We start from the raw sequence: 69928 nt of genomic DNA, 5'->3' as shown, positions 1-69928 counted from the left end.
GAGCAAGGCTGCCCCATCCGCGTGGAGCACGACCGTCGGCGTCGCCAGTTCACCGTCCGGCTCAACGGTAACGCCGGGCCCGCCCGCCCCCGCCTTTTGTCTGCGCGCCGCGGGGCCGGGGGCGCACTCGCGGGCCAGGTGGGGGCGGGCGCCCGGGGCGGCGCGAGCCCGGGAGCGGCGGAGGCAGGCGCCGGGCGGCTCCGGTCCCGCCTCGGCCCGGGGGAACCCGCACCTGCTTGGCCCGGCTGTTTTCCGGGATCCTGCCGAGGTCCCGGGGAGCGGGTGTCCCGCCATTTCCCCATTCCCGGTGTTGAGTGGCTTCTGGCTGCCCCTGCGAATCTTCGCTTTTTTGCTCGGAGGGGGCTGGAAGACCCTGCTAGACCGACCGGGGGCTGACGGATGGAGGGGCTTCGGCCCGTCAGGGGCGGGGCGGGGCGGGTACGGGGAGGGACGTTGTCTCCTTCAGACCCCGGCGGCTTTGGGGCTTGGCCAACTTGCCTCATCTCTGTGCGCCCGTTTCTCGCCTCTACAGTGGGATTAACTCCTGGCTGGTGGGAAGAATTGGATGCCCCAATAAGAGTGAGGTTCAGAACAGCGCCTGCGGCAGGTAGTCAGTGCTGGAGGACATGGACTGGGCTTTACTGATTTTTTTCTTTTTTTTGCTGGCAGGATCTTAGTTGCAGCATGCGAACTCTTAGTCGCGGCAATTTTGATTTTTTAGCTGGGGCCTGTGGGATCTAGTTCCTTGACCAACCGGGCGCCTTGCATTGGGATCTCACTGGACCACCAGGGAAGTCATTGGGCATTACTTCTTAAACCAGAAGCGAAGTCAAGCCCTTCACCGGTTACTAGTCCACGCCCCCTCCGCCTGATTGAGAAATGGAGGGTTGAATTCCTTGCATCCCACCCCTCTCTGTTAATAACTTTTTCCTCCCTCCCAGCTGGGCCTTCTGTGGTAGTGCCCAAGCTGGATGGGCCCGTATGGGCCACTGTGCCCCTTGTCTGAGGAGGGAAGGGCGAGGCTTCCTGAGGTCAGGCAATAGGGGGAGGGGCAGAACTCGAATAGGGTCTTGTCTGGGCTGACTCCTCCCACCTGCGCTTGGAGGTTCTGTCGGAGCTGGAACTTCACCTTCTCAGACCCCATTTGGCTGTGCTTGGCTTTGAACCCGGCCCCAACACACGTCTGTTACAACCCACTCGTGACGTGGCCGTCACCACCCTGTGTTCAGAGGAGTAAGCTGAGGCCCCCGCAGGCCAGAACTCAAACACCTTTTCCTTCCTCTTCTCCGCTATAGTGCCCACCCTGGCGCACCTGGCCGTGACTCTCAGGGCTCCCCTGCTACTCTCATTCCAAGAGGCCCCCTGGCTTTTCAAGGCTCCTGAGAGGCCTCTGATTTCCTTGTGGGTGTTCAGGGGACCCTCAACACTCAGAGAAAGAAGAAAAAGGGGACCTTTGGGGGTGTTCCTTCTTTTTTTCCCTAATGAGTACAGCCATTAGGGACACCCTCTTGAGTTGGCTGGGGTCAGGCCTGGATGAGCCCAGCTGCCTTTGTAAACTTGTCCTGTCTGTTGCCTCCTGCTCAGATGGCTGAGTCTAAAGTGGACCAGGATCCTTGGCCAAGTTCTCACCAGTCTACAAGACTGGGCTGTGCATCCAGGCCTGAAATGGTCTGGGTGTGTATAGGGGTGGGCCGAGGGCTCCTCTGTGCCCAGGCCCCAACCCTGCCTCAGCTGGGGAAGGGAATGGCCTGCCATGGTTTCAGCCAGGACCTGGAAGCCAGCTCACTGTGCCCAGTGAGAGGTGGAGCAGCCCTGTGGCTCTTAGCACAGGTGTGTGCCAGCCATCCCCTGGCAGAGCTAGGCTGGTGAGTCCCCAGCAAGTTCCAGGTCTGGGGAGGAAAGAGCAGCTGTGTGCATTCAGTCCTTGGGTTTCCCGCTTGCCCCTCACACTGGAGTCACTTACTTTATCCTCAGCATTGCTGGCGGTGTTGGTGGAGGGGCTGCTCTGCCCATTTTACAGAGGAGGAGACTGAGGCTAGGAGAGTGACCAACATGCCTGCAGTCTTGCACCTTGGAGGTAGAAGAACTAGGATTCATGCCACAAGTGCTTCTTGAGAGCTTACCATGTGCCACACATTATTGTAAGTGCTGGGGGCTCAGCCATCTGAGGGTCAGTGGACAATAAAGCATAGACCATCCTGAAGAACAAGACCTGTGAGAAATAAGGTTGGGGTGTTGGGAAGATGCTGGTACTTTTTGTTTTTGTTTTTTTGGCCACACTGCATGGCATGTGGGATCTCAGTTCCCCAACCAGGGATCAAACCCTGCCCCCTGCAGTGGAAGCATAGAGTCTTAACCACTGGACCACCAGGCAAGTCCCAAGGGCTGTTGTTTAGAGTCAGGTGTCCAGGAGGACCACCCAAGAAGGAGGCAAAGAAGGGAGCTACGGTGGCAAGAGTGCTCCTTGTGGAGGGGGCGGCAAGTGCAAAGGCCCTGGGGTGCCTGATGTGTTCTGGGAGCAACAGAGAGGGGAGAAACAGAGCCAGGCCACAGGACAGAGGGCATCAAGAGGCATGGAGGCAGGTGGTGCGGGGCTGTGGCAGGCATTATGAGAACTTGGCCTTGACTCTGGGTGAGGTGGATGCCTGGGAGGGTCCTGAGCAGAGGGTGGATCAGATGTCATGGGCTCCCTCAGGCTGCCTGGGGGCAAGCAGCGTGAGCAGATGGGGAGAAAGCCCAGTTCCTCGGTGCTTGCTGAAGGAAGCGTGGACGGGGTGCTGACATGGGGTGTGAGAGGACATGGGTGCTCAGGCTGTTGCCTGACCGCCAGATCCAGGGCCTGAAATGCTGAGGTGACACGTGGGCTAACCTCAAATAGTGAGGACCCAGCCCTGGGGGACTCTAGGGGAGGTGCCAGGAAGAGGGAGCAGCTGGCTGAGGCAGGTGGCCCTGAGGGCCGCGGGGAGGCCGCTGAGCTGAGGATGGGCGGGGTCTGACTCTGCTTCCATGGGGGGTGCAGGGGCCAGTGGACATGTGAACAGTGGTCAGATTCCAGACAGATATTGAAAGTTCTGCCCACGGGCCTGCCGAAGGCTCAGACTGGCATCTGAGAGATGTGCGAGAAGGACCCCAAGCACCTTGGCCTGGCTTGTTCGTGGCCATGTCTCCAGCTCCCGAGAAGTGCCACGGACGGGCTCAGTGAACTTTTGTCAAGGGGTGCAGAGGGGTGAGTAAGCACGTGGTTGGATGGACAGACAGACAGGCTGGCTGAGAGGCTGGAACTTCAGCGAAGTGTTTCTCCAGCAGGGGACTGGGGCACACTGGTGCACCAGGCCTGAGAGGGTGTGAAGGTCAATTGCCTGTGCCTTCTGGGCCTGGTCACTTTCCTGCGGACGCTGGTGTCTGCTGCTTCTGACCTTCCCCAGGCTCTAGTGGGTGGTCCAGCTCTCTGGTTTGTTCAGGCTCTGGGCTAGTTGGCAACTTGCTGAGTCCTGCTCTACATCCAGTGTTGGGCCTGGGGCTCCCAGAGCACTGGGCAGGTGCTCCAGTGGGGGTGCAGAGAGCTGGGCCTTAGGGGGCACCGGGAGCCCTGGGATGCTAAGCTTGATGATAGCAGAAAAGGCCACATGGGGCTCGGTGTGTTCTAGATGCTGTTCTAAGCACACTAATCCTCCAGACACTCTTCCTGAGGACTGCTCCGTTGCATCCATACTTTGTGGATGAGGAACTGAGGCATGGAGAGGTGATTCCAGACCCAGCACCGAACCCCTGACCCTCCCCCTAGGCCTCCCTGCTCGTTCAGGGCCTCACCCGCCCACCCCCTCCCCACAGGATGTCATGACCGGGCAGTCCTGCTCTATGAGTATGTGGGCAAGCGGATCGTGGACCTACAGCACACAGAGGTCCCTGACGCCTACCGTGGGCGCGGCATCGCCAAGCACCTGGCCAAGGTAGGGCATGGAGGCTGACCCCACTCAGAGGAGACCAGGCCCAGTGGTGGCCAGGCCCCACCCTCCCATGGGCTGCAACTGCCACCTACCCCCTGTCACCTCTATGCCCCCACCTCCCAGGCCGGGCCCTCAGGGACCCAGACGCCTGCCTTATGTGGGGCGCTCACTGCTGGGACCCAGCGTGCATGGATGGTAGGTGCCCAGTGAACTCTCCAGGGGGCCGAGCCTGGCGCCAAGGGTGAGGGTGGCTGTGAGTCCCCTAAAAGCTGCTCGGGGCCCTGCCCTCTGCCACCCTCCTGTCTCTACTGCCCCTCTGCCCTTTTCAGGGGCAGCTCTGTGCTGGTCTGTGGGGCCATCCTGTTACCAAGAAGGAGCCCTGGGTGACAGGAGCGGGGTGGGAATCTGTTGGGCATGAGGGCGCTTACCTGCAGCCCCCAGTTCATCCACAGAATGGGAGAAGAGATTGGAATCCTATCACCAGAGGGTCTCAGGCTGAAACCGGGGGTCAGGTGTGTGGGGTGCTGAGTGCTCAGGCGGTTCCAGACCCACTGGTTCAACAACTGCAGGCTGACCGCTCCTACTGCTGGCCTTGGGATCCCTGTGAACACGGAGCGACCTCTGCTGGGAGCAGAGGGAGCCCCAGGTGCCCTGATCCAGCCCACAGGGGTGGCTTCCTGGAGGAGGCATCCGGTGAAGAATGAGTGGAGAAGAGGGTTCTCCCAGGGCGGATCTGACCCTGGCCCCCTCGCTTCCCTGCCATGCCCCTCAGGCAGTTTATCAGTCTGCCTGGGTTTCCCAGCTGTAACGGGAGTGGTGACAGCACCTCTGCCTCCGTCGCAGACCCAAGGGAAAGCCTGGGGTGTGAGGGACTGGGGCTCTGACCACTCTTCTCTCTGCCTGGCTGCCAGGCCGCTCTGGACTTTGTGGTGGAGGAGGACCTGAGAGCCCATGTCACATGCTGGTACATCCAGAAGTTCGTCAAGGAGAACCCCCTACCGCAGTACCTGGAGCGCCTGCAGCCATAGCCCTGGCTCCACAGGGCTCGAGCCCGCCTATCGGACCCCCAGGCTTTGCCCTGGCCTCCGTGTGCTCTCAGGAATCCTGGTCCCCACGGGGGACGGACTCAGAGTTATTTTTGTAAGGACGCTCGTCTGTGGCCCTGGGAGGCGGCTGGCCAAGGATGGGCCGTGGTCCAGCTGCCATGGCGAAGCGGAGCCCGGCTGTTCCTGCTCTGCAGACGGCGTGAGGGCCTGCAGTTGAGATCAGAACGTGTGGATGGGGGCGTCCCTCTGGCCATGCCGGATCCCCCTTGCTGCTCCGTGCTCTGTGAGGGGCAGCAGGGGGTCATCTCCCCAGATGAGGAGCAATAAGGAACTATGTGTGCCAACTTCCAGGGCCATTGGGCCAAGCGAGGTAGCCCCCATGCTGCCCCTGCTCTTGACTGTGTGCCTGGTACAGGAGATGACTACAACCACGGGAGCCCTCCCTGATGAACAGGGCCAGGAATGGGCTGGGTGCCAGTCCAGGCTCAGGCTCACACACACACACACGGCTGGTGTCTCCTTTACATACACACATGCATTCACACGTGGCTGGTGTTTCCTTGGCAACCCACCCTGCAGGATAGTGGTCCTCTCCCTCCACCCCACCCCCATGCCCACCCTCCCCTTTCCATCTGAGTGTCTTGGGGATCCCTGCCCCTCATTGTGGGTGAGGTTTCTCAAAGAGGACCCTTGAGCTGGGGTGGGAGGGATAAAGCTGTCCTTCACAGACCATTCTCACCACCCAGAGGAAGAAGCAGTTCAGAGGGATTCCTGTGCAAACGCCACACGTCAGAGCGTCCTTCCCTTCCTGCAAGCCCGTGGCCCATCAGGAGTCTGAGGCCCCTCCCAGACTCCCTTCCTGGGAACAGCTTGGGGAGCACCTCGGCACCTTTGTTCTGTGGGGCCTGCCTTTTTGGGGACTTCTTTTGGGGGCTGGTTGAAGCTCAGAGTACAGCCTCCTGTGTCCTGCTCCCCACAAGGGCCGAATTCATGCCTGCTCCCCTGTGGGGCCAGAGGGCAGCTCAGGAGTCCCGTCCCTCTGGGCTGAGATGTGAGTTAACAGTGAACCCCTGGGATGACACGGCCCCTTCAGGCCACTGGCTGGGGTGGACTGCTTGCCCCAGTGACCCCTCCATTTCTGACCTCAGCAGTCCTTTCCAGGGTGTTCCCACTTATATACATCTCATTCAGAAGTGGGGACATCTCCATCTACATGTGTCCAAAGGCCTGGCAGCCCTGAGTCACTGTCCTCGGCCCCCACATCCCTCCCAGTGCCCAGCCCCCTTCCGGCCTCCAGGAATTCTTAGAGGTTGCAGAGCACCCTCCCTTTCCCTCTGCCCCTGGCTGTGTTTGCAGAAAGCTTTGGGAGAAGCCCTTCCAAGGCCACACACGTGCCCTCCTGGTGCGGCGTAAGAGCAGAGTAGGTAGTGGGCGTGAGGGTGGACTGTCGGGCAGCCCAGGCTCTGGGCCATTTTCCTCTCCATCATCACCCCCTCCGCATCCACACTCCCCATGTTCAAGCACAGACCCCGTCATGAAAACTCTGCAGTAGCTCAGAGAGCTGGTGCTGATGCCTTTGCGGCCTTCTGGGCGACGCAACCTGGTTCCAGGAGGCACTGTCCATGGGAGGGTGTCCTGCAACTGGCACAGGGGACCCCAGGGCAAGTTGCATGTGGAGGGACCGGAGGGCTGGGTGGCACAAGGGGGCCCACCATGCCCCAGCCTGCACCTGTGTTCTCCCAGCGGGTGACTGGCTAGCCGGCTGGCACACACAGCACTTAGTACTTGAACCAGGGATGTACAGGGTCCCCAGGGCCCTGCGACACTGGGCCAGGGACAGCTCGTCCCCAGTTTCTACCGGTGCAACCTGGGCCCCCTTGCCTCAGGCCGCCTTACAAAATGCCGCTGCTCTCAATACGGCCCTTGACAGCAGCAACGGCCAACTCCCCCAATTAGGTGGGTGTGCTGCAGACCCAACCCTGGAACCCCAGTCTCCTCCAGCAGCACTCCCAATCCTGACACTGCCGGTGCTAGCCCGACTGTGTGACGTCTCAGCCTCACCCTCCCGCCCCACCCATCCCAGGAAACTTGGGGAACCCTCACTCAGGAGGCAGGTCACGTGGGTCAGTTTGTGTGCCGCCAGCAGGGAACGGGAAAGCTCAGAGACCTATCAGGCCCCCAGCAGATGGCCCCATGGTCACGTGCTCTTCTGCCAGGACCGTTTGGTAGGTCTCACCCAGTTGAGACAGGCGGCCACCCATGTGCCTTTCCCACTCAGGACCTGCTGCAGGTGGCGTCTGGGCCAGAGCTGGTCTCCAGACGGAGTGCATGACATTTCAATAAAAGGTGTGACCCAGTGTGGCTCTAGGACTGCTTCTGGAAGGGCAGGGGTGCTCGCCTCCGCTCCACCCCCAGGGCAGCCAGGCTCCCTGGGGTGGGAAGCCCTCGGGAGTGGGAGGAGCGAGAAGGGCAGACCTGGCAGGTGTCTGGACTCCTGGATCCTCACTGGCAGGGAAGTGAGGCCGTGAGGTGCAGGTGGCATCAGGATCCGGGGGTCTGCTGGCTGCGCCTGTACCTCCTCCCAGGCATGGGCCCCTCTGACTGAGGTCATGGTCAGGCCTCCAGCAGGAGGCTCCCTTCGCTGGGAACAGCTGGACCTGGGGACCAGGAGGAGAATGTCACATCATGTCATCTGCCCCTCTTCCCCCAGGAACCCTCTCGGGGCTTCTGTCCAGTGGGGGAGGCAGAGCACTCAGGCAGGCCAGGGCCAGCAGCACTTAGGACACACGGGATGGAGAGCCTCCTGCATGGAGTCTGGAGCCTGAGGGCTCCAGGGTGGAGCATGTTCCTCTAGGTCCCCCTGGGGCCCTCTGTGGTCATGACTAGCTTGGCTTCCATAGCAGCTCCGTGAGAGACCAGGTATTGGGAATTGGAGGCTGGGGGTGGGGGGTCAGCAGGCTACAGAAAGGTGAGGCCAACAGGACCCATACCCAGTTCGTGCCCCGCTATGTCAGTGTCCTGTGGTGGGCCCTTGCAGGGTGATCCCTAGGGACACGTCCAGCAACTGCCCTACAGCAGCCTGGGCTCTAGAAGTAAAACCCATGGTACTGTCCACCCGAACCTGAATGAAACGGGGCAGGGACAGGACAGGCTCAGCGAAGTCCCAGTGGGAGAAGGGAGGGCGGGAGCCAGCAGCCAGGTGGCTCCGGGGTGGGTGTTGGGTGCTGCAGATACCCGCTTGACTGGTCCTCCCCCTCTGGTGTCCCCGGCAGCCACCTCTTGGGAGTCTGCTCACTCTCCTGCCCACGTACGTGTCAGCAGGATTTCCTCCAAGCAGCAGCTCAGGGGCCCAAGGCCCCTCTAGCCTGCAGAGCTGCCATCCCCACAGCTGACTGTCTATCTGTCGCACATGTGGGATGGGACCTGCTGTGGAGGAGGCTGGGGACAGGTTCCAGGCATACAAACAAGGAGCCTGTGTGCTAAGGCCTGGATGGGAAGAAGACAGCACAAGCCCGCTGCGATCTGGACTTGGGGAGGGCTCTTTGCTCACAGCATGAGGCAGGGTCTCCTCAAGGCAGCCTGGCTGGCAAGGTGAACCTGGGTGGTTCAAAGTCCGGAGTTAGATGGCAGGAGAGACCAGCACACACAGCTCTCAGTCTCTGGGTAAAAGAAAGCAGTTTTGTTTTTTTTAAACTGAGGTATAGTTACTATACAATTAAATAAGTTTCAGGTGTTCCAGATAGTGATTCAGTTGGCCTGCCCAACACTTCCACAAACAATGCCCTGTATTAAATCCATTTTGTTTGAAATACCTAGGGTGGATTTTTTTTCCCTAATTAGACACTGACTACTCCATTTACAGTTGAGAAAGGTGATATTCAGAGAGGAAATGACTAAATGAAGGCAAACCCAGTATCTCTCCTGTCACCCTAGTCACGTTACTGAGTCACAATGCTTTGTCCTCAGCTCTTCCTTGCACACTCCTCCTCCAGGCCCCATGCAAATGACATCTCTTGAAAGGACCCCTAACCACCTGTAACCTCCAAGTCATCTATTAAGTCATTCTGCTTAATTTATTATCACTCTGGAAATAGTTGTTAATCCCATTAGACTGGAAACTCTGAGACCAACTGCAGGGCATGAGGAATCTTAGTTCCCTGACCAGGGATCAAAACCCTGCATTAGAATTACAGAGTATTAACCCCTGGACCACCAGGAAAGTCCCAGACCAGGAAGTGTTTGTCTTACTAAACGCTGTGACTCTAGTGCCTAAGAGTACCCGGCACTAAGCGTGCACATGGTAATTACTTGCTATAGGAATGAATGGCTCAAAAAAAAAAAAAAAAAAAAAGAATGAATGGCTCACTGGTAAAGAATCTGCCACCAATGCAGGAGATACAGGTTCGATCCCTGATCTAGGAAGATACCACATGCTGCGGAGCAGCAAAGTCCATGTGCCACAACTAGAGCCAAAGAACCATAACTACTGAAGCCCATGTGCCCTATAGCCTGTGCTCTGCAACGAGAAGCTCACACTGCAGCTAGAGAGTAGCTGCCACTCGCCACAACTAGAAAAAGTCCTCACAGCAATGAAGACCCAGCACAGCCAAAAATAAAATTATATATATGTATGTATATATTGTTGTTATTCAGTTGCTCTGTCATGTCTGACTCTCTGCGACCCCATGAACTGCAGCACGCCAGACTTCCCTGTCCTTCACCATCTCCCGGAGCTTGCTCAGTCTTATGTCCATCGAGTTGGTGATGCCATCCAATCATCTCATCCTCTGTCATCCCCTTCTCCTTCTGACTTCAATCTTTCCCAGCATCAGGGTCTTTTCCAATGAGTCGCATTAGGTGGTCAAAGTATTGGAGCTTCAGCTTCAGCATCAGTCCTTCCAATGAATATTTAGGACTGATTTCCTTTATGATAGACTGGTTCAATCTCTTTGCAGTCTAAGGGACTGTCAAGTCTTTTCCAACACCACAGTTCAAAAGCATCACTTCTTTAACTCAGCCTTCTTTGTGGTCCAACTGTCACATCCAGACATGACTACTGGAAAAACCATAGCTTTGAATAGATGAACTTTTGTTGGCAAAGTAATGTCTTTTTAAAACGTTGTCTAGGTTTGTCACCAAAAAGCAAGCATCTTTTAATTTCGCTCACCATCTGCAGTGATTTTGGAGCCCAAGAAAACAAAGTCTCTCACTGTTTCCATTGTTTCATCTATTTGCCATGAGGTGACGGGACCGGATGCCATGATCTTCATTTTTTGAATGTTGAGTTTTAAGCCAGTTTTTTCACTCTTCTTTAACCTTCATCAACTGGCTCTTTAGTTCCTCTTCACTTTCTGCCATAAGGGTGGTGTCATCTGCATATGTGAGGTTACTGATATTTCTCCTGGCAATCCTGATTCCAGCTTGTGCTTCATCCAGCCCAGCATTTCTCATGATGTACTCTACATAGAAGTTAAATAAGCAAGGTGACAATATATAGCCTTGATGTACTCCTTTCCCAATTTGGAATCAGTCCATCAGTCTGTTGTTCCATGCACAGTTCTAACAATTGCTTCTTAACCTGCATAGCTTTCTCAGTGGGCAGGTAAGGTGCTCTGGTATTCCCATCCCTCATTCTCCAGTTTGTTGTGACCCACACAGTCAAAGGCTTCAGCCATAGTCCATGAAGCAGATACTTTTCTGGAATTCTCTTGCTTTTTCTGTGATCAAAGGGATGTTGGCAATTTGATCTCTGGTTCCTCTGCCTTTATATGGAATTTCTCTGTTCATGTATTATTGAAGCCTAGCTTGGAGAATTTTGAGCATTGCTAGCGTGTGAGATGAGTGCACTTATGCGGTAGTTTGAACATTCTTTGGCATTTCTTTTCTTTGGGACTGGAATGAAAACTTACCTTTTCCAGTTTTATATATAGAAAGAAATACATCCTTTAAAAAATGAAGAATAAAAAAAAAAAGGAATGAAGAAAAGGGTGGTAAGGGAAGTGGCACATGATTTCTGAGTGCCAGACCAGCTAGAACCCATCTGCCCTTGTAGGCTACCTCTTTGCCAGCAGTCAGTGGTACCTGGGGGCCTACAGGAATTCCAACTCCAGCCATTCAGATTGTGCCCTCAGTGGGAGCTGTTACTATATGCGGAGGGAAACCTGACTGTGATGCTTCTGGGTATCTGTGCATTAGCAGTGATCAAGAGGTGACATTCTGAGGGGTCTCTGCTCAAGTTAGCAGGCTGAGGCAAACAGCCTGTTAGAAGTTATGTGCAAGTGCAGGGAGAGGATCCCAGGTCCACAGCTTCTGAGCACTTTCCTCTGTGCACTAGACCCCAGCCTGACTTCCTGAGTGGTACCATAAGGAGCAAAATCTCAGCAACCAGACAGCTTGGGCTCAAATCCTGGCACATGTGGTCAGAGAGTGAATCAGGTAGGTTTTTCTCATTTGCAAAATGATGTTAATAATAACTATCACTTTCATCGCGCTGTTGTGAAGATAAAAGTCACTCAATTTTTTAGAACAGGGCTTGTCGTGACTTAAGTCAGTTGATTGTTACTTGTGTGCCGAGTTCCTCAGGTGTCACCTTATGTAATACTCATACTGGTCTTCTTAGGAGAGTGCTAGCTAGTATCACTCCAAGGAAACCAGGAGGCAAAGAAACAGCAGTTAAATAAGCAGTCCCAGATGGAGAGCCACACTTCAAATCCAGCTGTTCTAGAACCCTAGGAAACCCTCTGAATCAGCAAACCAGAGAAAGCAGACTAACCACAAGACAATGTGGTCATCGTTCATCTGTCTCTAGTAGTGCTGGCATCTGGAGGTGGAACTGTGACCCCAACTGAAGAGCAGGTACTGCTGAGGGGCGGTTGGTGGGGAGAGAAAAGCATTTTAGGCACAGCATGGACCGTCTGTGGTTCAACTCGCACTCTCTGAATCTGCTAACCTGGCCAGCTTTAGGCAGGAAAGGGAGGTAGCTGAAGCTGGAGTGGGGCGCGATCTCTATTTCGGAGGGGCTTCCGGGTTGCGCTAAGGAGCCTGAGTTGCAAGTTGTAGGTACTGAGAGCTTCCAAGAGGATTTGACGTTTAAGACTATTGTAGATTGTGAACCGGAAGGAAATCCTGGGGAATCCTCAAAGACAGGAGCCGCACCTACACCAGAGCCCACCGGCCCCGGCTCAGCAGGTTCCGCCAGCCCCAAAGGCTGAGAGCAGGCCCGTGGTTCTCCCGTCTCTGACCTCGGAGCGAATTTCGACAGGAGAGTTGCTTAAATGTTCACAGGTCTAATTAATATGTCTAGCAAGGCTGTCGGTCGGAAGCAGGAGAGGGACTATACGTTCCAGAGCTGCGAGGGGCCCCCAGATCAGCCCCCACTAGGAAGGGACAGCCGGCAGGAGTCACTGGGCTCCGTCTGCACTCCCGACTGGGCAGCGTCCAGGCAGGGCTCCCGCTGGCGGGGTGAGGAGCCAGCAACCGCCTTCGAAGACACCCGAGAGTGGGGCTGTGTCCTCGCTACCGCGGCCGGACGCGGGTGGGACATGCGCGCGGCCGTCTCTCTCTGCAGCCATCGCACTTTTACGTTGTCCCCCTTCTCCGCTTCCAAACCCACTCGGCCAACAGTCGGGCAGCAGGGACTCCGCGGCGGCGGGGACCTCGTCTCTTTTGCCTCCCGAGTATTTGGGGGATGAGTAGCAGTGGCCCTTCTGTGACCTCAGCGATCGAAGCTCGAAGCACAGGCGGCCGGGGGAAGTCTAGTCCGGAAGTGGACCCTCAGCACCGCCTGTCTGAGCCCGCGTTCCCAGGCGGCCGCGGGGCGGGCTTTCCGGGGCGCTGTGCATTGTGGACTTTGTAGTCTCGCGGGGCCGGGCTCCCGCCTCGCGCGCCGTCCGGGAAGGCAGCTGGACTACATCTCCCTCTCGCCCGCGCGGTGTCGCGAGGCCGCCCGGCGCGAGGCGTTCGCGAGCGGAGAGTCTCCAAGATGGCCGCGTGGGGAAGGAGGCGTCTCGGCCCGGGCAGCGGCGGTGGCGGCGCTCGAGAGAGGTGAGGCGCGGGTTGCTGCCCGCGAGCTGTTTAGGGCGGGAAGCCGGCAGGGCTCTTTGGACTGCAGCGGCGTCCCTGCCTCCGCCCCGGGATTCTCCCCGGTCCGCCCCCGGGCGCGCGGGGTCTCAGTTCCGGTCGACGCGGTCTCAGCGGGCGGCTCGGGGAGGGGTGATGGCTGGCTGGGCACTGCCGGGCCGCGGCGCAACCCGCCTGTATGCAGCGAGCCGAGCGGCGCCGGAGCCCCCGCCCGCCCGGCCGCGCGCGTAGTCTTCTCTAAGCCGCAGCGAGGAGTGGTTCTCGGGACGGAGAAGGGGAAGCTTTCTCAGGGAGCCGGTGCGGGACGGACGGGACGGACCGCACGGTTACCGAGGGGCCTCAGCTTTCCGCGCTGTTGCTCCGGGCGGGGAGCTGACCGCTTTCGCCCGCGGGTGACCCTTGGGACTTTGGAGGCGTCTCCGTGAGCGCCCCTGCTGTGGAAGTCCTTTGCAGTGACCTTCCCTAAGGAATGTGCGTGAGTAGGGAACCGGGGGCTTGGTTCTTCCAAGGTGGATCTGGATGTGAAGGACTCATTTGTAGATGAGATTGGAGTAGTTGTCGTGTTTCGTGTTGAATTTACAGTTTTTGCTTCTGGAAAACAGTTTCAGCTTAGTAGAAGCTGTTCAGACATCAGAAGTTTGGGAAAGTAGATGTACTAGTGGAGTCACACGCTTTGTACTGTCCTGACCCTTCTGTTACTAGTGCGCTGGTGCGGCAGAAATCAGCAGGATCTCCGTGGTGTTTTGTTTTCTTTTTTCCCCCAATGAGGATTGTTAAACAGAAAAGTTATATTCCCCCCCCTCCCCGCCTCGCCCCCGCCTTTTCTCTCAACTATTCTGCGTTATTCTTTTTCTTTGATTGTTTGCACCACCTACTCTTTGCGGTCGCCTTCTGTTTGGTTGTGGTTTAGTTCGCTAAGTCGTGTCCCACTCTTGGGACGCCATGGACTGTAGCCTTCCAGGCTCCTTTGTCCATTGGATTTTTCCAGACAAGAATACTTGAGTAGGTTGCCATTTCTCCCGCCACGGGGGTCTTCCCCATCCAGGGATCGAACCCGGGTCTCCTGCATTGCAGGCAGATTCTTTACCAGCTGAGGTTAGTTGTGTTGATAGAACCCTCTAGCTTGCATTTTATTCTTGAGCCCAGAGTTTCCCAACCTTGTCTCTTTTGCACTTCCTCTTCCTTGAAGAAGCAGCAGTAAATGGCTAGCAGGTACTTTTGTTTTTCCAACTCCCACCCAGCGTTTCTTAGATCCTACCATAAAAAGTTAAGGAGGTGATCGCCTTACTGGATAGAAACAACAGAAAGAGCCAAATGGGGAGACCCAGACTTCATACAGCACCGTGCCAGCAAAACAGAAGCCTTTACTGATCTAAGAAATTAGATATGGGGTTTTTTTTCTCTTTGGTTTCAGACAAGTGTTAATTCAAAATTGAGTTTGCAAATGCGGATCCCAAAGGCTGAATCTAGTCCTTGACTGTGACTCTCAGTTTTTAAGAGAATTTAAGTTACCAGTGCTTGTAAATGGAAAAACTTCACATTAAAGCCCCCTTGGAAAGCTCTCATTGGCTCTCTTTGGTCAGGGCAGGTGCTCATCATTCCTACCTGACAGCTTGACTCATTGCAGTTACATGCCGGGTCTCCTTTAGTGTTCCCACTACACCCTTTGGCCTGAACAGCAGGCTCTGCTTGTACATGCACATGTTGTATGTCAGCCAGGAATGGGGCATCTAGTTTTGTGGTTTGGGTGGCACCATCTGCCCTCCTCCTAGATAACGTGGTGTGGCTGTGGGACCCCTCTGTTTGCTCTGCTGGAGGAGCGTTTGCCTGGGCCTGGTTTCCCTGAGCTGCACACTGAGGCCGGGGGTGGAACCTAACCCGCCCAGGCACACCTCCATTCCTGCTCAGTGGGTGGGAGTACTTTGGGGTGGGGCAGGCGGATTAACTGCCCACAGCATAGACTGAAGCCCAGGCCGACTAGAGGCTCCCTGACTACAGTAGGCTGTTTATGGCGCTCTTAAATGACTTTGTTCCATGTCACATTTGTGCTGACTCAGATTTCAGCTCCACACTGTAAGACCACTTTCCCAAGTTGTCTCACACCCTTGGTTGGAATCTGGTTTATGCTGACACTCTAGGAAACATGGTCTGGTGTGGGGTATTGGCTGGAGCAGAGCAATGCTTTGGGCAGGCTTTCCAGATTTGCCCGTGGCCACAAACTCCAAAGCCTGCCTTGTGCTTGAAGGCCCTGCCTGGTGCCCGACGGTTGGCAGGAGTTGCTGCTGTCATCTCTGTGTTAGTGGCTGTCCAGTTTAGAAGGGACACTGTGTGGGTTCTCGCTTTACCTGGTTCTTGAGTCTAGAGCTGTGTTAATTCAGTGCCCACTTGTCATTTGCAGCAGTTAAATCTAAATTAAAGTGAAAACTTCAGCTCCTCAGCCACAGTACTCACATTGCAAATGCTCAATAGCCAACCATGGCTCGTGGCTCATATACTGGATGGTGAAGATAGAGAACAGAAAAGTTGGCGGTGGTCTAGACCAGGATAAGAGAGGGATGGAAATAAAGAATGAGAGCCGCTTGCATGTTTTTAACGTCTGTTTTATTGAAGTAGAGTTGATTTACAATGTTGTGTTAATTTTTTTTTTTAAGAGAATCCCTAGGCTTCCAGTAGAAGCTGTTGGTCTGGACCCTTTTAAAGTCTTTATTGAATTTACTACAAAATTGCTTCTGTTTTATGTTTTGTTTTGTTTTCTTGTCCATGAGGCATGTGGGATCTTAGTTCCCCAACCAGGGATCAAACCCAGATTGCCTGCATTGGAAGGCAGAGTCTTAACTACTGGACTACTAGAGAAGTATCCCCCCGCCCTTTTTTTTTCTTTTTTTTTTAATTGCATCAGGTCTTGCTTGTGGAGCACCAACTCTTCCCTTGAGTCACGTGGGCCTGCCTTTCTCGAGTGGAAGCATGTGGCTCAGTCGCTGCAGCTCATCGGTTTCCTTGCCCCTTCTAACTGTTGTGATTGATTCTGCTGTGAACATGGGTGCAAAAATGTGTTTGAATGTGAGTCCTGCTTTTAATTATTTTGGACCTATACCTAGAAACAGGATTGCTGGATAATATGGTAGCTCTATTTTTTTGAGGAACTTCCACACATTTGCCACAGTGGCTGCTCCAATTTACATTCCCATCAACAATGCATATGTGGGATCTTCCCGAACCAGGACTTGAACCTGTGTACCCTGTATTGGGAGGTGGATACTTAACCACTGGACCACCTGGGAAGTCCCTAACTGGCCTTAGAGTCCACAGCATAGGATTTTACCGATTTCCTTGGCTCCTGAGGAAGTAATTTGGTGTTTACCAAAAGTGGGTTTTCCTAGACCCCAGGGAGGTGGAGGAGGGGAGGATTGGTAGAGGCCACCACCTGGTGTGGTCACATGACCCCATACTTCTTGGGTGGGAAGCAACTTCGTTAATAGTTTTTAACAATATATTCGTTTAGTTTTTACAATAATTTAACAGTTCTTCAGCCACAGGTGCTCTAATTACTGTAATTTTCTCTCGTCACTCTTTTTTGCTGTGCTGGGTCTTCATTGCTGCACACTGGCTTTCTCTAGTTGCTTCTTGTGGTCTTCTCATTGTGGTGGCATCTCTTGCTGGGGGGCACAGGTTCCAGCACAGGCTCAGTAGTTGGTGCACCAGCTTAGTTGCCCCACGCATGTGGGATCCTCCCAGACCAGGACCTTGCATTACAAAGTAGATTCCTAATCACTGGACCACCCAGGAAGCCCTCTTGTCACTCCCTTCCAAAGTACTTTCTCTAAGTCTGTTGGGAACCTGGCACTTTCGGGCCGGGGCAGGGGCAGAGGGTGACTATGATGAAGATAGTCACAGCCCTCAAGGAGCTTTTCGTCACCTCCTTCTGTGTTTGAGCTGAGTACGGGAGCCCAGGGCCACTCCAAAAAAGGTCCCTAATGTAGGTCCTCGTCCTGGTTCAGTTCACCTGGCTCCAGCATGACCAGAAAAGATGGTGGGCTACAGAGCCAGTGCCCACTTTAGTGGGACAGGGACACAGACCACAAGGCTGTGAGACCACCTTGGCCCCGGGAGTGCAGGCCTCTTCGTGGGGCCCAGGAAGTTGCTGGAGCAGGAGGGGTTCCTTCCCCTCAGCTGGAGGCCTTGGCCTATCTGGTTTCCTCTACCTCAAGGGATATAAAGCTACTGGTTTAAGAAAAACTTTATAAAACTTTCTCATTATAAAATAAACGGGTATTTATTTTTTGTTTTTGAAAAGTACAGAAAACTATGAAGAAAAGTAAAATTTCAAAAGTTACCTGTTGGGCCACCATCCAAATTGGCCTTTCTTATACATAGCATCTTTAATGCTTTCCAGCAGGTATCTTGTCTTGGAGTTATAAAAATTGTATGTTAAATCCATCAAAAGTCCTCTCTAACGTGAAAAGTTGCAAACTTGCTACCACATGTGGGGCCCTGGAGGCATGAGGCTGAACGAAGAAAGCAGCCCCAGCACATGTGCCCTGCGATGCCTTCCTGCCAAACACCCAGAAGAGGCAGGTGTGGAGTCGGGAAGTCAGCTGGTGATTGCCAGGAATGGTTGGTGATTGCCAGGAACGGGGGTCGTGGGGGATGGGGAGCAGCGGGGTTACTCTTTGAAATGAAGAAGACGCTCTAAAACTGTGTTAACTCGGTGACAGTGTCGAGCCACTGACTTGTGCGGTGTAAGTGGGTGAACCTATTTCAATAAAAGCGGTCATGTAGGAAGCACAAATCAGAACTACCATGAGATGCCACCTCACACCACTATAGGGCTACTGTTAAAAAAACAGAAAACAAAAGTGTTGGCAGGGATGCAGAGAAAAGGGAACTCTTGTGCACTCTTGGCGGGAGTGTAAACTGCGGCCACTATGGCAGTGTGGAAGTTTCTCAGAAAATTAAAAATAGAGCTACCATATGGTCCAGCAATTCCATTTCTAAGTGTATACCCAAAATAATTAAAGCAGGGACTCAGACATATTTTTACACCTATGTTCACGGCAGCTAGAAGGTGAAACCTACCCGTCAACCATGGATCGGTAACAGAATGTGGTCTCTACATACAAGGAAAAAGGAAGGAAATCTTGACACACTGCGATGTGGATGAGCCGTAAGGATATTATGCCAAGTGGAATGAGCCAGCTGCTAAAAGAAGTATCACGTGGTTCCACCTATACAAGGCCCTGGAGCAGTCAGATTCATGGAGAGACCGCAGAAGGCAGCGTGGGAGTTGTGGTTTAATGGGGACAGAGTTTTAGTTTTGCGGGACAAAAAAGTTCTGGAAATTGGTTGCCCAACAGTGTGAGTGTATTTAACCTTACTGAACTATATACTTAAACTGGTTAAGAGAGTAAATTTCCTGTTAATGTATTTTACCATAATTTAGAAAAGATCAATAAACCAAGTGCTAGCATTTCGCTGGCCACACGTCCCTCCCTGCAGACAGCAACCACCTCACTCCTAAACTCTCCATCATCTCCATGACACCGCGTGTGTGTGTGTGTGTGTGTGTGACACTTGCTTGGCTCTGTGTGCTTCTGGTCGTGTGTGTGTCTCTTTCTCTGCTCTTGTAAGGGGCCTTCTGCTCTCACCAAGCAGTACTGCTGTGAACATTCTTGTGCAACCCTGACTTTGGGAGGAGTCTCCAGACTTTGAGGGTTCCATGCCTGAGGTCCCTGTAATCCCAGGTTCCTTTGAAACTGGCTTTGTGAGGGTGTGGGGTCTGTCCTATGGGTTCTTCATGGGGTTCCCAGGGTGCCGTTGATGACTTGCCTAGGTGCTGCTGGGGCTGATTCACATGAGGAGAGGGGAGACCAACTAGCTGGAAGCAAGATGATCAGCCCCTGACCCCACAGCAGCAGGAGCCTGGCAGGCCGTGCTGTGCACTGACCAGTCCCACTAGTTCCACAAAACCTGCTGGATTCAGAGGGTTCCGAATCAGTTAGTAAAATCGGCTCCTTTTCTTACTGGACCCACTCTGCTCCCTCCCCAGGGACAGTCATAACTCTCAGGTCTTAAATCTGCTCAGCAGCGTTCTGTGCATGTAGAAGCAAACGTAACTCTCACAGAAAAGCACGGAAGATGGCAGGCTACAAACACTGTCCTCTACTTGACTTTTTCACTTTCTTTGAAGGCTTTTCCATTATCAGCCTGCTCTCAGTTTTGTTTTTTAATATGGACTCCTTTTACTGTGTTCTCTTACTGTTCATTTCTCGCCTTCAACAAAATGAAAAAATACAGTCCCTTAGTAAGGCTCAAAGGACCCCAGTTAGCTATTGGTGGTGTTTTTAATTTGCCTTTGTGTACAGGGTTCAAGTTGGCTGGTGATGGTGAGATGGTTCAAGGTAACCCTCTAAGTGGGTTCTTTCCTTAGCTGGGTTACTTTTGACCCAGAAACACAGGCTGATACCTCCAGTGGGCACTGGGGTAGCCAGGCTTGGTGGCCATGGCCCCGGCTTCTGAAGCAGTAGTCTCTGTCAGCGGGGGGGACTAGCTGGATCTGGGGGTCTAGGCAGGGTGGAGGGCACCCCAGCTGAGGGTGTGGGTGCTGACCACAGGGTGGGTCCTCTGAGTGAGCGGCTCTTGTGAGTCTGTGTGGGCCTTGCACTTGTCCCCATTCCTGCAGGGGACCTGTTTCTCTAGGTGTTGCAGTCCATCCTCTCCTGAGGGTAAAGAGGTTTGGCTTCTGAAGCAGACGTAGTGGTGAGCCCAGGGTGGCATGCCCGCTGTGCTGGCTCCTAGCCTGCTGTGTGAGAGGGCCCCTAGGAGGGTTGGTTCGTGGTGATGGACAGGAGTCCTCAGCAGGTGATCACCTGGTCCACACCCCCTCAGCCGGGCCGTCCTGACTGCCCCTGTCCACTGACTGTTGCTCTCTGTCCTGTCTGGGCTGAGCCAGGAGCCTGGAGGGACCTGTGGCACACGCACCAGTCAGTGGGGATGGCCTTGCCCAGCATGTCTGTGGGAGGAGCCAGGGAAGCCTTCCTCCAGGGTGGGTGCTAGCTCAGCCAGAGAGGTGAAGGCCAGGGAGCTGGGAAGGGCTGGGTGAGCAATCAGGTGAGGGTGGGGCCTGCCCACTGACATGCCCCCGAGATGGAACAATCTGTTCAACTGATGCTTTCCTGTTGGGCCTGTCTTGTCACTGCACTTGGGGTGGCCACAGTCTGCCAGGCAAGCAGAGCACTGCACTCAGGTAGATCAGGGTTTGGGCAAGAATGCTCTGTAATTCCGATCTTGTCTGTGTGTCTTGCTCTCAGTGCTCCAGAGGGACTCAGTGGCCAGAAAGTTCCACTTGGATTCCGACAGCAAGGCCTCACCCACAGAACCCCCTCTGTAGGTCAGCAGGGTGTACAGACCCCGCCCTGCCCTCCTCGAGCTCCTCTCCCGCTGCCTGGCTGCCTGTCTCAATTATGAACTTGAGAGCACAAAGGAGATCCCAGGCCAGAATGGCTCCTCTGAGACTGAGGTCATGCCTCATAGGTTTGCTTGTCTGCTAAGGAGCTGAGTCCCACCTGGAGCCTGTCTCCTTTCTGAGTTAAAAAACCAAATCGGGAGACTCCAGCAACGCCCCAGAGGAAGACCATCTCTTCCAGGTTCATTGATTTCGGTGGTTCAGCTCATTAACTGCCTAGGAAGGCTGCCCTGCTAACTGGACCCTGTAGCCAGTGCCTGGGGGTGTCCCATCCCCAGCGGACGGCTTCTTCCCACACACACAGTTTAATGGGGGCCTGTGACTCAATTGGGGTGTCTTCCCCGAGCCCACCTTAGTTACAGTTAACTATTCCAGGATAAAGAGCCCCTGCCTAACTCCTGGAGGCCAGTGGTGCCTCCTCACCGTGCCCGCTGCAGCCTCAGGAGAGCATCAGGCCCACTGTTCATCCGCCTGGAAGGAAGCTCTGCTTCCTGAGTGTGCGCACTTGTTTGCTTGGGTAGCTTTTCCCACCAAATCCCCTGGGAGCATGACCAGAAGGGCACCAGCAGCCAGCTCCCCACTGCCCCTCCATCCTCCCAGAGCTCTGCCTGACAGTCCAGCCTCTGCTGCCCTGAACACACAACTGTTTCCCGCTTCAAAGGAAACACTGACCATGGAGATTCTGGGGTGACCTCACTCCACACGCCTTCCCTGGTCCCAACGTGCGCGGTTGCCGACTGGGAAGCTCTGAGCCCTGCTCCCAGTGGCCTTTGGGTATGTGAGGGGTGGTGGGAGGCTTGCCTCTGTATCTCCCGGCCACAGAGCAGCCACCAGTGCCTAACTGTCTCCTTTTTCTCCTCATCTCCTTCCTAAGGGTGAGCCTGTCGGCCACAGACTGTTACATCGTGCACGAGATCTACAACGGGGAGAACGCCCAAGACCAGTTTGAGTATGAGCTGGAGCAGGCCCTGGAAGCCCAGTACAAGTACATCGTGATCGAGCCCACCCGCATCGGCGACGAGACGGCCCGCTGGATCACCGTGGGCAACTGCCTGCACAAGACCACCGTGCTGGCGGGCACCGCCTGCCTCTTCACCCCGCTGGCGCTGCCCCTGGATTACTCCCACTACATCTCCCTGCCCGCAGGCGTGCTGAGCCTGGCCTGCTGCACCCTCTACGGCATCTCCTGGCAGTTTGACCCCTGCTGCAAGTACCAGGTGGAGTACGACGCCTACAGACTGTCCCGCCTGCCCCTGCACACACTCACCTCGTCCACCCCGGTGGTGCTGGTCCGGAAGGACGACTTGCACAGAAAGAGACTGCACAACACGATAGCGCTGGCGGCCCTGGTGTACTGTGTCAAGAAGATCTACGAGCTCTGCGCTGTATGACCGCACTGCGCCGAGCCGCGAGGCGGCCAGGCTGGGGAGGCATCTGGCGTCACGGTCGTTATTTTAAAGAAATAACAGGTGACAAGTGCACCAAGGGCTTTCTCAGCTCGTCACACTGAGATGTGGATTTCCGCCACCATGGGGCCTGCGGCTGTGGAAGGCCCACTGGGCAGCAGGATGTGATGGAAGCGAGGCTCCGGAGGGGGTGTGGACGCGTTTGGGGGTCGTTAAGTGTGTCATTTAACTGTACCATCCAGAGCCAGCCAGAGGCCAGTGACCATTAAAATGATGAGAGTTTCAGCTCCAGGTGTCTGCTCTCCCGTGACGGCCCTGGTGGGGGCATGCAGGCAGCAGGAGCACGCACCACTTGCAGCAGGAATCAGCCCCTCTCCAGGCAGGCCCGGCCCCTCCCAGAGGGGCCTCAAGTCTTACCTGGGCCTCTGTTCAAGGAGCACTGCCCGGGGCTGCTCGGGTGGGGCGGGGCAAGGCCAGGCCTGCCCGCCTCTGGGTCTCTGCTGAGTTTGCGTAGAGAGCTGGGGCCTGGGGTCTGTTGTCCAGGTTCTGATTTAGGAAAACAAACTAATGCCTGTGTCTTTTTTTAAGCATCGAAGCTGTCCTGCTGTGGACCCTGAGTTCAACCTGCTGCCCCAGGCTGAGGGAAGACTTCCCCTCGTCTTCCACCAAAGAGGGGGCCCTGCCACCCCAAGACTCTGCTCAGGCCCCCCTGAGGGCACATGTGTGAGTGACACCCGGAGTTTCAGAGGGTCCCTCGGGAAGGTCAGATACCAGAGTGAGAAGGGGTGCAGGGGAGGCATTGAGGTGCATGGGGCGACAGGGCCGTTTGTTTACCGGGGGAGAGCCAAAGATTTTAGAACAGTTAGAGAAACTCTGACTTAATTCCAAGAGGCCTGGGAATGCTAGTCTTCAGCTGGGTGGCATATGGTCCACAGGTAACCTGGCAGTGATTTAGACCTCATGTCCACCATGCAGTGCCCACCACCCTCCTGAGCCTGTGGGGTTGGAACGGAGTGGGGGCCAGATCTGGAAAGGGAGCCTGGCTCTGCCTGCAGACCAGACTTGGGTGGGGGGGTGGCCAGAGGCAGACAAACAGCGGCCACGTCAGGGCAGCTGAGCAGAAGCTGTCACTGAAACAAGCCTGGTGCAGGAGGGCAGCTTCCACGCACTGAACAACAGGGAGGCCAGTCACATGCTGACCATCTGCTGCGTTGACCAAGACATTGGGGGTCCCGTCAACAATGTGAAGGCCGCTGCCTCCTCCCTGAGAACCAGGTTCAGGTGACATGAGGGTGTCTTCTGGCCCTAAGATGCAGAGGCTGAAGTATGAAAGAGGCGTAGTTCTGCCTGCCCTCGGGGACCACAGCTCTCAGGCTCCTTCCTTTATTTCATGTCCCAGAGTTTAGACCCTCCACCTGGAGGAAGCTGTCCCTCACCCTTCTTGGTTCCCAGACATCCTCCTAGTTCCCGTCCCCCACCAGCAGGCCTGGCCAGGGGTCCGCAGGGAAAGCGCGTCTCCCTTCTTCCCCACCCATGAGGCAGAAGTCCAACACAGTCCCCACGGAGTGGTGACTGCCCCACCTGCCCACCAGGACGGGCACTAGCTGTGCTTGGACTTCCGCTCCTTCCTGGCCCGGGAGGCCATGAGTCTGAAGAAGAGCCCAGGAGCCAGAGTTCGAAGGTAAACAGCCAGGGAAGGCATCAGGTCGGCCAGCACCACATCCTTCTTCTTCTTCCCCAGAGCAGCCAGGATGTCTTGGGCCACCTGCACAGGACTTCGGCCCTGGGCTGTGGTCTCATCCATCACTGAAATGAAACAGGAAACTCACTGAGCTTGGGGGCAGAAGCCCCAAGGAGGACCTGAGTCAACTCTGGACACTGGGTCCCCCAGGGAGCTCTCCCAGGGGCTTGGGCAGCAGGTGCAGCGACCGTCCCTGCAGTCCCAGGAGGGAGGTGGACAGCTCAGAACTTCGGTCCATAGCCAGGGGGTGCCCAGCAGATGCTCCCTCACTCCCTGACCTGGGGCATTTCAGCCAGTTGGGGCAACCAGTGACTAAGGGTGCTATGCCAGGGCAGGGGGCCAGGTGGGTGGCAGGGCTGCAGAGCACACTGGCTGGAGTGAGAGGAGCAAGGCAGGTGGCAGGGCCTCTGTCTTGGGTGTATGGGTGACAAGCAGGAAGGAAGCCTTGGTTTGTTTTGTGGACCAGAGGTCAATGCAGGGAGGGGCACAAGATGTTACTTTTTCCCTTGTCACTGGTGAACTGTGCCCACAAAGCAGGAGCAGCAGGCAGAGGGGAGGCCACCCACAGCCACGGTGCTGCCCAGCTTCCTCCACCATCAACACAGAACAGTAGGTTTCTGGTGGCTGCTCATTTTTAAACGCCACAGAGGAAATTTTTAAGAAAGATTCTTGGGACTTCCCTGGTGGTGCAGTGGTTAAGACTCTCTACTTCAATGCTGGAGGCATGGGTGCAATCCCTGGTCAGGGAACTAGATGCCACAAGTCATGGGGCGTGGCCGCCATCCTGGGAATAAATACATATGAACTTACCCAGCCCCGTGCCTTTGTACGGCTTTTGCTGCCTTGCTGAGTGAGGGGGCTGCTGTCCTGGGCATGGGTGGTCTTGGTTCAGGCTTGGCCAGGAGGCCCCTAATGAACACCCAGCATACTCCCAGGAGCATGTCCCAGGAGGCAGGCCCCGAGCAAGCGCAGGAAGAAACTCATGTGGGTCCACCAGCTGGGGAGGCAAAAGCCAGCTGGTCCTGGTTGGCCCCACCTGCACGCTGAGCCTTGCCGATCCAGCCACTAGTGCTGACTGCAGGTCAGCTCTGTGCTGTCTTTGGCCTCTGCCTACCCCTGAAGTCTTGTCCTCCCAACACTGCAGGGGAACCTCACAGGAAGAGACCTGGCCTGGTCACTTTAGCACTAACAGCAGGCTAGCTGGAGTCCTGTCAGCGTCTCCCAAGCGCTCGTGGGGGCTTGTTCCCACAACTGTCTCCAGCCTGCAGGGTTCAGGGTAGAGATGGTTGGTGCTGAGGTCGGTCATCAGTATATATGACCAACCTCACAATGTCAGGTGGTTTAAACTGATACTCTGAATGAAAACTGCAAGATCATCAGGGAGCTTTCACAGAGGAACGCACGCTGGGGCCTCACCTCCATACTTGGACCCGTCGGCTGTGACTGCATTAAGGGAGAGATTGGTGTGGATGTAGCCGGGACTGATGACCGTCACCTCGATGTCATGCTGTTCCACCTCAGCCCGCAGACAGTCAAAGAAGGCCTGGGTTGCATGCTTGGAGGCCGCGTCTGCAAAGGTCGGTGACCAGGGAGGGTAGGATGATGCCCGTCAGGACCCTGAACAGGAGGGCATCAGGACTCCCACTCCAGTTCAGGGAATACCCTGTGCATCTTAACGTACATGTACTCAACTCACACAGAACACGACATAGCACATACGGTCAAAGGTTCATGGGCATTCTTGCTCCTGCAAGTTCTAAGTGTGAATTTAATCTAAATTAAAAGTTTAAAGTCTACTGTGTAAAACATTCAGATAGTTCAGAAGAAACTAAAGGAAGAAAGCGAAAGTCCTCCCCACACCTTCAGCGCAGTTCCTCAGAGGGGCCAGGCTGCTGGTGTCTCACGCCAGCCAGGTCCCTGCACACAAGAGGGCATGGCCACAGGCTGCTCCTGTGGTCCATGTTACTCGTGCACAGGGTTCTCTCTGTGTGGAAGGCTGGCTGGGCAGCTGCCGTGTGGCTCAGGGTCACAGCCACAGAACGGGCTCAGCGTTGTTTTAGGTTTCATCACTGAAAATGAATGTCCAGGGATGCTCCCTGCCTGCATGGCAGCACGTGTGTAAACCCACGCCAGGCCTCCTCAAGTCTGTCAGCTCCCCTGGGGCAGCCTCTTGTGTGGAAGAGTCCCCAGAGTTCTGCGCGCTCACCTCCTGGATCCTCCCACCTGGCCTCACAACAGCCCCGAGAGGATGAAGCGCCCCCCCGCCCCCAGCACTTCTCGACTGGGGAGTGCTGCCTGTGGGTTGGCCAGTGCGCCCAGGAGGCACCACCTTGTCCAGCCTGGGGGTTATGAAGCTTCCCGACCAAGTGTGACCTACGCAGTCACAGCCAAGAGGATGATAAAATTCAGAAAGACCAAATCCAGTGACATCTAGAAACAACTCGGTACAAAGAGCACTGTGCAGCCCCCCCACCCCCACCCCCGAATGGCTGGTGTGGCCCCTGCTGTCAGCTGTGATGCCCACACATTTCCTGAGGAAGCCACCCACCAGCCCAGGACAGGTGTGGACATGGCATCCCCAGGCATCTCAGGGCATCCTGAGTGTGGCCGCGGGGGTGAGGGAGCTGGTGTGGGCTCACAAGCCCCACAGCTGGCCCTGGATACACGCTTGCACCAGGAGCGCTGGGCTGCGTCCAGTTCTGATGGGCTCCCTGTCCAGCTGAGGGTGCCATGTGGCTGTCCTCGCCAGGCTTTGCCCCTCCCCTCCACACGCCCTCTCCCCTCCACATACCCCTTCCTCACAGCTGCCTCAGGTATCTGGGGGTGGGGAGCTCGGTTACAACAGTGTTTCCTTGCAGACAGTGAACCAAAGAATGCAGTTACCAGGACAGTTTAGAGGTAATTGTGACATTACCTCTAACATTTTTAAACGAAAGTAGAATCTGCCTGCTGGTGCCCCGTGATGGTGCAGTCCCACCATCCTGGCACAGCTGTGCACACTGGGAGGTGAGTCTAAACTGAGGTTGAGCTGGCAGCATTCCCACTTTCTCGAACTAATCTTACTGAAACCCTCTCACAGCGAGTGAGTGCGCAGAGAGAAACGCTGAAGGATGCTGCACGCAGCACACCCCTGCTGCTGGCCACTGAGGAAGGCAGTTCCCTCAGGCACCGAGACAACTCCCGAGTTACATGACGCCCATCCGCTCAGCAAGTAGGGAGCTGAGTGGAAAGATACTGTCAAGCGGGATAATGGAAGCACAGAACTGCGTATCAGGGCCCCAGCGCTGCACGCCTCATCACATGCAGAACTCTGGAGGCGTGTGCAGTAACCGGCCGGAGGGGCAGCACCTGTGGGCTGATGGTGGTGGTGGCACTGGGAGGGGGCCTGGCACGTGGTCACACGTGGCGTGAGGAGTGGAGCTGGGACTGAGCCCAGGCTTCTGCTCAGGGGCGCACGCCTCTCAGGTCCCCACATGCTCTGTGCTGAGCGTCCCTCTCGTGTCTGAATTCTGGACCAGGAGCTGTCTTCACAACAGGGGTAAACACCAATGGACGTGGGGGCAGGAGCGTCTGCCAGGAGGAGGAAGCACTCACACGCAGATCGGAAAGGCAGGCTGATCTTGCCCTGGATGCTGCTGATCGCAACCACATGGCCCTGGCGCCGTCTGATCATGGCAGGCAGGAGCGCTGTGGGGAGAGGGCAGAGGTCACCGTTGCTCACATGGAGAGCCTGGGGAGGGCCACATCTGAGAGTGCTCAGCCCCCTGTGCCCTGCTGTGAGAACCGTGGCAGGACGACAGCATGCCTCTGCTGTGCCCTGCCTGCACCTGGTAGGTCGCCAAACACAGCGGGACGTGGAGGCAGCGACACAGCGCAGGCCCAGGCCTAGAAAAGCCAACCCCGAGTCGCAAGGACAGCACTGACCCCAGGGTGGAGTAAGACAGCAGGTCCAGGAAGAAGGAGCCACAGGAAATGGAAACAATGCCAGCCTGCCTGGGCGCTTCTCCCTTCTGACCCAAGGCCTTACCCTTTGTCAGAGCTACTGGACCAAAGTAGTTTGTCTCCATCACCCTCTTGTCCACGTCTGGGCTGGTGTCCACAATGGCGCCTCGGTAGCTGATCCCAGCATTATTGATGAGCACGTCCACGTGGCCAAAGCACTGCAGGATCTCAGAGGCAGCCCCTGCTATGGCCCCAGGGTCTGCAAGGTCGAAGGCCACCGTGTAAGGCTTGTGTGTCTGCACCTGGTCAAGTGCGACAGAAGCCAAACATACCTTCAGAGTGATGGTCTGGCCTGGCTCCTCATGGTGGGGGCGGCCTAGCGTGAAGGACAGGCTGCAGCTTCCCTGAAGAACGTGGCCTGCCCGTCATGCTCACACCTGACCTGGGCAGTGCTGTGGGCAGGGGTCACAGACGAGGTGAGCAGGGCCCCCTCCACCCTGGGCCAGCAGGACGCTGTACACTGTCCCATGTTACAGAGCTGCTATGCCTCTCAAGCCAAAGTCAGTTTATTCACAAAACACTGTTATACACGCCTACGTGCCCCATGCTGGAGACAGTAAAAGCAAGGCAGACACGTCTCTGTCCCAAAGCATCTGGTCTCATGGGAAAGACTGACACACGAAAGCTGTACAGAACATCGCAAGAAGAAAATTACCAGTGGACATTCTGACTCAGAGGATGCCCTGAACCTATGCAGATGAGGGAGGGGTGTGGAGTCGGAGAGGACGTGCAGGAGCTGCCCTCTGCCTGGACAGCTCAATGGCAGCGACTCAGCTCTGAGGTCAAACTCTTTGAACACTTGCAGCTTCCAGGGGGCCTGCTCAGCCAGCAAAGTATAGAAAATGTTGCCTGATTTCAACCATAAGCTCTGTGATGAGAAGCTGTGAGAAAGGCAACCCACATTTCTCGTGCAGCTTCAGGAGCCAAGGAAGACCCTGTCTCCCAAACACTGGGGCTGCGTTCCAATGGTGGATGCTGTTCTGATGGCCGATCTGTGTCTTCTTGTCCTGGCTGCAGGATACAAGATAAATACAAAACACCCAGCCATGTTTCTACATACCAACAATGAATAATCTGAACAGGGTATTAGGTGAGCAAGACCATTTATAATAGCAGCTAAAAGAATTAAACCCTTAGGAATCAATCTAACTAAAGAGGTGAAAGATTTGTACATGGAAGGCGGTAAGACACATGATAAAAATGAAAATTTAAACACATGAGAAGACATCCCACGTTCATGGACTGGAAGACTGAACACTATTAAGGTGACAGTACTATCCAAAGTGCTCTAGACTCAACACGATTCCTATTAAAATCTCAATGCCATTTTTGTCAGGAAAAAAAAATCCTAAAATCCATATAGAAGTGCAGTGGCTATTCAGGAATAGCAGAACAATTTTGGAGACAAGAGCAAAGTTGGAAGATTCACACTTTCAGCCTTTGAAACTTACTACTGAACTACGTGGATTAAAACAGTATGGTACTGACATAAGGACAGGCAATATAGATCAGTGGAACAGAATAAAGTATTCAGAAATAAACCCTCAAATTTAGATTTTTGACAAGGTTGCCAAGGCCATTCAAGAGGGAAAGGAACTCTGGACAAACCAGATATCCACGTGCAAAAGAATGAAGCTGGAGTCCTACCCATCACCATGTACAAACATGGCCTCAAGGGCTTCTCTGGTGGTCCAAGGGTTAAGAACCCACCTGCCAATGCAGGAGGAGGAGACTCAGTTTTGATCCCTAAGTCAGGAAGATCTCGTGAAGGAAGCAGCAACCCACTCCAGTATTCTTGCCTGGAAAACCCCATGGATGGAGGAGCCTGGCGGGCTACAGTCCATGGTATCACAAAGAGTCAGACACGACTGAGCACACACACTCAATACCTAGGATATACACAGAACTCCTCAACAACAACCTGATTAAAAATCAGGAACAGGACTTGAACTGACATTTCTCTAATTGAGATACATAAATAAGCACATGAAAAGATGCTCAACACCACCTGTAATTAGGGAAATGCAAGTCAAAACCACATCGAGATTCCACTTATATCTCCTAGGACAGGATAATTAAGAAACAGAAAACAGCAAGTGCCGGATGTGAAGTCAGGACCCTTGTGCAGTGCTGGTGGGACTGTAACTTGGTGCAGCTGCAGTGGAAAACGGTTTGCAGTTCCTCAAAAGGTTAAACTAAATCTACCACAGACCCTGCCATTCCACTCCCAGGGATGTCCAAAACAGCTGAAAGCAGGGACTGGAGCGGACACACGTCCACCTGGGTCCACATCAGCATCATTCACAATTGCCCAAGGTGGGGATGCCTTGCAGTGCGCCAAGAAAATGGACAAACCAAGTGTGGGACATCTGTATTCACAACGGAATACCAGTCCCTCAGAAAGAGGAAAGAAGTTCGGACACATGCTGTAAGGTAGATGAACCCTGAAGACACTGCGCTTAGAGAAACAGCTAGTCACAGAAAGACAGATAGTTTAATTTTATGAGGTATCAAGAATAGACATTTCCAGGGACTGGAAAGCAGAGGAAAAAGTGGATTGTTTAAGTGGGAACCCAAGTTTTGCTGGGGACAGACAGGTGATCGTTAGAAACATGGTGCATGCACTTACTATCACTGAACTGTAAGCTTGTGAGAGGTTAAAATGATAAATATGTGTATTCGCCCACAAATAAAACTTTAAGTCATTGCCAACCTCCCACCACCAAAAAGAGATGAACAGGTACTGGGGGGGACGGGGAGAACTCGCAGAGAGACCTCTCTAAGCACGCAGTGGTACAGAGTGGTGGGAACGAGCCCAGTCTACTGTGAAGACCGGCAGAGGACGGGCTGCACCTCTTCCCCAGGCAAGTCCCCCAGGCTCACTCACCTCCGGAGCCCGGGAAGCAGCAAGTTCTCGGCTGAGCTCCTCCAGGGCCTCAGCATTCCGGCCACAGAGCACCAGCCTAGCACCAGCAGCGTGAAAAACTCTGGCACACTCTAGGGGACAAGAAAGCAGCCTGTCGTCTGGGCAGACCCAGGCCTTCGGCCCCGTCAGCTCAGCTCCCAGCTCCCCAGCCTCAAACCGCGGGCCGTTTCTTCCCCAAGCATCGGTACTAGCCCTGCCGTGGACGGGTGTGGGGCTGGGAGTCAGGGCCCTCGCAGAGCCGTGTTCAGGGCTGCAACCCATCCATGTGCAGGAGGGAGGCTAGAGCCGGGGGACAGACTGTTGGGTACCAGGCTCAGGATTTTCCAACAGTCTTCAGCTCTGACCCCCGCTGTGAGCAGGATTCCCACTGTCACTGCAAAGAAGCTCCGTGAGGCAAGGGATGTGCCCAACAGTCAGCAGCGCCAGAAGAGCTCCCCTGCACCCCCTCACCGAGGCCGGTGGTTTGCTGTCACCTCAATACAACAGGCAAATGTCTGCCAGGAGCGCTTCTGTGGACACAGGACTCTGGTGAGAGGGGGTGGGGAGACACCCCCAGACCCCCGCCCCAGGGCTGTTCCTCCTGAGATTGCCCAGGCCCAAGGGCTCACAGACACATGCTCTCTGCACACTATACTGCTCAGTTGTGTCCAACTCTCTGTGACCCCACAAACCGTAGCCTGCCAGGCTCCTGTCCATGGGATTCTCCAGGCAAGAATACCACAGTGGGTTGCCATTTCCTCTCCACACAGTGAGGACAAAGTGGGGAGGCTGACAGCCTTGCAAGGAGGTTAAAGAACAGCAGGGGGACAATAAGGGGGACATCATTTTAAAATGATCGGGGGCAGGGGGGTGAGACCAGGCTCCTCTGAGTCACTAGAGAATCCAGGTGACAACTAAGACCGTGGCAGGGCAGAGTCTGAAACTGCCTGGGCACCTGTCTTCATCAGCATTCTTTGGAGGCAAAGCAAAAAGCAGGCTTGTCAGGAGGGTTCCAGGCAGCTCAGAAATTCAGAGAAGGAGCTGAACGGTCCAGACGGGGACAGGAGTGGGCTGCACAGGGTCCCAGGCAGCAGGAGCCCAGCTCTCTGAATGCTGGCAGGTCCCTTCCCCACTTCATCCCCCAGCCTCTCCACAGAGGGGATGGGGCTGCAGACAACTCTGGGTTCCCACAGACACCACTCCCCAGCCACACAAGGGGGCCTCTGACCCATTCCCTCCAAGCTCTGGTGTCAGAATTCGAGGGAAGGGCCAGATTGGCCATGGTGGGGGCAGAATCACCAGGACTGGGCCAGCCAGGGTTACCTGGGAACCCCAAGACCACAATGGGAAGGGCGGCGGGAGCAAGGAGTGATGCCCCAAACACAGCCGAGTGGTGACTACCGCGAAGCTCAAAGCCCCTAGGTCAAGAGGACGGACTCAGTCTCCCTGAGAGGCCTCCACATCCTCACTTCCCTCTTGTGAGGACTGAGTGCATCACAGCAGCCTCAGGCAGACAGAAAGTGCTAGCCAGGGCTAAGTGTGTTTCTAAGCCGCCGCCTTAGACTGCTCAAGGGACATCCCTGGTGGTCCACTGATTAGGACTCCCCACTTCCACTTCAGGGGGCAACTGTTCAATCCCTGGTTGGGGAATTAAGATCCCCCATGCCATGCTGCAAGGCCAAAAAATAAAGTAAAAAACTGGATGTTGGCAAAAATGGAAACATGGGGTTTAAAGGGCCACAGCCTTTCCTCACTGGAGGTCTGGCCTCGCTCAGGTGCCCACGAGCAGGTCTGTGCAGCCCCCACCGCCCCACCTGACCATGCAGCCACCCTAGGTATCAGACTGAGTCTCGGGCCCAGCGGTCAAGTGGAGTCTTAGTGCTGTGGGCTCACAGGAGGGGCACGGATCCGGGGATGGAGCAGGCTCTGGGGTCCAGGCGACATCCTTCCCCGGCCAAAGTGAGGGCCTAATGCCAGCATCCCTCAGGAAAGGAGGGAGGAGGTTCCAGGTGACAACACCCTCTTTCCAGACACAGCTCCTCCAGCAGTCTCACTCGCTCCCCTGATCCAGGTGGAGCTTTCTGGAAGGAGGTTCAGGTCGTGTGGTGTCATCTTCCCTGAAGCCCACCCTGACCAAAGGCTCAAACCCAGACTGAGTCGAGCCCCTGCTCTGGCCCTGGGTGGGCTGCTTGGGTCACAACCCAGATGAGTCTCCTTGGGTGGGGTGGGGTAGGGGTGGGGGTGCTCTCACAGAGACCCTCAGTGTTTCCGAGGCCAGTTTCCTACCATTCCCAAAGCCCTGCTGGCTTCCTCATCCCGTTTCGTCCTGACCTGACCACCACAGGGGACATTCTGTGAGCTGCCACCAAGACGTAAGGTGGGGGACACAGGGGTCCACACAGCTTTGGAGACTGTCATCCACGTCGCAGCGAAACAAAGGGAGGAAATTAGAGCTTGTTCAGGAGTGACGGGGATGCAAACGACAGACTGGGGAGAAAAGCTGACAGAGAGGAAGCAGGGTGGAGGGAGAAGCAGCGCACTCCTCTCGGCTGCCAGCCCGTCCCCAGGCCTCTAGCCCTGCTGGCTCATAGCCCCCCAGCTGCTCACAGCCGCAGAACCAAGACGTGCCCCTTCACCCGGAGCCCTGTGATCCACAGGACAAGCCGGCAGACACAGCAGGGGGAACATGGAGGGCCGTCTGAGCGCCCAGCACGTCTGCCAGGCCTCAAGGTGGCCGACGTGGGCAGAGCCACGAGGGTGGGTGAGGTCTCCTCCCCACAACCCATGGGCAGTGGCCAAGGCGTGTCTGTACTGAGGCCGGAGGGGAAGAGACACACGGCCTCCTGGCCCTCTGACGAGACCCAGGAAACAGCAGGAAGAGCAGTCACTCAAGGCCACACAGGCCCCAGTGCTGCAGGAGGCAATGGGGCGAAGGGAGGACAGCCTCTCCCCTGCGCATGTGCACGCTGGCCCTGCAGCCCGCCTCTCCCACACAGCCAACCCTCAGGTGCTCCTCAAGGACGTTTAAAAAACGCTTCTCTGCTGCGAAGCTGAGGCCGCTAAGAATCTATATTTAGAGCTGAGTAAGGTCAGAGGCTCGGCTGTGGCTTGGGGCTGGGAGATCTGATGACAGACCTCAGGTCACCCCCAAGACCTCAGCTGAACACCAGGCTGGCGCACGCACGGACCCCTGCCCCCCGAGGCCTGCAGGCCCCCTGGCCACCAGCAGTCCAGTCCTCATCTGCACCCCCATGTTCCTGCAGCTCCCACACAGCCCTGCTACTCTGGGCCCTTCCTGCCCCCGTCGCCGCCTCCCCAGGGAGAGGAGACGCGGGCTCCCATTTGGCTTCGGGTTTCTGCCTACAGATCCCAGGAGGAGTCACGCCTTCTCTGAGCGTGTGGAGGACTCGGGAGATGAGCCCGAGCCAGCACACACCTGGGTGCCGTGCCTGCCGGCTGCGGGGAACACATGGGGTACACACGGGCAGAAGTCCCTCCTCTCTGCAGGACCTGGGCGCCCCGCCTCCCATCATCTGTCCCAGCACATGGTGGGAGACACAAAGGTGCTGGGTATACCCCAGGCGAGGCGCCTCTCGGCCTCGTTCCACGGAACTGAGCGCCAGCATGGGGAGTATGTAGGGTGGCATGGCACACGTGCAGATTCCGACAAACCTGCACTAGCACACTGCTGACGGCAGCCTGGGACCCAGAGGCTCCATGTGGATCTAGAACCAGACTAGAACCAAGCTTAACTGGAGACCGGATAAGGAACAGCTGATGCCTCGTTGATGCTGTCCTGATCTGCCCAGATACAGATGGAGGCCCTGTGAAGAGCAGCAAGGAGAAGGTGACTCCAGAGCCTTAAACCAGGGATGTGGATGAATCCAGTAAAGACCCTCAGAGAAGCAAAAACATTCTTCAATTCAATGGACATGAGTCTGAGCAAACTGGAAGACGGTGAAGGACAGGGAAGCCTGGCATGCTGCAGTCCATCTCTGGGGACCTCTTTGGGGTCACAAAGAGTCGGACATGAAGGAGCGACTGAACAACAACTGGGAAGCTGGGTGCCACCACATACAGACGCCCATCTCCACACTGACCGGCACTGAGGCCGCCCCGGACACATGTGTGGCCTTCTCCCTGGCTGCCACCTCCAGCCCCGGTGCTCCCACGGCCTTTTCCTCCTGGACCAGGGACAGAGAGGCCCTCACTGCCCAGTCACCAACCGACCTCACGTGTCTGCACCCGCGCCCCTGGCCCCTCCCCAACAGCACTGCCCCACGACCCACCTCGGCCCAGGCCTGACGTGGCGCCAGTGATGACCACCACGGCGTTCCGGATGTAGGCCTTCATGCGCAGCCACTGAAGCAGCCTGAAGAGGCTGAAGAGGCCCACGCAGCCCAGGAGCAGAGGCAGAATGGCTGTGGAGGTGATGAAGTCCATGGCCCGCGCCCGCAGCAGACTCTTCCTGGAAGAACAAAGCACATAAATTAGTGGCGAGCTGGGGGGATGCCAGGGACTTGGCCACCCTCTGCCCCTGAGTCTGACACAGACCCCAGATCCCGCACCTGGGCCTCAGTTCTGAGCCCAGCAGGATCTCTCCAGGCCCCGTACCCCGTGTGGACCGTTCAGCTGGGTAGAACCAGTTTCCTCTCTGTAGGGACACAAGTGGGCATCGCAGGCTGAGGTGGGTGGCTGAGGACCCGCTCCTGGAGCGTGTCAGCACCCACCGGAGTCCCCTCAGAAACCTGTTTCAAGGAAATTGATACCACACTTTTCATTCCAATCCCAAAGAAAGGCAATGCCAAAGAATGTTCAAACTACTGCACACTTGCACTCATCTCACACGCTAGTAAAGTAATGCTCAAAATTCTCCAAGCCAGGCTTCAGCAATACGTGAACTGTGAACTTCCTGATGTTCGAGCTGGTTTTAGAAAAGGCAGAAGAACCAGAGATCAAATTGCCAACATCTGCTGGATCATCGAAAAAGCAAGAGAGTTCCAGAAAAACATCTATTTCTGCTTTATTGACTATGCCAAAGCTTTTGACTGTGTGGATCACAATAAACTGTGGAAAATTCTGAAAGACGGGAATACCAGACCACCTGACCTGCTTCTTGAGAAATCTGTATGCAGGTCAGGAAGCAACAGTTAGAACTGGACATGGAACAACAGACTGGTTCCAAATAGGAAAAGGAGTACGTCAAGGCTGTATATTGTCACCCTGCTTGTTTAACCTCTATGCAGAGTACATCATGAGAAACACTGGACTGGAAGAAACATAAGCTGGAATCAAGATTGCCGGGAGAAACATCAATAACCTCAGATATGCAGATAACACCACCCTTATGGCAGAAAGTGAAGAGGAACTAAAAAGCCTCTTGATGAAAGTGAAAGAGAAGAGTGAAAAAGTTGGCTTAAAGCTCAACCTTCAGAAAACGAAGATCATGGCATCCGGTCCCATCACTTCATGGGAAATAGATGGGGAAACAGGGGAAACAGTGTCAGACTTTATTTTGGGGGGCTCCGAAATCACTGCAGATGGTGATTGCAGCCGTGAAATTAAAAGACGCTTACTCCTTGGAAGGAAAGTTATGACCAACCTAGATAGCATATTCAAAAGCAAAGACATTACTTTGCCAACTAAGGTCTGTCTAGTCAAGGCTATGGTTTTTCCAGTAGTCATGTATGGATGTGAGAGTTGGACTGTGAAGAAGGCTGAGCACCAAAGAATTGATGCTTTTGAACTGTGGTGTTGCAGAAAACTCTTGAGAGTCCCTTGGACTGCAAGGAGATCCAACCAGTCCATGGGATCAGCCCTGGGATTTCTTTGGAAGGAATGATGCTAAAGCTGAAACTCCAGTACTTTGGCCACCTCATGCAAAGAGTTGACTCATTAGAAAAGACTTTGATGCTGGGAGGGATTGGGGGCAGGAGAAGAAGGGGACGACAGAGGATGAGATGGCTGAATGGCATCACTGACCTGATGGACGCGAGTCTGAGTGAACTTCGAGAGTTGGTGATGGACAGGGAGGCCTGGCGTGCTGCGGTTCATAGGGTCGCAGAAAGTCGGACACGACTGAGCAACTGAACTGAACTGAATATTATTTCCAATTCCTGGTATTTGTGAAATGAGAAAAGTTTTTCTGTAAAAAAGGAAAAAGGAAGCCATACAACCCTTACACTCCTCTCAGAACAGACATCCCCTGGACGGTGTCCTCAGTGGCCATGGGCCTCAGGACGCCCCAAGGGACTCACAGCATGGTGAGCACCCTCTGTGATGCGGGCGTAGACTCAGGCCTGGAGCGGAGGCCCTGAACACTGTGGCCTGTGCCCGCCCAGTGTCACTGGTGAGCCACGTCCCCCCCAAAATCGGGAGGCCATGGCAGTGGGCACACAGCGTGCACACTGGCCACTCCTTCCAGGACTTACCCCCCGACTCTCCACACCCCCATGCCCAGAGGGGAGACACGGGCCTAAAGGCACGTTGAGGAGGAGCTGAGGGGAACAGTACCATGCGTACTGCCCAGAGAAGGTGGCCTCAGGCCCTCCAGGACCATGAGATTAGGGGCTCAGAGAAGAAGGGCTGCAAATCAGAAGGGATTCAATCATTCGTCAGACTGAATGACTTCAGTGTCCTTGCCCAATCCCAAGCCCTCAGTTCAGTTCAGTCGCTCAGTCATGTCCGATTCTTTGCAATCCCAAGGACTGCAACACGCCAGGCTTCCCTGTCCATCACAAACTCCTGGAGCTTGCTCAAACTCATGTCCATCGAGTCAGTGATGCCATCCAACCATCTCATCCTCTGTTGTCCCCTTCTCCTGCCTTCAATCTTTCCCAGCATCAGGGTCTTTTCCAATGAGTCAGTCCTTCACATCAGGTGACCAAAGTATTGGAGTTTCAGCTTCAGCATCAGTCCTTCCAATGAACATTCAGGACTGATTTCCTTTAGGATTGACTGGTTTGATCTCTGTGCAGTCCAAGGGACTCTCAAGAGTTTTCTCCAACATCACAGTTCAAAAGCATCAATTCTTCAGCACTCAGCCCCACATATATAAGGATGTGTTTCCCCTCTTCCCATGACAGCACCCACTCTGGTGCCTCAAAGGTGGGCACACATGGAACCCTCACGGGCCCACCTGTGTGTGTGTGCCGGTGCTGCGCTAACCCTGACGTCCAGGTTTGTGAGGGCCATCCTGATCTAAGCTACAGGCTCCGTTCCAATCAGAACTGTCAACGAAGCTATTTCAGTATTCAGATTAACTTTTCACCTGCCTTCCCATACACCTAAATTCTTAATCAGCATAAAAAATTAACATCCGTGGACAAACGTCTGCAAAAATGACTCTTTCCTATCAACCTCCACTTAATCTACTTCTGAAACACCTCAGCTACTGTCTGCTAAGTGGGCACATTCCCCTCTCACCCGACACTGTGCCAAGCCCACACATGGATGTCCTGGCAATCCAGGTGGCTTCCAAAGCACCTAGCTCTTTACCCGGGTACGACTGGCACCAATGCCTGCCCTCAACTGGACGTTCAGGTGGAGCTGAGCTCCAGAAGCAAGGCGAGGACCTAAAGGTCCTTTGTTTGGCACCTAGGAAGTTCTCAGAGAGGTTCAGTGCAGTCAGGAGGGCCTCTGGCACCCGTGGATCTGTAGGTGCTGCCTGCGGGCCTTCACAGGGCCCAGCCCTGAAGACTGTGGGTACACTTCTACCCAGCAGAACGGCTGTGCGGGAAGAGCTTTATCCCCTTGGCAACCCCAGATCCTCATACCAGGTAGGTCCCAAGAAGGAGCACACTGCTTGGCTCAAAGGACCCCGGCCCAGCCACTGCCCAGGAAGCCCAGGAGGTGGGGATACTGCTTATGGAAGGACAACAGGCTCAGCTTTCCGGAGACCACAGCCCTGTGGAGTCTGCTCATCTCAGGCTTCACTGAAGGCTAAAAGTGAAGCACCAAGCAACAGCACGCAGCCTGTTGCCTCCCAAATTCCGAGACCATCTGGAGAACACGAACACACGGTGGTGGCAGCATAGGGGCTCAAAGATGAGCCCTTGCCCGGCTGGCACGACCTGCTTCGGCCTCTTACCAGCCTGAGTGGGGACCACTCCGCTGGGGTCTTGGCACCCGAGTTTGTAAAGCAAGTTCTGTAAAACACGTTTGTTACGAAGGATGAGTTAGCACATATAAGTATGTGTACGGTCCCTGGCCAAGGGTAAGAGATCAGTAAACACGGCTGGCACCACCAGCAGCATCATGACCCATCACTAACTGAAAGCCCAGGGATCAGTTTCACAGCAATCAGATCTCCAAGGTTGTCTGAAGGGGTCTCTGGTTTATGAAATAAAGGAAACTCATCAAATATTGCTGTAATTTAATGTTTATGACTCATAAACCTCCTGGTTTAATTAAAGTAACAAATAGGAAGAAAGAGACAGAATCCGATATCCCAGACTTCCCTAGTGGTACAGTGGATAGGAATCTGCCTGCCAATACAGGGACACAGGTTCAACCCCTGGTCCCGGAAGATTCCACATGCCATGGTGCAACTAAGTCCGTGCACCACAACCACTGAGCCTGTGCTCTAGAGCCGGGAGCTACACCTACTGAGCCCACGTGCCCTAACTACTGAAACCCAAGCTCCCTAGAGCCTGTGCTCCACAAAAGGGAAGCCACTGCAATGAGCTCACATACCAAACCAGACAGCAGCCCCAGCTCACCGCAGCTAGACAAAAGCCTGCACCACAATGAAGGCCCAGCACAGCCAAAAATTTAGAAATAAACAAATAATACTGAATATTAACATAAAGAAATTGGTTTCATCACTTTACACTAACAATGAAATACCAGAAATGAACAAGCAATCCCTTTAAAAATAGCATGAAACAAATAAAATACAATACTCAGGAATAAACCTGACCAAGGAGGTAGAAGACTTATATGCTGAGAACCATGAAACATTAATAAAGGAAATAGAAGGTAATTCAAGGAAATGGAAAGATATCCTATGTTCTTCAATTGGAAGAATATTGTTAAAATGGCCATGCTACCCAAACTAATATACTGACTTAATGTGACCCCTATCAATTTACCTATGACATTTTTCACAGAACTAATACAAATAATCCTAAATCTTATACGGAACCATTAAAGACCCTGAATTGCCAAAGCAATCCTTGAAAAAAAGAACACAGCAGGAGGCATAAACCTCCCAGCCTTCAGATAATACTACAAAGCTACAGTCATTGAAACAGCATGGTATTGGCACAGAAATAAACACATGGATCACAGGAAAAGAACACAGAGCCCAGACATAAATTCAAAGACCTATGGACACTTTTCCAGTAAGCGGCCTGAGGTGACCCCTAAAAATGGTGCGCTATTCACTTGACCCAGAAAACCCCACAAAATCACGCAAATCAAGAGATTCAAATCTTCGTGTTCACTTTAAGAACATTCGTGAAAACTGCCCAGGCCATAAAGGGTATGCATATCCGAAAAGCCACCACGTTTCTGAAGGATGTCACTTTAAAGAAGCAATGTGTGCCATTCCATCATTATAACGGTGGAGGTGGCAGGTGTGCACAGGCCAAACATTGGGGCTGGACGCAGGGTCAGTGGCCCAAAAAGAGTACTGAATTTTTACTACACATGCTCAAAAATGCAGAGAGTAATGCTGAGCTTAAGGGCTTAGATGTAGATTCTCTGGTCATTGAGCACATCCAAGTGAACAAAGCCCCCAAGATGCGGCGCAGGACTCACAGAGCGCATGGTCGGATCCACCCCTACACGAGCTCTCCCTGCCACACTGAGGTGATCCTTACTGGAAAAGAACAGTTCGTTCCTAAACCAGAAGAGGTTGCACAGAAGAAAAAGATATCCCAGAAGAAACTGAAGAAACAAAAACACATGGCCCGGAAAAAAATGCCGCAAAAAATAAACGCAAATAAAAGTAAAATAAAAAAATTATGGACAGTTAATCTTCAACACAGGAGGCAAGAACATACAATATGGGGGAAAAAAAGTATGTTCAGCAAGTGGTGCTGGAAAACCTGAGCAGCCACATGTAAATCAATGAAGTTAGAACACATCCCTCACACCATACACAAAAATAAACTCAAAATGACTTACAGATGTGTCTGACTCTTTGTGACCCCATGGACTGTCCATGGAATTCTCCAGGCCAGAACACTGGAGTGGGTAGCCTTTCCTTTCTCCAGGGGATCTTCCCAACCCAGGGACTGAACCCAGGTCTCCCGCATTGCAGGTGGATTCTTTACCAGCTGAGCCACAGGGAAGCCCAAGAATACTGGAATGGGTAGCCTATCCCTTCTCCAGCGGATCTTCCTGACCCAGGAATAGAACTGGGGTCTCCTGCACTGCAGGTGGATTCTTTACCAATTGGGCTATCAGGGAAGCCCAAATATAAGACAGGACACCATAAAACACCTTGAAGAAAACACAGGCAAAACATTCTCTGACATAAATGGTACCAATGTTTTCTTAGGTTAGTCTCCCAAAGAAATAAAAATAAAAGCAAAAATAAACAAATGGGACCTAATCAAACTTACAAGCTTTTGCAGAGCAAAGGAAACCAAAAGCAAAATGAAAAGACTAAAAAAAATAATGAAAAGACTGGGAGAAAATATTTGCAAATGATGTGACCAACAAGGCTTAATTTCCAAAATATATAAACAGCTCACAGAAGTAAATAATAAACAACCCAATCGAAAAATGGGCAGAAGACCTAAATAGACATTTCTCCAAAGAAGACATCCATGGGTAACAGGCCCATGGAAAGACGCTCATCATCATTAATCATGAGAGAAACGCCAATGAAAACCACAGTGAGGGGCCAACTCTCTCCAGTCAGAAGGGCCACGACTAAAAGGAAACGTTGGAGTGGGTCTGGCCGATAGGGAGCCCTCTTATACTGTTGGTGAGAATGTAAGTTAGTACAGCCTGTATGGAAAACAGTATGGAGGTTCCTCAAAAAATGAAACTAGAGTTTCCATGCGATCCAGCAATCCCACTCCTGGGCATACACCCAGACAAGACTGTAATTCAGAAAGGTACACGCGTCGTTAGGTTCAGAGCAGCACTGTTTACAAGACCTCGAAATAACCTAAACGTCCATCAACAGATGAATGGATACAGATGTGGTGTACACACACACACACAAACACACACGCAATGGAACATTATTCAGCCACATAAAAAATGAAATAATGCCATTTGCAACAACATGGACGGACTTAGCGATTATCACACCAAGTGAAGTAAGTCAGAAAGAGAAAGACAAATACCATATGATATCACTTATGTAGAATCTAAAACGTGACACAAACGAACACATCTATAGAAACGACTCAGACGTAAAGAACAGACTTTTGGTTGCTGAGGGGGAGATAGGGTGGAGGAGGGGAGGGTTGGGAGTTTGGAAATAGCAGATGCGAACTACCATATATAGAATGAATTAGCAACAAGGTCCTACTTGTATGGCACAGGAAACTATGTTCAATATCCTATGATAAACCATGATGGAAAAGAATATGAAGAAGTATATATACAACTGAGTCACTTTGTTGTACAGCAGAAGTTTACACAACACCAAATCAAAGTTTAAAAACCAAAAAAGGAAACGTGGCTGCCACAACAGTCACGGAGGCTGACACAGCAAGCAGAGAGCGGACAAGGACTGCAACGTCCCGTCCACCCCTTCCTCACAGCCAGGGAGGAGCAGGATGAAGATGAGCTCACCCAGCAAAGCACACCATTGACACAAACACAGCTCCATGCACCTTTTCAAAGCCCAAGTCAGCACCTCTGACCTAAAGACAAGAGAAGCCACACACCGTCTTGGACACATCTGGTGTTCCTTGAGCCCCTGACACAACATCGCTCGCCAGCCTGGGTCTTCCGGCCCTGGGGACCACTCTGGCCGAGGCAAATACGGCACCAGGTGAAGGGGATCCATTCTCGGCCCACTTTCTGTAAGGAGAATGCACCTGCATTCAGTCTGGCAAGTTCTCAGAATCAGAACGTAAAGTAAACTGGAAACCAGCACCCACTCTGCCCAGCAGCTCAGGACGATGGTGGGAAAAGGGACACCCCAGAGCAAGCCACTTATTTTAGAGTCAGGTTCAGTTTCAGCGTCACTTCCCTGAACAGGTGAAGCTGCAAACATTGACAGTCTCACTCTGGGAGTTTCTCAAATTCTTAAAGATCTCCCAGCTTTCACTCTGCTCTGCCGTGCACACAGCCACACGAATGGGCCCCTGGGTTTTCCAGACTCTCAGAGGCAGCTATGCCGACTCCTTTCTGTCTCACTCCCACCGGTGCGGGCAGCCAAGAGAGCGAGACACAGAAGTAACTTAGCGGCCTTGGTGCAGTGTCTGGGCCTTCTCTGAGCAAAAGAGCAGAAAAGAACTGAGTCTCGGCTGGCCATATTTCCTGATCAGGAAAGAAATCTCCTATATAAACCAAAGGGTGTGTATTGGCGGGTCGGGGGGGGGAACAGTTTAACATGGCACATGTGTTTATATGTTTTGCATTTTATATCAAAATGCTTAACTGCTAGCTGTATATATAAATGGAATACAAGACTGGAGGTTAAAAAAAAAGGGGGGGAGTGGGGAAAAAAATCTTGCTCACGATTCCCAGCGTTTGGAGATGAGCTTATAGCACGAGGTGCAGTCAGACAGGATGGGAAACACACGGAGAGAGGGGAGGCGGGGCACGCACCAGCCAGGTGTCCCCTGGACTGGAAGCAATGGAAGCACGACCACACACTGAGAGCCACGCCCACTCTCTCCAGGGCAAGTCAGGAGCCCGGGATCGGCGGTGTTTTCAGGCCCAAGTCAAGCGCATGAAGGTGGAAGAGCCCCTTCACGGGCGGCAGGAAGGTCATGGGTGTGCACTGCTCTCCTGCTCTCGACTAAGGCTCTTTAGACGGGCTTTCAGAACCTCGCTCTGGAGCTCCGAGGAATCAACCTGAAGTAGGCTTGTCACTGCTTATGCCATCTGTTCCATCTTCCATCCTTCAGTCAAAATCCTACACTGCATTTCACAGATGGAATCAGTTCCTAAGATCCCTTTCTTCTCTCAATTACAAAAATAAAATCAACTGAAACTTCGCTAAAAACAGGTTGTTAGAATCCACTCAAAAACCACACACAGAAATTAAACCATTAACAGCTACATCTGAAATCAAAGGCAGGGATCTGAGAACCCTCCAAAGTCAAAGATAATGATGAGTTCAGGTCTGTCAGGGTCAGTCATGAAATAATTTGCCATGTTAAGTACAAGAAAATGGGGCAAAAGGGTAGAGAGGGGTTCCAACCGGGCGGCAGGACACAGAGGCCACACGGCAAGGAGGGGCCTGGCAGCGACAGGAGTCAGGCTCCCGTTCCCACAGCCCACATTTAATTCCACACAGCTGTTCTGCTAAAGGTGACCTAAGCTACAGGTCATGCTTGTGACCCATATCTGAAAATACATATCTAATTTCAGAAAGTAAGAACAGAGTGAAGCCACTCTTTTGTGGTCCTAAGCGTACGAGAAGCAGCAGCGAAGGCCATCTTCAACAGGGAAGATGAGACAGCACCTACCTCAGGCGGCCGGCGCCTCACCAGCGGCAGCTCCCAACACCGAATCTTCTCTGGTCTTTTGACCTGAAGCAGAGTGACTCAGACGGGAGGCCAGAGGATACCTTCAGGTCAGCAGGCCCTCCCTGGAATGCTGGAATGAGCCACGGATGGGTGGCCTGCGGGGTGTATTTTGAGATGCCAGCCTTAGGGCCCCCAGTTTAAAGGAGTGCAGGCCAGCATTAGTGATGACAGAACCAAGAGGAAGGCCTGAGAGTATTTCAGACCAGCTCTGGGGTGTCCCGTCCTGGAAAAGCAACCACACTGAAGCGGGCACTGCTCTGCAGTAAGACGCTGAGCACCGACCGCCCACAGCCCGGCAGGGAAGGTGGCAAGAGGGGTGCCAAACAGAGCTCCAGACCCTGCAGGGGGACTGCTGACACAAGCACAGGGTGCTGGAGGCTACAGGCCAAAGTCTGCCTTCGGTTTTTAAAAACAACACTTAACGATAGCTGCCCAGACACCATGTCACGGAAAGCAATTCTGGTTTCTAATGCGCTTTATAAAATGAATTTGGTATTCATTTTAGAAGATGCCCACGTGACCTTGCCCTCTTCCTAGAGCACACACCAGACCTGCACCATCACCCCAAAAGAAACCACGCAAGGCGGTCATTGCAGTGGTCAAGCAGAAAAAGTACCAAGCTGGCACTGGAGAGGGCAGTTCAAGTGCACCTGTTGTGTCCTTGACACACGAGCAGATTTGCTCTCTGCAACTAACTTGTGCTAACGTACAAAATGGAGCTGACTATTCCAATGAGAAACCACATGGGAAGCACTCTGTAAATGCTAACGTCCTGCTGACTCATAAAGTAACTGAAAAAAAGCACTTCCAGGGAGGATTTCAGACAGGAACTGCACACAGGCAGCCATCTTGAAGGCCGTTCAGCAAAAAGACCAAACTCTCTACTTTCCAACCACATGTCACGTGCAGAGCCTCTCAGCTCAGCTCCAGGATGGCTCTGGCCCACCCATTCATCTATGGCACGTCGGCTGCCATTTGCACCAGGAGCTGGGTGGGCCAGGGCTGTAGGGAGATGGACCAGTGAGACACAGGTTCTGACCTCACGGAGCTCACAGCCCAGACAGACAGACTGATAATAAGAAAAGAAACAAATGACTAGACTTGTGATAAGGTAGCCTGTCTAGAGGACAAGCCTCACCTGAAGCTTTGATTCAAAGTCAAAACCACCTGAACAGGCGTGCTGGCCACACCGCACACAGCCCACCCCAGGGCAGCTGCCAGCTGCAACTCCCGAGTTTTAGGAGAGAACACTTTCTAACTCATTCCATGAGACCAGCAAGAAAAAACACTGTAAGAAAACTACAGACCAATATCCCTTTTGAACAGCGACACAAAAAAACCCCTAACAAACCGAATTTAGCAGTATAGTAAAAGGATTATACATCCCAATCATGTGGGGTTTGTTCCTGGGATGTAAGACTGGTTCAACATATGAAGGTAAGCAATGTAATACACCACATCAACTGGAGGAAATAAAAACATATGATTGTCTCAATTGATGCAGAAAAAGCATCTGATTAAGAAATAAGCATCTGATAAAATTTAACACCGTTTCATGATGCAAGCACTAGGAACAGAAGGAAACTACTCAACACAATTAAGAGTCATAGACTAATAAACCTCCATCAAACATCAGACTCAATGATAAAAGAATGAAAGCTTCTCTTCTGAGATCAGGAACAAAGCAAGGATGCTGACTTTCACCACCTCTATTCAACACAGACTGAAAATTCTAGCCAGAGCAATTAGGCAGGAGAAAGAAAGAAAAGACATCTAAATTGGAAAGGATGAAGTAAAATTATTTGTTTGCAGATGAAAGGATCTTGTTTGTGGAAAACCCTAAGGACTACAACACACACACACACAAAAATGTGTTTCGAAATGTGTTAGAATAGAGGACTTCCCTGGTGGTCCAGTGGCTAAGACTCCATGCCCCTAATGTAGGGAGCCGGGATTCGACCCCTTTTAGGGAGCTAGATCCTCCATCAGTTCACTCGTTCAGTTGTGTCTGACTGTGACCATGTGGACTGCAGCACGCCAGCCCTCCCTGTCCCTTACCAGCTCTCGGAGCTTGCTCACACTCATGTCCATCGAGTTGGTGATGCCATCCAACCATCTCATCCTCTGTTGTTCCCCTCTCCTCCTGCCTTCAATCTTTCCCAGCATCAGGGTCTTTTCCAATGAGTCAGTTATTCACATCAGGTGGCCAAAGTATTGTCCATGTGTCAGGAAGCAACAGTTAGAACTGGACATGAAACAAAAGACTGGTTCCAAATAGGAAAAGGGGTACGTCAAGGCTGTTTATTGTCACCCTGCTTATTTAACTTATATGCAGAGTACATCATGAGAAACGCTGGACTGGAAGGAACACAAGCTGGAATCAAGATTGCCGGGAGAAATATCAATAACCTCAGATATGCAGATGACACCACCCTTATGGCAGAAAGTGAAGAGGAACTAAAAAGCCTCTTGATGAAAGTGAAAGTGGAGAGTGAAAAAGTTGGCTTAAAGCTCAACATTCAGAAAACAAAGATCATGGCATCCAGTCCCATCACTTCATGGGAAATAGATGGGAAAACCGTGGAAACAGTGTCAGACTTTATTTTTGGGGGCTCCAAAATCACTGCAGATGGTGACTGCAGCCATGAAATTAAAAGACCCTTACTCCTTGGAAGAAAAGTTATGACCAACCTAGATAGCATGTTCAAAAGCAGAGACATTACTTTGTCGACTAAGGTCCGTCTCGTCAAGGCTATGGTTTTTCCAGTGGTCATGTATGGATGTGAGAGTTGGACTGTGAAGAAGGCTGAGCGCCAAAGAATTGATGCTTTTGAACTGTGCTGTTGGAGAAGACTCTTGAGAGTCCCTTGGACTGCAAGGAGATCCAACCAGTCCATTCTAAAGGAGATCAGCCCTGGGATTTCTTTGGAAGGAATGATGCTAAAGCTGAAACTCCAGTACTTGGCCACCTCATGCGAAGAGTTGACTCATTGGAAAAGACTCTGATGCTGGGAGGGATTGGGGACAGCAGGAGAAGGGGACAACAGAGGATGAGATGGCTAGATGGCATCATTGACTCGATGGACGTGAGTCTGAGTGAACTCCGGGAGTTGGTGATGGACAGGGAGGCCTGGCGTGCTGCGATTCATGGGGTCGCAAAGAGTTGGACCCAACTGAGCGACTGAACTGAACTGAAGAGTCATCTCTTCTGTTGTTGGAAGAGGGTGTTTGCTATGATCAGTGCATCCTCTTGGCAAAACTCTGTTAGCCTTGCCTTGCTTCATATTGTACTCCAAGGCCAAACTTGCCTGTTACTCCTGGTATCTCTTAACTTCCTGCTTTGGTGTGAGTTCTAGAAGGTCTTGTAGGTCATCATAGAACCATTCAACTTCAGCTTCTTCAGCATCAGTGGTTGGGGCATAGACTTGGATTACTGTGATATTGAATGATTTGTCTTGGAAACGAACAGAGATCATTCTGTCATTTTTGAGACTGCACCAATGTAATGCATTTCAGACTCTCTTGTTGACTATGAGCGCTACTCCATTTCTTCTAAGGGATTCTTGCCCACAGTAGTAGATATAATGGTCATCTGAATTTAATTCACCCATTCCGGTCCATTTTCACTGGAGAAGGAAATGGCAACCCACTCCAGTGTTCTTGCCTGGAGAATCCCAGGGATGGGGGAGCCTGGTGGGCTGCCGTCTATGGGGTCGCACAAAGTCAGACACGACTGAAGCGACTTAGCAGCAGCAGCAGCAGTCCATTTTAGTTCACTGATTCCTAAAATGTCAATGTTCACTCTTGCCATCTCCTGTTTGACCACTTCCAATTTACCTTGATTCATGGACCTAACATTCCAGGTTCCTATGCAATATTGCTCTTTACAGCATCAGACTTTACTTTCACCACCAGATACATCCACAACCGGGCACTGTTTCCACTTTGGCTCAGCCTCTTCATTTCTTCTGGAGCTATTTCTCCACTCTTTTCCAGAAGCATATTGGACACCTACCAACCTTGGGGAGGTCATCTTTCAGTGTCATCTTTTTCCCTTTTCATACTGTTCATGGGTTCTCAAGGCAAGAATGCTTAATGGTTTGTCATTCCCTTCTCCAGTGGACCACATTTTGTCAGAACTCTCCACCATGACCCATCTGTCTTGGGTGGCCCTACAGGGCATGGCTCATAGTTTCATTGAGTTAGACAAGGCTGTGATCCATGTGATGAGTCTGGTTAATCTGTGATTGTGGTTTTCATTCTATCTGCCCTCTGATGGATAAGGATAAGAGGCTTGTGGAAGCTTTCCGATGGGAGGGACTGGCTGTGGGGGAATCTGGGTCTTGTTGTGATGGGTGGGGCCAGGCTCAATAAATCTTTAATCCAATTTTCTGTTGATGGGCGGGGCTGTGTTCCTTTCCTGTTGTTTGGCCTGAGGCCAAACATGGTAGGGATCAAGAGGACTTATGCCAGCACTGTTGTATTCAGTGCCCCGACCCCATGGCAGGCCACTGTTGACCCACGCCTCTGCCGGAGACTCCTGGACGCTCACAGGCAAGTCTGGGTCAGTCTCTTGTGGGTCACTGCTCCTTTCTCCTGGGTCCTGGTGTGCACAAGGTTTTGTCCGTGCCCTCCAAGAGTCTGTTTCCCCAGTCATGTGGAAGTTCTGAAATCAAATCCCACTGGCCTCCAAAGTCAAATTCCCTGTGGGTACTCAGTCCGTTTGCCCGATCCATAGGTTGGGGAATCTGTTGTGTGTCCTAGAACTTTCGCAACAGTGCAAGAACTTCTTTCATATAATTGTTCTCCAGTCATCTGCTCAGTGGCTCTATGGTGCGGCTAATGGCCACCTCCTCTAAAAGGATTTATGTCACATGCAGTGCCTCCCAGGTCTGCTGCAGCCAGAGCCCCTGTCCCCGCGACAGGCCACTGCTGACCCATGCCTCTGCAGGAGACACTCAGAGGCAGGTCTGGCTCAGTCTCTGTGGGGTCTCTGGGTCCTGGTGTGCACACGGTTTTTTGTTTGAGACCTCCAAATGTCTCTGGCAAGTATGGGGTTTGATTCTAAACATGATTTCACTCCTCCTACCATCTTGTTGGGGCTTCTCCTTTGCCCTTGGATGAGAAATACCTTTTTTGGTGGAATCCAACATTCTCCTGTTGATGGGTGTTCAGCAGCAAGTTGTAAGTTTGAGTTTTCGCAGGAGAAGAGGCATGCACGTCCTTCTACTGCGTCATCTTCCTACACGTTGCAACTAAAAAGTCCCACTTGCTGAAGGAGGAAACAGACAGAACAGGCTCCATCTTGAAAGCAGGACTCCAGCTCTGGAGGGACTGTGGACTTTGAGCTATATGCCCAATATCTATGGAAATGACATACCAACTGGAAAACCAGACCCCCCTCCCCAATGGAAGAGCCCCAGGGCTTGTACCTAGACTCTCTGTCTCCTAAAAGAATACCGTAATTATCTGTGTAACCAAATAGAATAATAAATTCTAGTATGCTTATTGGGGTATGACCACAGGCCTATTGATAATTGGCCACTGTTAACTACCTAGGCTTAAGGCATACGAATCACAGGTTTAAGGCATACGACTCACAGGTTAACTTTAATTGTATCTTTCTTTTCCTTTGTTCAGACTAGTTTCAGAGAATTCGGGGAAGTGGCTTTGAGCATGTACACTTAGGGTATATAAGGTTTTCACAAAAACTGGTCGGGGTCCTTGGCTAAGAGGAGACTCTGCCTTGGGCCCTCCGGTGTAATAAACTGCATTCCACTATCTGCATTGTCCTTCTGAGTGAGTTTGTTTCCCAGAACACGTGGCTACAACTTTGCCACAACTAAAGATCCCGCATGCCACAACTAAGACCAGGTGCAGCCAAATAAATCCATAAAAACTTTAAGTAAAATAAAATGTGTTAGAATAAATCCATTCAGCAGCAAGACACAAAGTCAACACACACACACAAACTCCACTGTATTTGTATACATGAAAAATGAACAGTCTGAAAAAATGTACAAAAACAATTCCACTTACTATAACAACTAAAAGAATGAGATACTTAAGAATACATCAGGGAGGTGAAGACTTACACAGTGAAAACTACAATATATTGCTGAAAGAAATTAAACAAGACATAAATAAATGGAAACATATCCCACGTGCATGAAGTAGAACACTTATTACTATTAAGATGTCAATCCTAATCAAAACAATCTGCAGATTCGATTCAGTCCCTATCAAAATCCCTACTATGTCTTTTGCAGAAAGAGAAGAACTCATCCCAGAATTCACATGGAGTCTCAAAGGAACCAAACAGTCAAAAGAATCTTGGAAAAGAGCAAAAAAGCTGGAAGAACCACTTTCTAATATCAAAACTTACCACAGAGCTAGAGTGATCAAAGCAGTGTGTTGGCACAAAGACAGACATAGACCAATGGAATAGAAAGCCCAGAAATAAACCTTTGCATATATGGCCAAATAATTTTTGATAGGGATGTTAAGACAATTCAATGGGGAAAGGACAGTCTTTTAAGCAAATGACGCTGAGAAAACTGGATATCCAAGGACTTCCCTGGTGGTCCAGTGGTTAAGACCTCATGCTTCTACTGCAGGCGGCACAAGCTCAATCTCATGCCCTTCTTCACGCGGTGTGGCACAGCCAAAAACAAAAAATTAAATTAAAAAAAAAAAACAAACCTGTATATCCACATGCAAAAGTTCAAATTTGGACCCTTTTACAAAAATAAACTCAAGATGGATCAGAGACCTCAATGTAAGACCTAAAGCATATTTCTTAGAAAAAACAGGCAAAAGCTGATTTTGCACTGCACTTGGTAATGATTTCCTGGATAAGACTCCAAAGGCAGAGGTAACAAAAGAAAAACTAGATACCCTGGTTCATGAAAATTTATGTGTTATGCATTAAAAGACACTATTCACAGAGTAAAAAGGTAACCCACAAGGTGGCAGAAAATATTTTCAAATCATATATCTGATAAGAGAGCAAATATCTAATATGGAGAACTCCTAAACTTTGAAACAAAACAACCTGATTCAAAAATGGGCAAAGGACTTGAATAGACATTTCTCTAAAGAAGATATAAAAACAGCCAATAAGTATATGAAAAGATGCTTAATATCACTGCTGCTGCTACTGCTGCTAAGTCGCTTCAGTCGTGTCCGACTCTGTGCGACCCCATAGACGGCAGCCCACCAGGCTCCCCCGTCCCTGGGATTCTCCAGGCAAGAACACTGGAGTGGGTTGCCATTTCCGTCTCCAATGCATGAAAGTGAAAAGTGAAGGCGAAGTCGCTCAGTCGTGTCCAACTCTTCGCTACCCCATGGACTGGCTCCTCCGTCCATGGGATTTTCCAGGCAAGAGTACTGGAGTGGGTTGCCATTAGTCATTAGTAAAATGCAAATAATAACTATGAATACAATGAGATACCACCTCACACTCATTAGAATGACTGTTATAAAAAAAAAAAACAGAAAATGCAAAGTGTGAGGGTATGGAGAAATTAGAACCTTATGCACCGTGGGTGAGAATGTGAAATGGTATGGCCACTGAAAAAAACACTATGGAGCGTCCTCAAAACAATTAAAAATAGAATTATCACATGATCCAGCAATTCTACTGCTGGATACACATGCAAAAGAACTGAGAGCAGGGTCTTGAAAAAACACCTGTGCCCCCATGTTCACAGCAGCATTATGCACAACAGAGAAAACACAGAGAGACTACCCAAGCAAAATGTGATACGTGAATACAACAGGATATAGAAACACAGTTCAGCTTGAAAAGGAAGCAAATTCTGACACATGCTACAACATGGATGAACCTTATAAACGTTTATGCTAAGTGAAATAAACCAGACACAAAAGCAAATACTACATGAGTCCACTTACATGAGCTACTTAGAGTAGTCAAATCCGTAGGGGCAGAAAATTGGGGGTTGCCAGGCGCTGGGGGCAGGGAAGGAAATGGGGAGCTGTGTTTTAATGGGTACAAAGTTTCCATTTTACAAGATGAAAAGAATTCTGGAGACAGATGGTGGGGAGAGCGGTACATTATAAACGTATTTAGCACCTTTGAACTATACCTTTAAAAATGGTTAATGATGTAAATTTAAATTATGTATTTTTTTTACAATAAAAATATTTAAGTATGTCACTCATAAAGGATAAAACATTAAATGCTATCTAATTTCAAGTAGGTTCATGCCTGAAATTAGATAATTTAAAAATTCTAACATTAATTTCCTCATGGATTTGGATAGATTTGCCTTAGCCCACTGTTCTCTCTTAGACAATTTACTTAGGATGATGGTTCACTCTGATTTCCAACTCCAAGTTATTTTTAGAAATGAAAACATAATTGTGAAATGTAACTATGAAAGGCCCTTTATTCTGAGGCCATTTTTATAATGCTTCCACTTGAAGCATCCTCACTTTAATGCCAGAAAATATATGGAAAGGACCCTCCATCCTGGAAGGACTAAAGAAGCAGAGTAACCAGAGAGGGTTTCCCAGAGCCAGCCGCTAAGCTTTCACTTAAAAATAGCTTTGCCGGGGCCCTGTCACTATTTCCAGCACCCCACCAATCACTCCCCAAGGACATAGCCCTGTCGCCAAAGGTCAGGGCACAGCGGCCATCAGTCAAGCTGTTTATCTCAACAAACACTGTTGGCAGCTTTACTTTTCCCCACACCAATTTCCCCCCATATTTCTCACTCAGAGCCTTTTCAGGCTTGGAAAAAATTACTTGGCAAAGCCCAGAGCTTATAGTAAAAGAAAAAAAAAACCTTAAATCAAAAATGTCTTTCATGCTTTCACCACATTTATTGTTAGAGTATGTAACAACAAAAAGGCTATCTTTTTAAACTGCATTTAAACCAGAAAGTCAATATACACTGTTAAATAACAAATTTTTCTGGTCATGTTAGCATTAATAAGCTTAGCCACAGAATAAGGTGAAAGCAAACACATTTTAAAATCAAATAAATGAACCAGGAAATGCAAGATTTAAGTTTCTTTGCTCCCAGTGTAACAAAATGCCGATGCCTTTGACACCGGGATTGACACCAGGCAGTGGGTATACGGGAGTTTGCTGTGTTTTTCTCTTCGAGCGTTTGTATAATTTCTCCTTCATGCTCAGCTTTGCTAAAATAAGGTTAGAAAAGTGAATAATTAGCTACACTCTAAGTATCAACCTTGTAAAGTAAAGCTAGCTAAAAAATACTACCAAATAGAACATCAAGAGGAACAAACTGGCCAATGTCAAATGGCAATGCCATCTTCATGGGCAGCAAGGTGGGTGGGCCTTGATTTGGACCTTCGATGGTACCTGAGACCAGGTTACTGCAGAGCAAGTCGCCTGACTGTCCCAGGCCCACTCTAGTTTCTATAATTTTTTTTCTGCTTACTTGTTTCCTAAAGTGGAAGTTTAAAGGGTTGATTCAGATCTTCTTGTTTAATACGTGTATTCCACGGTATAGAGTTCTAAGCATTGCTTTCACTACTTCCTCCACGTTGTGTATAAACTGTGTTTTCATCTCTATTTAGTTCCCCCCTCCCAAATTTTTACCACTCTGTGCAGCCTGTGAGATCTTAGTTCCCCAACCAGGGACTGAAACCGGGACACGGCAGGAAAAGCACGAAGGCCTAACCACTGGACTGCCAGGGAACTCCCTGAGTTCAAAATATTGTTAAGTTTCTCTAAAGATTTCTTTGTTGACATGTGTTATTTAGACATGTACTGTTTAATCTGCAAGTATTTGGGGATTTTCCAGCTTTCTGTTACTGATTTCTACTTTAGTCCCATCGTGGTCTCAGAGCAGTATGTTTTCTATTCTTTTAAATCTGTTAAGGTGTGTCTTTATGGCCCAGAACATGGTCCAGCTTCAGAAGAATATGTGATGTACTTTTGTGGGATGAAGCAGACCACAGATGTCAGTGATACTCAGGTGACTGATGGTACTACTGAGTTCGAAGAAGTCCTTACTGCTTTACTGCCTGCTGGATCTGTCTGTTTCCGATAAGTCGTACTGAGGTCTCCAGTGACACTAATTCATTTATTTCTCTTTGGAGTCCTATCAGTTTTTGCCTCGTGGAGCTTGACACTTTGATGTTAGGTACACACACATTGATGAATGTCATGTCATCTTGGGGTAGTGACCCCTTTATCATTATGCCATGTCCTTCTTTATTCCTGATCACTGTCCTTACCCAGAAGTCTTCTCTAAAATTAATATAGCTACTCCTATTTCATTAGTGCTGGCATGGCTCTCTCCCTTCACTCTCCATCTATATGTGTCTTTATATTTAACGTGGGTTTCTTGGATATGTATATTAATATATATAGCAACCTGAATAATACACCCCAAAGATGGGGGGATTCCATATGTGGACCTCCAGAAACAATGAGTATGTTATCAAACTGATGCGGTAAAAGGGACTTTCAGATATAGTGAAATTAAGCACCTTGAGATGGGGAAGATTATCCTGAATATATCTGGCCCAGTATAATTACAGGGGTCCTCACACAGGGAGGGAGGAGGGTTGAGTCATAGACTAGATACGACAACTGCTGAGCAACAAGAGGTTGAAGTGATGTGAGGAGGCCCTGGGCCAACGGATGCCGGTGGCCTGGAGACAGGGGGAGGCAAGTGGACAGACTGTCTTCCAGAGCCTACAGAAGGAACATGGCCTGCTGACACCTTGATTTTAGGACTTCTGACCACCAAGACCATAATATAATAGCTTGGAGGGGTTTTAAGCTACTGTGTTTGTGGTAACTTATTACAGCAACAATAGGAAACTAATATAACATTGTTCATCAGATTTGGAGATATCAGGACATTATTTCTTTAAATACGTTTTTCCTACCCCATTCTCTCTCTCCTCTTCTTCTGGGACTTCCAAAGGTTGGTACCCTTGATATCCTGTGGACATCTGCAGCTCTCTTAATTTGCCTTCCACCTTTGTTCTGCTCTTTAGATTGGATGATTTCTACTGATCTTTCTCAAGTTTGACTGCCATCTCAAATCTGCTACTGAGTCCCTCCAAACCGTTCTTCATTTCAGTTATTGTGCCTTTCAGCTCCAGAGTTGGTACCTGGTTCTCTTTTATATGCTCTCTTTATTTAGATTATGAATTTATAGGATCAATTTGTAGGATCAATGTCATCATATTTCCCTTTAACTCTTTAAACATGGTTTCCTTTAGTTATCTGAACATATTTATAAGAGCTGTTTTGGAGTCTCTGTCCTCTTAAGTCCAACATTTGGGCCAATGTGAAAAGCAAAGGAGAAAAGGAAAGATATAAGCATCTGAATGCAGAGTTCCAAAGAATAGCAAGGAGAGATAAGAAAGCCTTCTTCAGCAATCAATGCAAAGAAATAGAGGAAAACAACAGAATGGGAAATACTAGAGATCTCTTCAAGAAAATTAGAGATACCAAGGGAACATTTCATGCAAAGATGGGCTCGATAAAGGACAGAAATGGTATGGACCTAACAGAAGCAAAAGATATTAAGAAGAGGTGGCAAGAATACACGGAAGAACTGTACAAAAAAGATCTTCATGACCCGGATAATCACGATGGTGCGATCACTCATCTAGAGCCAGACATCCTGGAATGTGAAGTCAAGTGGGCCTTAGAAAGCATCACTATGAACAAAGCTAGTGGAGGTGATGGAATTCCAGTGGAGCTATTTCAAATCCTCAAAGATGATGCTGTGAAAGTGCTGCACTCAATATGCCAGCAAATTTGGAAAACTCAGCAGTGGCCACAGGACTGGAAAAGGTCAGTTTTCATTCCAATCGCGAAGAAAGGCAATGCCAAAGAATGCTCAAACTACCGCACAATTCCACTCATCTCACATGCTAGTAAAGTCATGCTCAAAATTCTCCAAGCCAGGCTTCAGCAATACGTGAACCATGAACTTCCTGATGTTCACGCTGGTTTTAAAAAAGGCAGAGGGACCAGAGATCAAACTGCCAACATCCGCTGGATCATGGAAAAAGCAAGAGAGTTCCAGAAAAACATCTATTTCTGCTTTATTGACTATGCCAAAGCTTTTGACTGTGTGGATCATAATAAACTGTGGAAGATTCTGAGAGAGATGGGAATACCAGACCACCTGACCTGCCTCTTGAGAAATCTGTATGCAGGCCAGGAAGCAACAGTTAGAACTGGACATGGAACAACAGACTGGTTCCAAACAGGAAAAGGAGTACATCAAGGCTGTATATCGTCACCCTGCTTATTTAACTTCTATGCAGAGTACATCATGAGAAACGCTGGACTGGAAGAAACATAAGCTGGAATCAAGATTGCCAGGAGAAATATCAATAACCTCAGATATGCAGATGACACCACCCTTATGGCAGAGAGTGAAGAGGAACTAAAAAGCCTCTTGAAAAAAAAATGAAAAAAAATAAATGAGTAAAATAAAAAGCCTCTTGATGAAAGTGAAAGAGGAGAGTGAAAAAGTTGGCTTAAAGCTCGACATTCAAAAAACAAAGATCATGGCATCTGGCCCCATCACTTCATGGGAAATAGATGGGGAAACAGTGGAAACAGTGTCAGACTATTTTGGGGGGCTCCAAAATCACTACAGATGGTGATTGCAGCCATGAAATTAAAAGATGCTTACTCCTTGGAAGGAAAGTTATGACCAACCTAGATAGCATATTCAAAAGCAGAGACATTACTCTGCCAACTAAGGTCCGTCTAGTCAAGGCTATGGTTTTTCCAGTAGTCATGTATGGATGTGAGAGTTGGACTATAAAGAAAGCTGAGCACCGAAGAATTGATGCTTTTGAACTGTGGTGTTGGAGAAGACTCTTGAGAGTCCCTTGGACTGCAAGGAGATCCAACCAGTCCATTCTGAAGGAGATCAGCCCTGGGATTTCTTTGGAAGGAATGATGCTAAAGCTGAAACTCCAGTACTTTGGCCACCTCATGCAAAGAGTTGACTCATTAGAAAAGACTCTGATGCTGGGAGGGATTGGGGGCAGGAGGAGAAGGGGACGACAGAGGATGAGATGGCTGGATGGCATCACTGACTCGATGGACGTGAGTCTGAGTGAACTCTGGGAGTTGGTGATGGACACGGAGGCCTGGTGTGCTGCGATTCATGGGGTCGCAAAGAGTCGGACACGACTGAGTGACTGAACTGAACTGAGGGTCAGCTTCCATGGAATGCTTTTACCCTCTGAGTTCAAGTCACACTTTGTTTTTTCATGTCTTATAACTTTTTTTTGAACACCTGATACTACACCTGACACGACCACCTCAGTGTCATTCTGATACTACACTGCAGCAACTCTAGATTCTGATTTTCCCTGTTGGAGACTGGTATAGTTACTGGTGGGGTTTTTTTGTTTGTTTGTTTAATAACCTGCCTATTCTAAATCTATGGATTTTGTAGTTCAAACCCATGTTATTCAAGGGTCAACTGTAGTTAAAATTTCCTTATCTCTTTTCATTCACCAATGAACAATAAATCAACCTTCTCTTTTTTCATTAATCGAGACCCTTCTACACAATACAATATTCTACAACATGCAACACACCAATGAATATAACAGACATTTTCCTACAAAGTTGTATTTAAAAAAAAAAAAATTCTAAGTAAACTTTTTGAAGAGTAACCATTTGAGCAACACTGTCTGAAAAAAATTACCATAATTTAAGAAATTACTTATTGAGGACTTTCCTGGTGGTCCAGTGGTTGGGACTCTGCACTTCCACTGCAGGGGTGCAGGTTCAATCCCTGATGAGAGAACTGGAATATGGCACAGCCAAAAAAAAAAAAGAGCTGATTACAGCAAATGAATTCAAACTACTGGTAAGCAATACTCAATCACTTCAGCTGCCATCAACAGATCTGAACCTCCAGTAAGCAGTTTAGGAGCCAAGTCTCAGGTTACCCTGAACTTCAGAAGACGGAAGGGACAGCTCAGGTAGAATCTAAAAGAGAGGCCATTGAATTTCCTTAGCTTCCGAGCAGAATTTACATGCCATTCAATATCACTTTCCATCCCCATATTTACAAGCTTCCACAGCAGACAAACAGAGGGTTTATTTCTGCATAAAATCATAACATTACCTACCAAAGGTCTTGTGCTTTGAGACTGGTGTTAAATGGAGTCACTGATACTGAGGTCCATGTGACCAAACTTCACCTAACCAGTTTCAGCCTCTTCCAGAAATGAACTTCCCTGATGGTCCAGTGGCTGAGAATCCACCTGCCCGTGTAGGAGACATGGGTTTGATCCCTGGTTTGGGAAGATTCCAAGATGCCATGGAGCAACTGAGCCCGTGCACCACAGCTGCTAATCCTGTGCTCTAGAGCCCACGAGCCCCAACTACTGCAGCCAGTGTAACACAGCTAGAGAGCAGCTCCCGCTCGCCACAACTAAAGAAAGTGCACGCACAGCCATGGAGAACCAGTGCGGCCAAACAAACAAATAAGTAGAAAATTAAGGATGTTTTATTTCTCCTTCAGAAAAATAGCACAGATGGCCACCCCAATCACCAGGTGAATTTAGGATGAAAGCACATACAGAAAATGGTGCTGTCTCATCTTTTTACAAGGAGACAAACTATCAATAATCTTGAGACTATGTACGCAATGGTCTACAAATGGTAAGGGTTTCTCTGTTTTGTAGTCTCATTAGCAGACTGCCTTTATTGTATCCCACTTTCGGTTAGTGCCTGTTTAATACTTCCTTCTCCACATTTGTGGACAGTATTTTCCAGGGTGGCAGGAGATATTATTTTTATCTGTCCTCAGCGTAAACGTAGCAAAACTGTATTGTCATTAGACCACTTCATTGGTCCCACTTTGACAGCTCTCTCAATAAGGAAAAGGTGGGGACTTACTTCCCTGGCGGCCCAGGGCTTACGACTTCATGTTTCCACTGCAGCGGGTAGAGGTTCCATCCCTGGCTGGGGAGCTAAGATTCCACATGCTGTGTGACACCCCATCTAGATTACTGCAAAGACATCTTACTCAAAACTGAACTTATGTCCTTCCTCTGGGTTCTGATCTCAGGCACACAGGTCAGAAAACAAATCAGCCCTGAACTTCCCTCTTCTGTCTCAGCCCAGAATGAACGTATTACCACTGATCCTACCTTTTAAATAGCTCTCACACCCATGACTTCCACCTCCACCAAAGAAGGAGCTAGAGTGATCTTTCATAAATACACCTGCTGGTTCTATTCTCCTGAATGAGATCCTTCAATGGCCTCCCACCATTCTGAGCAGAAGCCCTGAACAACTCTCATGACCTGTGAGGCCTGCAAGGTCTGACCCCTGCCTACCTGTCCAGCCCCATCTCCCTGACTCACTTCCTCTCCCTCTCTGTCCTCCAGCCCCAGTGGGACCTTAAACTCCAGGAGGACAGAGACCATGTCTGTTTGCTCATGCTATGTCCCTAGCACAATGCCCAGCACACAGCAAATGGCAAATAAACACATCTGAAGAATAATATTGATAGAACAACTGTAGCATCTTAAATGGAAGGCAAATAAATATATGTTTGTACCCTAGGTAACTAACATAGGACTTGGACCATCATGAGACTAAAAAATGTTAAATAATTTTGCAAACCACAGACAAACAGGATGAAATACAACACTGGAAACACCTGTTTATTCAGTTTTGCCACACAAGTTACCGACACTGAGGTCTCTGCTCCTCCAGACACCCGTCCCCAGCCAAGGCAACCAGAGGCCTAACCATGTCTGAAGGAGGAGACCAGGAGCTGGAATACTGACACAGTCTGTGGAGTTGATTAAATGAAAGTGAAAGTTGCTCAGTCGTGTCCAACTCTTTGCAACCCCATGGACTATACAGTCCACTCCAGGCCAGAATACTGCAGTGGGTAGCCTTTCCCTTCTCCAACAGATCTTTCCAACCCAGGAATCGAACCCAAGTCTCCCACATTGCAGGTGGATTCTTTACCAGCTGAGCCACAAGGGAAGCCCAAGAATACTGGAGTGGGTAGCTTATCCCTTCTCCAGTGGATCTTCCCAACCCAGGAATCGAACCAGGGTCTCCTGCATTGCAGGCAGATTCTTTACCAACTGAGCTACCAGGGAAGCAAATACACCCTGGGGTGCAGCATTGCTCAAATGAGTTCCAAGCTGTGTCTGCGTCTGCCTTGGAAGCACTCTCTACCGCTGGCCCATAAGGACCAGACATGGCCCCTCCGACCCTTGGGGTCTCACGTGAGTCCTCCTTCTCTTCACTCTTTGCTCAGCTGAACTCCAAGTCTGTCCTTAAGGTCTCAGCTGAATACTACCTGCTCAGGAAAGCTGACCCTGTCCTTCCTCACCTCAGGTGCTGCCAGTGGCCCCATTATATATCCTCACAGCCCCCTCTACTGTCTCCACGGTGGGTACCACCACCAGTGTCAATATTTAGTTGGTCATTTTCTACTTGCGTTCTGTCTCCCATGCTAGACTCATTGCTGATGAGTTGCTACTTCAACCCAAGTTGCTACTTGAGGACAGGGGCTGTGTCTGCTTTGGCCATCAGTGTATCCCCAATATACAGCAACTGCTGGTACAAACCAGCTGTTCCTTAAATATCTGTGAATGAAGGGATGAATGAAATATACAGATAAGCACTAGCTTTTGGAGTGACATGAAACTGACTCTGCCCTTACTATCTCAGGGATAAATTTCTTCCCATCCCTGAGTTCACTTCTTCCACTATAAATTAAGATAAATATTCCTACTTTACAGGACTATTGTAGGGATTGAATAATCCAATAACTGCTTAGCATAGTGCTAAGACTCTCAGTGACTATTAAATATTATTTTCTTAGAAAATGGAGAAAAAGAGGAGTGTATGTGGTAGGGAAGACACATTCCATGCTCTAGACTCAGGCACAAATACAGCTCCCTAATGCAAACATATAGTTGCAAATCTGAATAAAAAATACTTTTAAAGCATTTATTTATTTTTATTTATTTGGCTGTACTGGGTCTTAGTTGCAGCTTGCAGGACCTTCGATCTTCCATTGCTGCAAGCTGAATTCTTAGTTGCAGTGTGAGAACTTACTTGCAGCATGTGAGATCTAGTTCCAACCAGGGATTGAACCTGGGACCCCTGCACTGGAAGTGCAGAGTCAGCCACTGGACCACCAGGGAAGTTACAGAACAAAAAAGTATTTCTAGATGATACTATAAGAATGTATCAGCTAAAAGAATCATGAAATAGACCTGTCTATCTGATGAACTATAGTCCATGGGGTCTCAAAGAGTCCGACACAACTTAGCAACTAAACAGCAACAGCATAGAACCAAGCGTCTTGGAGGATGTCAGGTGATCACATATTTACTTCCTGGATTCTGTGCACAGCATCAGGTTCTCTCAAAGCAAAGCACATGAAGAATCCATTATTTCAGGGAAGGAAATTCCAAACCTGGGCTTCAAAACCTAAAGGACCTCAGTCAGGCAGTGCTGACCTCAGTCCAGGACATGTAGTTAGAACAACAGGTTTTCGCCTTTAGGACAACTGCTCTTCCTTTCTAGTAGGAAACTCCACACCTTAATGACAAAACGGCCCTTTGCTCCAGTGTGCTCCAGCATCCCAGGGTCACCTGCTTCCCCCTTCCTGTGGCATTCCGCATCCCCAGAACTCCCCATTTAACTTTGTTTCCATCTTCGCTTAGATCTTCCTATTTTAGACACACTATTTAACTTCCCCAAGTCTCAATTTCTTCATCTGTAAAAACAGAACTAAAAACGTACTTTCTTTTTGACTACATGGCATGGTATATGCCACACATTCAGTTCAGTTCAGTTCAGTCGCTCAGTCGTGTCCGACTCTGTGATGCCATGAATTGCACCATGCCAGGCCTGCCTGTCCATCACCAACTCCTGGAGTTTACTCAAACTCATGTCCATCGAATCAGTGATGCCATCCAACCACCTCATCCTCTGTCGTCCCCTTCTCCTCCTGCCCTCAATCCCTCCCAGCATCAGAGTCTTTTCTAATGAGTCAACTCTTCGCATGAGGTGACCAAAGTATTGGAGTTTCAGCTTTAGCATCAGTCCTTCCAATTAACACCCAGGGCTGATCTCCTTTAGAATGGACTGGATGGATCTCCTTTAGAATGGACTGGATGGATCTCCTTGCAGTCCAAAGGGCTCTCAAGAGTCTTCTCCAACATCACAGTTCAAAAGCATCAATTCTCTGGCGCTCAGCTTTCTTTATAGTCCAACTCTCACATCCATACATGACTACTGGAAAAACCATAGCCTTGACTAGACGGACCTTAGTTGGCAGAGTAATGTCTCTGCTTTTGAATATGCTATCTAGGTTGGTCATAACTTTCCTTCCAAGGAGTAAGCGTCTTTTAATTTCATGGCTGCAATCACCATCTGCAGTGATTTTGGAGCCCACAAAAATAAAGCCTGACATTTTTTCCACTGTTTCCCCATCTATTTCCCATGAAGTGATGGGACCAGATGCCATGATCTTAGATCCCTAATCCATCCACAACATAGAAAAAAATCAAAACAAAGATCCTTGCCAATAGTTTAAATGTTTTTTTTTCTTCCCCAGAGTCTGTGTTTTTTACAATAAAAAACCCCACCCACCCTACTAATTAATATACTGAAATAAAGATGATGCTGTTAAAGTGCTGCACTCAACATGCCAGCAGATTTGGAAAACTCAGCAGTGGCCACAGGACTAGAAAAGGTGTTTTCATTCCAATCCCAAAGAAAGGCAATGCCAGAGAATGTTCAAACTACCGCACAATTGTACTCATACGCCAGCAAAGTAATGCTCAAAATTCTCCAAGCCAGGCTTCACAATACATGAACTGTGAACTTCCAGATGTTCAAGCTGGATTTAGAAAAGGCAGAGGAACCAGAAATCAAATTGCCAGCATCTGTTGGATCATCAAAAAAAGCAAGAAAGTTCCAGTAAAACATCTACTTCTGCTTCATTGACTACGCCAAAGCCTTTGACTGTGTGGATCACAATAAACTGTGGAAAATTCTTCAAGAGATGGGAATACCAGACCACCTGACCTGCCTCCTGAGAAATTTGTATACAGGTCAAGAAGCAACAGTGAGAACTGGACATGGAACAACAGACTGGTTCCAAATAGGAAAAGGAGTATGTCAAGGCTGTATACTGTCACCCTGCTTATTTAACTTATATGCAGAGTACATCATGCAAAATGCTGGGCTGGATGAAGCACAAGCTGGAATCAAGATTGCTGGGAGAAAAAAAAAAAAAAAGATTGCTGGGAGAAATATCAATAACCTCAGATACGCAGATGATACCACCCTTAAGGCAGAAAGCAAAGAACTAAAAAGCCTCTTGATGAAAGTGAAAGAGGAGAGTGAAAAAGTTGGCTTAAAGCTCAACATTCAGAAAACAAAGATCATGGCATCTGGCCCCATCACTTCATGGCAAATAGACAGGGAAACAATAGAAACAGTGAGACTTTATTTTCTTGGGCTCCAAAATCACTGCAGATGGTGATTGCAGCCATGAAATAAAAAGACATTTGCTCCCTGAAGAAAAGCTATGATCAACCTGACAGCATATTAAAAAGCAGAAACATTATTCTGCCAACACAGATCTGTCTAGTCAAAGCTACAGTTTTTCAAGTAGTCATGTATGGATGTGAGAGTGGAACCATAAAGAAAGCTGAGCGCCAAAGAATTGGTGCTTTTGAACTGTGGTGTTGAAGACTCTTGAGAGTCCCTTGGACTGCAAGGAGATCCAACCAGTCCACCCTAAAGTATATCAGTCCTGAATATTCATTGGAGGGACTGATGCTGAAGCTGAAACTCTGGCCACCTGATGCGAAGAACTGACTTATTGGAAAAGACCCTGATGCTGGGAGAGATTGAAGGCAGGAGAAGGGGATAACAGAGGATGAGATGGTTGGATGGCATCATCAACTCGATGGACATGAGTTTGAGTAAGCTCCAGGAGTTGGTAATGGACAGGGAAGCCAGGCATGCTGCAGTCCATGGGGTTGCAAAGAGTTGGACACAACTGAGCAACTGAACTGAACTGGAATAAAATATATGATCCCAAAGAATCTCCAAATGTTGCAAAGAAAAATGATTAACTAAATGGTCCTCTATTTCCATGTATACCCATTTTTAGGATGCCTTCCTTTAAAGCAGCCCTATTAGGATAACATATACTTCAGTTAATCTGGAAATCTCATCATGTTGCTTCAGGGAATAGCAAAATGCCACCAAGAGAATCCCAGAGAGAAGGAGCACTCAGTGTCACTGGTCACCCTTTACCAAGGCCTAATCACAACCCTACCCCTTCCTTCCATCTCACTCCCACCCAACATAAGCCACAGGAGAAAATGGAAGCCTCATTACCTTAGGAAAAAGTTGGGAACCTCCATCTGGCTGGTAAGATGTATTATGGCAACAATTCAGATTATCTTTAAATACAAATTCTTGAGCTAAGACCTCTTCAAAAGCAATGCCTATACTGGAATGAGTATGTTTTATATAGAAGACTAGTCTTATTTTTAAATGATTTTATTTATTTATTTTTGGCTGTGCTGGGTCTTTGTTGCTGTGTGCAGACTTTTTCTAGTTGTGGTATGTGGGTTTCTCATTTCAGTGGCTTCTCCAGTTGGGGTGCATGGGCTCTAGAACTCGGGCTCAGCAGCTGTGGCGAAGGGGCTTAATTGTGGCTCACAGACTTCAATGCTCTGCAGCACGTGGAATCTTCCTGGGCCAGGGACTGAACCCGAGTCTCCTACATTGGCAGGTGGATTTTTAATCACTGGACCACCAGGGAAGTCCAGAACCCTACCTTTATTTATTTATTTTTTATTTATTTATTTATTTATTTTTAGACGCCTACCTTTAAAAGCCTGCTTCCCTCAAAATGGTCTGGAGTACCAGTCATGCCACTCACTACACTCTCCTGCATTAGGAGTAAGAGATATCCACACAGTCATTCTGGTGGGCTCTCAAAAAAGTCATTTCCCTGCCTATCCTTCTTAAGAATTAGATCATTTTTGCTGATTCTATCCCTGAATCATGGCTTCCCTGGTGGTCAGTGGTAAAGGATCCACCTGCCATGCAGGAGGCAAAATGTGTTCTATCCCTGTGTCCATAAGAACCCCTAGAGAAGGAACTGGAAACCCACTCCAGTATTCTTGCCTGGGAAATTCCATGGACAGAGGAGCCTGGCCGGCTGCACTTCATGGGGTCACGAAGAGTCGGACACGACTCAGCAATCCCTGTATCACCACGTTGAGGATCTTTCTTTCTATCTGCCATTTTTCTAACAACTGACTTTCTCTGTTTTCCCTGCATACAGGTTGGAAGATGTGAAAAGCACTTCCTGGTAATTTCATTAAGAGAACCAAGTATTATGTTCACTAAACATATGTGTATATAAAGGTAAAAAGTTATTTTAAAAGTAACTTGTCAACTCAAACCACTACAGCAAAACAAACTAAAAATAGGGTTCTATGGGTACCATTTGTTGAGCCTGTTCTGTGCCACATGTAGTTGGAACAATTGGCTTTCACTTTTAGGACAACTGCCGTTCCTTCCTGGTAGGAAACTCCATGCCTTAATGACAAAATGTCCCTTTGCTCTGGTGTCCTCCAATTCTAGAGCCCAGGGTCACCAGTTTCACCCTTTCTGTGGCATTCCGTTTTCTTCAGTACACCCCATTTAACTTTGTTTCCGTCCTCCCTTAGATCTAAAAACTGACTTTCTCTGTTTTCCACACACACGGGTTGGAGATATCAAAAGCAATTCCTGGATCGTGTACCATCCACGTGCAACCTCATCTCGCTTCTCAACAAATTCATAGGTGGGCATTCTGCACATCAGAACACAAGTCCAAGCCGCACAACTTGGGGACGGCAGAGAACAGGCCGCAAGAGCCTGAGACGTCGTGGCCGTCCCGCGGGCGCGCAGCAGGTACCACCCTGCTCTGCCTCCGAACAAGGGTACCTAATGCCCTAACTCTGCACGGGCCAGGTGCCTCAAGCCCCGGCCATGCCAGGCGCGGAATCGGGGAAACCTGGGTAATCGGATCAGCCGTCCGCCTACACCCACTGGTAGCCGAGCCAATCGAGGCTCCCTTGCGGCTCAGTGGTAAAGAATCCGCCTGCAATGCGGGAGACCCGGGTTCGATCCCTGGGTTGGGAAGATCCCTTGGGGAAGGGAAAGGCTACCTACCCCAGTATTCAGGGAGAATTCCGTGGACTGTATAGTCCATGGGGTCGCAGAGTCGGACTGAGCGACTTTCACTTTCACATTCAAACCGAGGCTCAGGGAGTAGCGAAGGAGAGACTCTGCACCAAAAAACCGCCGAGCCCGAACTCGGGCGCGGGCGCCCCTCCGGGTCCGCTCAGCCTCCACATCGCTTCGTTCCCCTCAAGAGGGCGCGACGCGCTCGAATCGGGATCCGCCACGCGCCTCAGTTTAGAGCGGGACCCCAGTAGCCACCGAAGTTCCCCGCTTGCAGCCCTACCTGGTTGCTGCGGAGACCATGACGCGTCAACGCCACCAGCCCGTGACGTATTTTTCCCTCGCCCGGTGATACGGCTCCGTCCAATCACGGCCGTGAGACTGCGCGTGCGCCCCCCAAGCCACAGGGAGGAGCTGCGGGGTGGGGGTGGTCTGAACGTTGTCCTCTGGTGTACAGGCCCTACTTCCGCGTTCCGGAGGGAAATTAAGAAAGTCACGGTGTGAGTTTCGTGCAGTCTGCTGGCGTGGGGGGAAGGGAGGGCAGGGAACACAGAGTTGGGGAATGTGTGTGCTCAGTCGGCTTACTGGTGTCCGACTCTTTGCGACCCTATGGACTGTAGCGCGCCCAGGCTCCTCTGTCCTTGGGATTCTCCAGGCAAGAATACTGGAGCGGGTTGCCAGTTTCTTCTCCAGGGGATCTTCCCGACCCAGGGATGGAGTCGTCTCTCTTGCGTGTCCCGCACTGGCAGGTGTATTCTTTACCACTAGCGCCACCTGGGAAGTCATGAGAATGTATGCCAGGTAGTATAAAGCCTTAGTGATTAAAGCCGTGTGATACTGGCTGAAAGATAAATTAAAAAATAAATGGGAAAGAAGAGAGGCCAGAAACAGACTCGGGGGTATGTAGTCACGTGTTTTCTCACAAAGGAGTCACAGTAATGCAATAGGAAAGTTCTTAGCAAGAAAAAGAGCTTGATCTGTTGAATGTGGTTGTCAGGGTTGGGGGATGAACCCCTACTTCATGCAAGAAAATAAGTCCAAAATGCGTTGTGTCATGGTCTGTGCAAGGGTTGGAAAATAATTTCCAGACATGAGGCAGAATGAGAGGAGAATAGAGTTTCTTAGAGCAGGAGACATGTTAGAACAGTGGGCCAACATCCCGACAGATCCGGGAGAGAAGACCCTTTTCATGGGTTAGCAGTGCTTAGTCGTGTCCACCTCTAGGGGACCCCAAGGACTGTAGCCCACCAGGCTTCTCTGTCCACGGAATTTTCCAGGCAAGAATACCTAAGTGGGGTGCCCTTTCCTCCTCCAAGATATCTTCCCAACCCAGGGATTGAACCTGCTCCTCCTGCGTCTCCTGCATTGGCTGGCGGATTCTTTACCACTGAGCTTGGGAAGCCCTTTTCATGGGTTTGTAGCCAATTTTTATAGACTCAAGAGAAAAATTCCTGCTAGAAGGGTGGCATTAGGTGATTGGTTAAGGCTCTATAGGGTGAGTAGCTGGGTGGGTATTTTTACCTAATATGGGGTCAGAGAGGTGGCCAGTAAAGCCTAGGAGGGTTCTTGGCAACAGTTACAGTGGGACTTAGTCAGTTCCGGAGATGACCTTGCTGTGGAGCTCTGCATCTGTGGCCTTGGTACAAGACCTCACACCTGGTACAGGGCACCACAGATTGTAGACCTAAATGTGAAAGACACAACTGTGGGTAGTAACAGCTAACTGCAGAATATCAGGAGCACAGGCCCTGGGCACATGGTCTTCAGTAGTTGAGGCACATGGGCTCTGTAGTTGCAGCTCATGGGCTCTAGTGAAGTGAAGTCGCTCAGTCGTGTCTGACTCTTTGCGACCCCATGGACTGTAGCCTATCAGGCTCCTCCATCCATGGGATTTTCCAGGCAAGAGTGCTGGAGTGGATTGCCATTTCCTTCTCCAGGGGATCTTCCCAACCCAGGAATCGAACCCGCATCCCCCGCAATGCAGGCAGACGCTTTACCGTCTGAGCCACCAGGGAAGCCCCCATGGGCTCTAGACCTTGGGCTAAACACTTGTGACTCACAGGCTTAGTTGCTCCATGGCATGTGGAATTTTCCCAGATCAGGGGTCAAACCCATTTCCCTTCCCACATTGGCAGGTGGATTCTTAAACACTGGACCAGCAGGGAAGTCCAACTGGCAGGTTCTTGAGGGCAGGAACTGTGTTTCTCTACCTTACCCTTTGTGGCACAAATTAAGTGTTAAAAACCGTTTCTTTTCAATGACTTTTTAAAAATTGCAGTTTGGAAGGGTAGATTTCCCATACACTTCCTGCCTGTACACATGCATTGCGTGCTCAGTGGCTCAGTCATGGTTAGCTCTTTGTGACCCCATGGACTGTAGCCCACCAGGCTTCTCTGACCATGGGATTTCCCAGGCAAGAATAATGGAGTGGGTTGCCATTTCCTCTTCCAGGGGATCTTCCCAACCCGGGGATCGAACCCTCATCTCCTCCGTCTCCTACATTGGCAGATGGATTCTTTACCACTAAGCCACCTGGGAACCCACACATGCATTGCCTCCCCCATTATCAACATCACTCATCAGATGGTACCCTTTCTACCAAGGATGAAACAACACTCACACATCATAATCACCCCAAGTGCTCACTTTACTTGAGGGTTCACTCTTGTTCTATATTCTGAGCGTTTGGACAAACGTATAATGATGTATATCCATGATTATAATATCATATATTTTTACTGCCTTAAAATTTCTCTGTGCTCTGCCTATTTGTCCGTTCTCCCCCTCCTATTAATAGCCTTTTATTGAGGAAAGTTTATGACATGAAACTTTATTTTTTCATATATTTATTTGGCTGCACTGGGTCTTGTGGCACGCAAGATCTTCACTGCAACATGTGGATTCTTTACTTGTGGCATGTGGGATCTAGTTCCCTGACCAGGGATGGAACCCAGGCCCCCTGCATTGGGAGCATGGACTCTTAGCCACTGAACCACCAGGGAAGCCCTAAGACATGAAACTTGAAAGCATCATCATAAATTTGAGGTTATGAATACTTAATTTCCCCCTTTGTAATTCAGGTTCTGATTTATGAAGTCATAAGACTGATCTTGGGTGGCCTCAGCCTGCAAGGGCTTGGAGCAAAGCTTGAGTTCCCAACAAGAAATTGGGCTGGATCCCATAGGTGAAAACTCCAGATCCTAGCCACTAGACCAGTGATCAGGGACAAGTGCCCTGGCCCTTTGGTTTTGCAGAAAAGAATTTCCACAAAGACAGAAAGTAGTGAAGTAAGTAAAGTGTTTACAAAGAGGAAAAAAAGTACAGTATGTGTGCATAGGCAAGGGGCAGACTCAGAAGGAGAGTCCCTGAGTTGCGCCCTCTTGGCAGTTTGAATCACTTATATGGGACATTTCTTCCAGTTTTCCTT

The 69928-nt window shown here is 50.5% G+C and overlaps 3 protein-coding genes across 10 annotated transcripts in view; 2 read left to right on the top strand and 1 right to left on the bottom strand.

The window, feature by feature from the left end:
• The window catches only part of NATD1 (N-acetyltransferase domain containing 1), a 5067-nt gene extending 74 nt beyond the window's left edge, over window positions 1–4993 (top strand). The window contains exons 1-4 of one of the 2 annotated variants that reach the window (XM_052658089.1): window positions 1–67; window positions 533–607; window positions 3832–3950; window positions 4859–4993. The exon at window positions 1–67 is cut by the window's left edge and continues 74 nt beyond it. In XM_052658089.1, coding sequence (XP_052514049.1) covers window positions 1–67; window positions 533–607; window positions 3832–3950; window positions 4859–4975 — 378 coding nt within the window. In that variant the 3' untranslated portion in view covers window positions 4976–4993. The remainder of the gene's footprint in view (window positions 68–532; window positions 608–3831; window positions 3951–4858) is intronic. The other variant, XM_052658090.1, reaches the window with a different exon arrangement.
• Window positions 4994–12915: 7922 nt separating this feature from the next.
• On the top strand, window positions 12916–22225 carry TMEM11 (transmembrane protein 11). The gene is made up of 2 exons (XM_052658088.1): window positions 12916–13036; window positions 21409–22225. Exons 1-2 carry the CDS (start codon window positions 12975–12977, stop codon window positions 21923–21925), a joined length of 579 nt encoding a protein of 192 aa, XP_052514048.1. The 5' UTR covers window positions 12916–12974; the 3' UTR covers window positions 21926–22225.
• Window positions 22226–23295: 1070 nt separating this feature from the next.
• On the bottom strand, window positions 23296–66846 carry DHRS7B (dehydrogenase/reductase 7B). 7 transcript variants are annotated; one of them, XM_052658080.1, is made up of 8 exons: window positions 66785–66846; window positions 42420–42579; window positions 34878–35056; window positions 30571–30680; window positions 27709–27925; window positions 27276–27368; window positions 25098–25250; window positions 23296–23746 (listed from the first exon to the last, which is right to left on the bottom strand). In XM_052658080.1, exons 2-8 carry the CDS (start codon window positions 42563–42565, stop codon window positions 23541–23543), a joined length of 1104 nt encoding a protein of 367 aa, XP_052514040.1. In that variant the 5' UTR covers window positions 42566–42579; window positions 66785–66846; the 3' UTR covers window positions 23296–23540. The 7 variants fall into 7 exon arrangements, with proteins under 7 accessions (XP_052514040.1, XP_052514039.1, XP_052514041.1 ...); XM_052658079.1 differs by lacking the exon at window positions 66785–66846 and adding an exon at window positions 44199–44462; XM_052658081.1 differs by lacking the exon at window positions 66785–66846 and adding an exon at window positions 44199–44462 and having other exon boundaries at window positions 42444–42579.
• Between the last annotated feature and the right edge of the window lie 3082 nt (window positions 66847–69928).

The sequence above is a fragment of the Budorcas taxicolor genome, chromosome 19 (assembly GCF_023091745.1).
Source record: "Budorcas taxicolor isolate Tak-1 chromosome 19, Takin1.1, whole genome shotgun sequence".
NCBI lineage: Eukaryota > Metazoa > Chordata > Mammalia > Artiodactyla > Bovidae > Budorcas > Budorcas taxicolor.
The sequence above is the reverse complement of the archived record's forward strand: the minus strand, read 5'-3'. Positions and strand labels throughout refer to the sequence as shown.

Coding starts and splice junctions, on each gene's coding strand:
- DHRS7B (XM_052658080.1), bottom strand. CDS start 42,565: ATGGATCCCCTTCACCTGGTGCCGTATTTGCCTCGGCCAGAGTGGTCC. Junction 30,681..34,877: donor CACGTCAGGCCTGGGCCGAG/GTGGGTCGTGGG, acceptor CTTGTCCCCTAG/AGTGTGCCAGAGTTTTTCAC. Junction 27,369..27,708: donor TCCAGTAGCTCTGACAAAGG/GTAAGGCCTTGG, acceptor CTCTCCCCACAG/CGCTCCTGCCTGCCATGATC.
- TMEM11 (XM_052658088.1), top strand. CDS start 12,975: ATGGCCGCGTGGGGAAGGAGGCGTCTCGGCCCGGGCAGCGGCGGTGGC. Junction 13,037..21,408: donor GGTGGCGGCGCTCGAGAGAG/GTGAGGCGCGGG, acceptor CTCCTTCCTAAG/GGTGAGCCTGTCGGCCACAG.